We start from the raw sequence: 51,993 nt of genomic DNA, 5'->3' as shown, positions 1-51,993 counted from the left end.
TCCCAGTGCACCAGCCTCGAGCACTTGTCTCATGCATCCAACCTGGGCTGGTGATCTGTTTCACCCTTGATAATATACATGTTTTGATGCTGTTCTCTCGAAATATCCCACCCTCGCCTTCTCCCACAGAGTTCAAAAGTCTGTTCTGTACATCTGTGTCTCTTTTTCTGTTTTGCATATAGGGTTATCGTTACCATCTTTCTAAATTCCATATATATGCGTTAGTATGCTGTATTGGTCTTTATCTTTCTGGCTTACTTCACTCTGTATAATGGGCTCCAGTTTCATCCATCTCATTAGAACTGATTCAAATGAATTCTTTTTAATGGCTGAGTAATATTCCATGGTGTATATGTACCACAACTTCCTTATCCATTCGTCTGCTGATGGGCATCTAGGTTGCTTCCATGTTCTGACAATTATAAACAGTGCTGTGATGAACATTGGGGTGCACGTGTCTCTTTCAGATCTGGTTTCCTCAGTGTGTATGCCCAGAAGTGGGATTGCTGGGTCATATGGCAGTTCTATTTCCAGTTTGACAGAAATATAGATCAATGGAACAGAATAGAAAGCCCATAGATAAATCCACGAACCTATGGACACCTTATCTTTGACAAAGGAGGCAAGGATATACAATGGAAAAAAGACAACCTCTTTAACAAGTGGTGCTGGGAAAACTGGTCAACCACTTTCAAAAGAATGAAACTAGAACACCTTCTAACACCATACACAAAAATAAACTCAAATGGATTAAAGATCTAAATGTAAGACCAGAAACTATAAAACTCCTAGAGGAGAACATAGGCAAAACACTCTCCGACATAAATCACAGCAGGATCCTCTATGACCCACCTCCCAGAATATTGGAAATAAAAACAAAAATAAACAAATGGGACCTAATGAAACTTAAAAGCTTTTGCACAACAAAGGAAACTATAAGCAAGGTGAAAAGACAGCCTTCAGAATGGGAGGGAATAATAGCAAACGAAGCAAGAGACAAAGGATTAATCTCAAAAATATACAAGCAATTCCTGTAGCTCAATTCCAGAAAAATAAATGACCCAATCAAAAAATGGGCCAAAGACCTAACAGACATTTCTCCAAAGAAGACATACAGATGGCTAACAAACACATGAAAAGATGCTCAACATCACTCATTATCAGAGAAATGCAAATCAAAACCACAATGAAGTACCATTACACGCCAGTCAGGATGACTGCTATCCAAAAGGCTACAAGCAATAAATTGCTGGAGAGGGTGTGGAGAAAAGGGAACCCTCTTACACTGTTGGTGGGAATGCAAACTAGTACAGCCACTATGGAGAACAGTGTGGAGATTTCTTAAAAAACTGTTACCTGAGTTTCTTAAAGTTCCTCAGGAGAAGGCAGTCTGGTTACCAGACAGGACCTAAACATTCCTCAGTCTCCTGGTTGAATACCAGAATAATACAATCTCGACCACTAATGAATTCCAGCCAACGGTAAAGCATCTGCCTACAATGCAGGAGACCCAGGTTCAATCCCTGGGTTGGGAAGATCCCCTGGAGAAAGAAATGGCAACCCACTCCAGTACTCTTGCCTAGAAAATTCCATGGACTGAGGAGCCTGGTAGGCTACAGTCCATGGGGTCGCAAAGAGTTGGACACGACTGAGCAACTTCACTTTCTTACGAAGTACTATGAGAGGGAAGAATTCAATTAAAACTATGTTTATCAAACTGAAAATTATGTATTTACACTAGCAGGCTGTCAAATCAGCTCTGTTCAATCTAATCAGAAATGTTTAATGAAATAAAATAGAAATCATCAGAATCCATTGCAGATGGGTGGGGTAAGCATAGCCCAGTAAAACTTTTGTCTCATTATGTGTGTGCACACGTTCTGTGTCTCAATATGAAATGTATTTCTTTTACTGAATCTTACTCAAAACATTTTGAAAACTACTGGAGTATGTGTTTTCTAACAGTCATTCCAATTTCATCGCACTGTTTTTACATAGGGTTAAAGAGGAAGGCAAAAATGGGCATAGTTCCCTAGAACTGACATGGCATTTTCAAAAGCAAAGTCCTTCACTTTGCTCACTTTTGATAGTTTGAGCTTGTAATAACATTGAAGGAAAGCTGTTTAGAGTAAGAGTTCTTAACCTGTGGTCCAGGTGTTCTAGGATACCCCTAATCACATGCAACATGTTGCATATGAAAATGTGCATATTTTTAGGAAAGAGTCCATATTTTCCATCAGACTCTCAAAAGATTCCCCATTGTCCAAAACATTAAAAACCACTGAAATTGGAACTCCTTTGATACATTAAGCTGGTCTGGCGGTACCATAGTTCTAGAAATGACAGAACTTGAAGCTATTAATTCAAATTGATATAGAAAAGACATTCTGTTTGAGTCTGGCCTAACAGCAGGATTGAACTAAAACAGTATTAGCAGTTAAGATCAATGAACAAGGGACCAAATTAGGAAAACTTGCTCCCCCCCCAAAAAAAAGACTGCATTCTTTTGTTATATGAAATCAGCTGTTTAATTCAGGAGTATAATAAAATTTGATTCTTAGAGACACAGATACAGAGAATGGACTTGTGGACACAGTAAGGGAAGGAGAGGGAAGGAAGAATCGAGAGAGTAACATTGAAATATATACACTACCTTGTGTAAAACAGCTTGTGGGAAGCTGCTGTATAACATTAGGGAGCCCAGCCTAATGCTCTGTGATGACCTAGAGGGTGACATGGAGGAGGGAGGCCCGAGAGGGGGCGGATATGGTATACCTATGGCTGTATACTATGTATATATGTATAATATACTTATGGCTGATTCATGTTGTTGTGTGGCAGAAACCAATACAACCTTGTAAAGCAATTATCCTCCAAATAAAAATTTTTTAAAGTTCATGAACATCAAAAAAATTTGATTCTTAAAATGACTGAGTGATTTTTAAAAATTAGCTTTTATAACCTAGCTCACATAACCACTTCTCCATCTTGGTCTCAACAGACAGGAGCACAGGGCCTTGACATCTGTTGCCATGACTCCTTGTCAATCTTTACCTACCTATTTCCTATTTCTCCTTAAAAACTCAGCTCAGGCCTCATCTCTCTCAAAAGCTTTCCCTGTCAAGCTAACCTGACTCAAGGGCTCTACCTTGATTTTCCAAAACAAGCAATGCACAGCACTATTAGGTATCTGGCTTTGTTACAGGGAGATTTTCCAAGTCACATCTCTGCACTACACCGTGAGTGCTCGCAAGGCAGGCAAGGACTGAAGAGGTCTTAATCTCCAGATCACTAGCTTGGTACTTGACACAGACTGAGAATCAGTACTGCTACCCAGGGTAACACATTATAAGTTCAGGGATTTCCCTGGTGGTCCAGTGGCTAAGACACACATTCCCAATGCAGGGAGTCCAGGTTCAGTCCCTGGCCAGGGAACTAGATCCCAGGGTTCACAACTAGAAGATCCTGTATACTGTAACTAAGACCCGATTCAGTCAAAATAAATAAATACTTAAAAAAAATAAATTATAAGTTCAGTTCCTACAGTAAAAATATCTATGAATTTAAATCTTTTCACCTAAACATATCAAAATTGCCTAAAGTCTTTTTGTCTTTAACAAGGATATATATATATATTCATACAACACTATTATAGGAATTTATTATTTATTAGAGAAGTACTCCAAGGGTGTGGCAGGGATGGGTTTTTCAAGCAAGTCAAGCAGTCCTGGGGACAGGCTATTGTTTCAAATATTGGGAATAATGGAACCCCCATGGAGGGGTCTTCTGGGGAAATGGAATAAGAGGTTAATACAGGATGTGGGAGGAGAGAGCTTCAGACAGTTCCAATCACCAGAGAGCATACTTGTTTCGATAGAAAAAGATAACATCAGCAACAAAATTTGCCCAATATCAATTTAATTACATAAATACTTTCCCCTTAATTATTCAAGGCTCAAAACGTTCCTATTTTGTATTTGGAGTAGGGCAAACAATGTTCTAGATTGTTGTTGTTTAGTCACTCAGTTATGTCTGATTCTTTGTGACCCCATGGACTGTATCCCACCAGGCTCTTCTGTCTATGGGATTTCTCAGGCAATAACACTGGAGTGGGTTGCCACTTCCTCCTCCAGAGGATCTTCCTGACCCAGGAATCAAACCCATGTCTCCTGCGTTGGCAGGCGGATTCTTTACCACTGAGCCACCAGGGAAGCACAATGTTCTTAGTGTCTCCCCACATTTCTTTCTAAGAAAAACATTGCAGACAGAAAGCAGAGTGTCTAAGGGACTTTCAGCCTAGCTTTAACATATCAGAAATCCAGACATTGCTCTGCTTTGTTAATTGTTTCACCTGAAGTGGTAGGACAGGGCAGGGAGAGGAAAGCCAAAGGGTAAAGATAAGTGAAAAAAGTTTTGGTTAAGAACACATAAACCATAGGAGGTGAAAGGGAGGTTCAAGAAGGAGGGGACATATGTATACCTATGGCTGATTCTTATTGATATTTGGCAGAAACCAACACAATATTGTAAAGCAATTACCCTCCAATTAAAAGCAAGTAAATTTTAATTTTTTTAAAAAGAAAATATTTTTTAAAAAGAGCACATATACCTTAACTGAAAATCAGTCCCTCAGCATGAAGCTCTTCCTCACCCATAGCACGTACAGCTTAAGAATGGATGCCAGGTATACACGGAATCTAGAAGAATGGTACTGATGAACCTATTTGCAGGGCAGGAATAGAGATGCAGATATAGAGAACAGATTCATGAATACAGGGAGGGTAAGAGAGAGTGGGATGAACTGAGAGAGTAGCATTGACAAATATATACTACTATGTGTAAAATAGACAGCTAGCAGGAAGCTACTCTATAGCACAGGGAGCTCAGCTCAGGGCTCTGTGATGACCTAGAAGGGTGGGATGGGGGTGTGGGAGGGAGGGAGGCTCAAGAGAGAAGGGGACATATACATACATATATGTGTGTCTGATAACACTTTGTGTTAGTAGAAACTAACACAACACTGTTGCAATTATACTCCAATAAAAAAAAGTTAAAAAAAAAAAAAAAAGACTGGATGCAATGAGAGAAGAAAGTGGACCCTGGCAAGCCAGCCAGGCTCCCCTCACAGTATTCACTTATCCAAACAATAAACCTACAGTCAGTAGTGGAGCAGAAATGGGCAGAATGGTGGAATGGTTGTCCAGAAGCTCACCAAGGGAAAAATATCCCTGAGATCCCAGCAAGTCCCAGGTGTGTCCTCAACTAGAAAACTCCAGAAGCATTGCTATGACCACCTGAGGCAAACAGCCTGGCCTACGTTTGGGAGGTTCACACATTTCCAGCCTTGGGAAAATCTAGGGCTGGGGGAGGCGGGCTATGATTCACCATCACGAATTGTTCTGCAGAGTCAAGACTCATAGAAAGTATTTATTATGACACTCTTCGTTATAGGTGAAGAAAAATAAAGGTTCCTAGACAAAGTCACAGAGAGGGGGGTGGGTTGGGTCAGCACCCCCTCTCAACCACAGTGAAGCGGGGTTCCATTTCCCAGTCCAGGCTCTTTGTTGGCCTGGGGCGGGTTGGGAGGGAGACAGGCAGGGAGAAGCCGTCTATAGAAATCTGATCTATTCCGAAAAGCACCAGAATGGCACAGTAATTCTTTTTTTTCCCTCTAAAGTAAAAATATGAAGTTTCACCATCACCCTTAAAAAAAAAAAAAAAGGACTTTCCCCAGCAGGCCCAGACCCTGGGTTTTATACAAACAGCCGGGAGCCGTGCATGTACTTGTTCAGGGACCACAGGTTGCTCTCGCCCCTGTTGGAGGTACGCCTCTGGCACTGCTTGCAGCGCCGGTACTTCTCACATTGGTCCAGCAGGAAGAGCTTGTCGGAGGCCCTGCAGAGACGGAGGAAGAGCGGTCGTCAGCCAGCGCCCCGTGAGTCCTTGCTGCGTGCCTCGCCTGGAAGCTGGACGCAGGACTGCGTGCAAGACCAGCGCCGGGTCCCTGCCCTCCAGGAACTTCCGGTCCATCCGTGGTCCCCCGCGCTGCCACCTGCTGGTCACCCCAGGAAGGGCATCTCCCGCGTCTCCTTCCGGGTCAGTAACAGGCTTTGAGCGGTACCTTCCTGTCTGACCCCAAGTCCTCACCCCTCACCCAATCTAAACCCTCAGAGGACACAAGACCCGCCCAGAGTCACACAGTCAGCGCCAATGGGAAAACTCCAGAGCTTTGGTGTTTGCTGCTTGGCTCTGTGTGGGGCCTTAACCAGTCGAGCTTCCCAGGAGACAGCTTTTGAGAGAAGATCAAGTCATTGAGTTGCAGGTTATCAGCAAACAGTGAAGACAGGGAAGACTAGATTTCAGTGAAAAGACCCAGAGGGCCAGGAGCCTCTGGAGAGTGGAGGGCAGGAGAGGACGTGGAGACAAAGAGGACAAAAGCAGTTGGAAGCAGAGATGAAGGGATAGCAGTGGCTGCTTTTCCACTTAAGCCATTTTCCTCCATGATGTAGGACAGTCCCCATGGTGTTCCCCCCCTACCCTATCAAAATTCCTGTACAGGTGGGATGCTGTAAAAAAAAAAAAATCAATGATAATCCTCAAAGGAGAAAAAAGACGGCCTTGTCAATGAGCAGGGGAAACCTACCTGGCTTCCTTTGGGGATAGGAAGGAATATCACAAGCTAACTGCATACAAAGTGAAAGTTAAAGTCTCTCAGTAGTGTCCAACTCTTTTCGACCCCATGGATCATACAGTTCATGGCATTCTTCAGGCCATAATACTGCAGTGGTTCCCTTCTCCAGGGGATCTTCCCGATCCAGGAATCGAACCGGAGTCTTTTGCATTGCAGGTAGTACCAACTGAGCTATCAGGGAAGCCAACTGCGTACACGTGAACCTTAATTTTGCTTTTACTTTGTTTTCTTTTTAACAACAACCAATTCCTCCTCCCTGTCTGCCATCCACTTGAGTCCCTGCCCACAGTTTGGCTTGTGTCTTCAGGTGAAAGTTTCATTTTGCTGTGTCCGTGAAGAAGTCAGGCCATCCTGACTCAAGTATATGTTATGTCGCTATCCTTTATCGCAACATTAGCCAAGCCTTCTCCCAAAATCAAACTAAAATCTCCCTGACACTAATCTCATTGCCTTTTACCTGCTTTTTCACAACATTAAGAAAATGGTTTAAAATATCCAGCTTCCCTTTCTCTCCCTCTTCTCTAGGCCAAACAACTCCACTTCTTTGAAATCTGTTTTCCACATCATTCCTCATACTTTCATTGTCACAAAATATGGGTTCTGCCCATTAGAAAGACAGGTGAGGAATGCCTTAAAATCTGAAAGGAAAAGGTTAGTTACAGATCAAGATCCACTGTAACAATTTTTTATGATAAAACTTTGTTGATAATTAGCAATTGAATGTTACTTCAGTATTTTCAGGTTTTTGTAATGTTTGATTGTATAGACTTTGTTTCTTCAAGTTTTTAACATTCTATGAAATCGTACCTTACATGTGTAAAGCATTTTCATTTTTTAAAGTATAATGATTTTCAATCTCTTTATTTGATCCCCCAAATTCCTGTATTAGCCAAGCCAGGCAAATGTTTAATTTCCCCACCTTAGAAATAAGAAAAAATAAGGCAAAAAGTATTAGCTGCCTCTCCAAAGTTAGTGTTAATTGTTAAAAACATCTAGATTCCCTGACTCTAGATTGTAGATAGATAGCAGGGGAGAGTGAGCAGGAATATAATACATTTCAGGAAGGTGTTCTTGGCTGGGCATCTCACTTTTCCGATTGCCAGTGTACCACAACTCCTTGACTCTGTTCTTATGAAACCATTCCATAAGCCTAACATATGTTGAGGCAGAAACACTCTGTTCTTATTTCCAGCTAAATATTTCCAAAGAGAATTTCCACCCTCCTCCCCTCTCCCCAGGCCTCCCTAGCCTCCACAAAAAGAAAACAAACCTGTTACACAGAGGCAAAGATCAGGACAGAGATGGCAAACATATAGCATACAACATAGCAGTCTCCATCCCAGGCCACAGCAATATTTCCCACTGAACCCAGAATTCTTTCCTCCTCACTAAGCTCTCTAGGCAGTCAACGCTAGTAAACTGAAGTTGACACTTAAAACCTATCTGTCATCCCAGGATTAGCAGGAACTAAACAAGATGCAGAGGGGATTGGCTTTGCAAATAAAACTTCAGGTGCAATCAGGTATTACCTCTCAAAAGCCTTCTCCTCCAAGTCTCGCTGCTTCTTCATGACAGCACTCCTTTCCCAATGGTCCTGTAAGCTTTGGTTGATTCTGTTCGCTCGCTCAAGCTCAGCATTTCTGTCTGCCAAGTGCCTAGAGAGAACAGAACAGTCTGATTCCATTCGTAATACTGGGAAAGGCACCAGCCTTAGGATCCCCTTTCCTTTTATTCTAAGTTAAACAGAAAACGTCCTGGTTTTGTTCCCCACCCTTTGAAACAGACTAATAAGAGACATGAACACTGTAAAAACATGGTGAGACTCCTGCAAATAATTTATGGATCTAAGGCCTTTCATCATCAATCTGGGTTTAAATTAGTAGTATTAAAACCTCTTTCCAATTAAATTCAGCTTTTAAAGCCATCTACTTCCTTTGAGGCTGATTTTGCTGATCTGAAGATTCATCTCACATGGTTTCCCATACTTTGTTTCCTTTCAGTCTAGACTCTCAGCTGTCAGTAGCCGGCCCACCAGTTCTTCCAGAACTTTTACAAGACAATGTAGACAGGCATACAAATGAATGGTTAGAAAGGGAGGGAAACAAATGACTAGGCAAGAGAAAGTGAATGGAGAACATATCCAACATTGTGAAGAAGGTTTTAAAAAAAAACTGTTTGATGAGGGTCACGTCATCAAAGAAATGACTGTAGTATATCTCCCTTCAAGTAGAGTGTTTCAGCATTCCCAATGTTGTTTCTACCACTGATCTCCAAACACATACTCACGGCTGTTGTGAGTAGCCCTAAACTGGCCTCTATATAAATGTGTCTCTTTCTTGCCAAGCTAAAACTCTTACAGTCAGCACTCATTAAATTCTGGAAGGGACTTCTCTGAATGTGACCATCGATTTAGCCTGCTGCTCTGAAGACTCTTGTGTTACAGGTACCAACCACCACTAGGTGTCAGGACCCACTGATAAAAACCTGTCACATGCTTTGTGCTGGTTCACTTATTCTAAAATAGCACGGCCACATTATCCTCTAACAAGCATTGATTCAATAGCTATTGTGTGGTCATTATGGAGATTAAGTAGGATAATGTACAGAAAGTGCCAATTCCTATCACACAATGGGAGTTCAATGACTGAATGGTACCTATTATATACATTTTTTCATAACTTTTTTTTATCTTTTCAGTTTTTTAAATTGCAGTAAAAAAATAAACCACAAAAAAAAAAAAACCACATAAAATTGACTTTCTTAACCATTTCTAAACATACAGATATATGGTGTTAAGTGTATTCCCACTGTTCTGCAATCAGTGGGAATATATCTAACATATATAAAATACCTTTTTTCACCTTGCAAAATTGAAATTCTAAACCCATTAAACAACTCCCTATTTTTCCCTCCCCCAACCCCTGTCAACTATCTTTCTACTTTGTTTCCATGAATTAGACTACTCTAATTACTACTCTAATTACCTTATGTAAATGGAGTCATACAGTGTCCTTTTTTTGTGTGTGTGTGTGGCTGGTTTATTTCACTTAACATAATGTCCTCAAGGTTCATCCACATTGTTGCATGTGTCAGAACTTTCTTTTTAAGTTTGCATAATATTCCATGTATGTGTATGCCACACCTTATTTATCCATTCATCTGTGATTGGATATTTGGGTTGCTATTTCTTGGCTGTCATAAGTAATGCTGCTATGAACATAAGTGTGCAAATATCTCTGAAAGTGTGTGCTTTCAAATCTTTTGGTTATATACACAGAAGTAGGATTATGGAATCATACAGTTCCAGAAAAACATCTATTTCTGCTTTAGTGACTGTGCCAACAAAAGCCTTTGACTGTGTGGATCACAATAAACTGTGGAAAATTCTGAAAGAGATGGGAATACCAGACCACTTGACCTGCCTCTTGAGAGATCTGTATGCAGGTCAGGAAGCAACAGTTAGAACTGGACATGGAACAACAGACTGGTTCCAAGTAGGAAAAGGAGTAGGTCAAGGCTGTATATTGTCACCCTACTTATTTAACTTATATGCAGAGTACATCATGAGAAACACTAGGCTGGATGAAGCACAAGCTGGAATCAAGATTGCTGGGAGAAATATCAATAACCTCAGATATGCAGATGACACCACCCTTATGGAAGAAAGGGAAGAAGAACTAAAGAGCCTCTTGATAAAAGTGAAAGAGGAGAGTGAAAAAGTTCATTTAAAGCTAAATATTCAGAAAACAAAGATCATAGCATCTGGTCCCATCACTTCATGGCAAATAGATGGAGAAACAGTGGAAAGAGTGGCAGACTTTATTTTTTGGGGCTCCAAAATCACTGCAGATGGTGACTGCAGCCATGAAATTAAAAGACGCTTACTCCTTGGAACACAAGTTATGACCAACCTAGACAGCATGTTAAAAAGCAGAGACATTACTTTGCCAACAAAGGTCCGTCTAGTCAAGGCTATGGTTTTTCCAGTAGTCATGTATGGATCTGAGAGCTGGACTATAAAGAAAGCTGAGCACCGAAGAACTGATGCTTTTGAACTGTGGTGTTGGAGAAGACTCTTGAGAGTCCCTTGGACTGCAAGGAGATCCAGCCAGTCCATCCTACAGGAAATCAGTCCTGAATATTCATTGGAAGGACTGATGCTAAAGCTGAAACTCCAATACTTTGACCACCTGATACAAAGAGATGACTCATTTGAAAAGACCCTGATGCTGGTAAAGGTTGAGGGCAGGAGGAGAAGGGGACGACAGAGGATGAGATGGCTGGATGGCATCACCGACTCAATGGACATGAGTTTGAATAAACTCCGGGAGTTGGTGATGGACAGGGAGGCCTGGCATGCTTCAGTCCATGGGGTGGCAAAGAGTCGGACACAACTGAGCCACTAAACTGAACTGAACTGAACAATGATTCTAATTGTTTTTGAGAAACCACCACTGTTTGCCATAGTGGTTGTACCAATTTATATTCCCCCTAACAGCAACACCACTTTTAGGAATTTATCCAATAGAAACAAAACAACCAGTATAAAGATATATAAGAAAAGTGTTTAATGCGGAATTGGTGTAATAGCAAAATACCTGGAAATAAAGTGAATGTTCCTCAATGGTGCAAAAGTTAAACTATATAAGGCATATTATATATTATAGATAGTATGCTGTTATTAAAGTAAAATGAATTTTATATATATGTACTGACCTAAATACAAATTAATGGCACATTATTAGGTTAAAGAAAGGTTGGGTTGTAGAGTAATATATAAGATTTCACACACCTCATTTTCATTTGCAAAATGGAAGGACAAATATATATGTGTACATTTTTAATATGTTTGTAAAAGAAATAGGAAAAAGTGTAGAAGGCTAATCTTAACACAGACTACTTGGTAGGAGAGATTATTAACCTTTTAAAAAAATCTCTGCACTCATTGATAATTTTAGTGAGCATAAATTGTTATATTTTTAAAAACAAAAACAGGAAAGTTTAAATTAAAAAATGTAAAGCAAGTAAAATTACATCAGCAGACATCTGTGGATCACACGGACTAAATCATTTCTCTCTGAAAGAAAGTGGCCTTCTATTTGCCACAGGAAGACCTAAATTCACATCTTGAGATGGACTGAAGGTGGGCCAGTTGGAAAAGAAAAGAGAAGTAAGAGAGACTGGAATAATCAGTAAAAGATACAGAAACAGAAGACAAGGACCTGGCCCATACAGAAAAGGAAGTTTATGATCAGAGCTCTAACAAAAGAGATGACCAAGTAAAGACCACAGTTCATGTTTGCTCAGAGCTCTGATTGCCAGAATGTTCTCACCTTCAGCACCCTGCACCAGCAAACATCAGCACAGCTTACTATAAGCACAGTTCTCTGCAGAAGGGGTTTAGTGGAGGTTGAGAAAGGATCTGAGTTTCATATCTTTGTGTCCTCTTGAGCAGGACAGCACATTTTTTACTCACATACGGACATTGCTGGGGTGGACAACTCTTTTTCAGACATTGTCCTGTACCGGGAAAGAAAACTATGGAAAGTTAACTTGAGGGAGAAGTAGGATCAAGAAAGTTTGTTTGTGACTTTGTTGCTATTGTTTAATCTCTAAGTTGTGCCTGATTCTTTGTGACTCCCTGGGACTGTAGCCCACCAAGCTCCTCTGTCCATGGGATTTCCCAGGCCAAAATACTGGAGTGGGTAGCCCATTGCCTTCTCCAGGGGATCTTTCTGACCCAGGGATCGAACCTGTGTCTCCTGCATTGGCTGGTGGATTCTGCACCACTGAGCCTCCTGGGAAACCTCAACCAAGTAATACATAGTTCTAAATGGACATCCTTCTTAACCAAACCTGCTGGATGTCACCTGTGAACTTAGCTGCCCAATGGAATCACCAGAAAGCTTTTAAAACTATGGAATGCTAAGTACTTCAATTAAAAAAAAAATTTTGGAGATTGAAGAATGTTTTTAAAACTCTACAGTAAGGAAGCAAACAACACAAAATAGTAAATATAGCAAATAAATAATGTGATAAGAACGGGTATGAGATTCGAACAGATACTTCTCCAAACTTCCGGTTACCAAAAGGGAAATGAGTAGGAGACGGATAAATTAGGAGTTTGGGATTAACAGGTACAAACTACTACAAATAAAATAGAAAAGCAGGAAGAGAACTATAGTCAGCATCTGACAATAAGCCATAATGGAGAAGAGTATGAAAAAGATAATGCATTTGGAATTCATTATTGGTTATCTTACATCATTTTATATATATGTATATACGCTTATAGAAACATGTATACATAATATTCCTTTTAAATGGGTCTGTTATTAATTTAAAAGCTTCTGTCCATAGGTTGAATTGTAGGGACGAAAGAAGACAAAGCATATAGTAAGCGTAGAACAGTATTTTGCGCATGGTAACTCTTCAGTGTGTTCAGTGTCATGATGGCTTCTCTGGGGGGCAGGAGAGGAGGAGGAGGAGGAAAGGGCCGGGGGTCTCACTCTGTGTGTGTCCTCTGAAGCATTAGCAAATCCCGCTTTTGGTCCACCAGCTGATGCAGGATGGCCCTCCTCTTGTGGTTAGCAGCGGCCTCCATCTGATGCTTCATGTAATTCTGGTCTCTCTTTCGCTTTTCCACCATCATCTCACTCTCATTCTTACCAAAGATGGGCTTAGAAGAGTCTGGCTCAAACACGGGCAGCTGAGGGCATCTATTCTTTATCTGAGGCAGGGACACACAGAATGCAGATTATAGTTAAACCAGCGACTAGACGTCAGGCACAAGGCCTTGGCATAGCAAAAACCAGCACCTGGGCGGGAGGAACAAGGGCCTCAAAAAACACCAAATGGATAACACAGAAGGGCATTCATAACATTACAGGATTCACACGTATTTTTAGAATGCTATTGAAACACTGCACGCCTTTTTAGGGGAGGGTGGGGATTCCAGCTTTTCTATTTTTTCCCTATTACACAAAACAAAGTAGGAAGGATAATAAAGGAATAAAACTGCAAAAGTAGTTAATTGGTAGAACACACACACACACACACATCTGGATAGGAGGAGAAGCTTATTTACAACAAGGAAACACATGTAAATTACAGTAGTTTGCAGTGTATATGGGAAACAGTAAAAAAGTTAAACGTGCTACATGGACATCACTTTTTTTACAGCAATATTAAAGGGGAGAGAACACTTATTTGGAGACAGATATACCCACAAGGTCCAGGTTTTATAGCATCAGTACAATAAATGCACAAAACTGCATTACAGCTAGTTAATCAGTTTAAGAATTGTTCCCCAAATATGTCACGTTTCCAGCCTGGAGGTTCATTCCTACAGATTTCAACTACTCCATCTGTGGGGACCAAAAGCAGCCAGAAACACCACACAACTTTAAAGTAATAATTGTCCCCTTACCTGGGCATCCAGAGCTCTCTTGTAACACTGTGTTTCTTCCATCTTATCTTTTATATATTTGGCTCTTTGCGCAGCAAGTCTGGCAGTTACAAATAAGGGAAGATGAGGGCACAGTTTGTTACAGAGTCTTTTGTAACACAGATTAACATCAGCAACACGTATTTAATAAATATTAATAGGAATAAGAACCTGGTAAACAAAAAGTGATATATTTTTCCTTCCAGGAACTTTAGGAAAGAAAAGAGTAATCCAAATCCACAGGCTAGTAGACTAGGACAGCTGCTGCTGTTGCTAAGTCACTTCAGTTGTGTCCGACTCTTTGCGACCCCATGGACTGTAGCCCACAAGGTTCCTCTGACCATGGGATTCTCCAGGCAAGAACACTGGAGGGAGTTGCCATTTCCTCCTCCAGGGGATCTTTCCGACCCAGGGATCAAACCCAGGTCTCCTGCATCGCAGGCGGATTCCTCATCACGGAGCCACTGGGAAAGCCCGCAGACAAGGACAGACAGGTAGGGAACAAGCAGCTGACCAACCATATTTTCCAAATGCACTGCCAGCAAGTCAAGCACCCCTTCTCCCCCCATGCTTAAAAAAATCTAGATAGGAAAGCAGAAAATGTCTGTAACACAATAAAATCACAGGATTCCTTTTTCAGAGTGATCTTCCTATTGTAACACGCATCTGTTTTATGCCCCCTCCACAGGATCTGTAAAGTGAATATAACAAAACATATGCATTTTATAGAAAACAGCTTTTTGGCCACAGAATCTAGCTGCTTATTTGTTTTGGAGGTCTCTTTCTGACCCCAGCAGCCTCCTTAATTTCTCTCCAGTAGCAGAAGTGTATCCCCTCTAGCATGTTTGAACTCTGTGGCCCTGGCCCTAACCTAGGTCTCTGATAGCCCATGCAGGACCAATCAGATTCTTTCCTAAAAATTTGGAGTTGAGATTGAAATTCATCCAAGTGTCAGCTGGAATACAGACACTGTCAACTAAGGAGCTGTGGATGTTAGCAGATGGAAGCATTTTTTACAAGGATTTTAGACCCTGATTTCAGCCCTCCTGGGTGTCCCATACATTTCCGCCATTGGGTTCCACAGGACCCCCCTTCTTAGTTATGATAAAATTCAGCTTTGCCTTGAGGTCATCTGGGAATAACGGAAAAAAGCCTGCTCAAGACAAGTCCTTTCCGCCATCTACAAGGATTAGTAACCACAAAACAGTTCAAAATGGGGACTTCCCTGGTGGTCTAGTGGTTAAGAACCTGCCTTCCAATGCAGGGGATGCAGGTTGGATCCCTGGTCAGGGAAGTAAGATTCTCAAATGCCATGGGGCAGCTAAGCCTGCAGCTACTGAGTCTACAGGCCCTAGAGCCTGCATGCCACAGCTAGAGAGAAGCCCACAAACCACAACAAAGACCTGATGCAGCCAAATTAATAAAATTTAAAAATAATATCTCGCTTAAAATACAAAATGAAAAAAAAAAAAAACAAAATGATACTCTGTGATCAAAATGATTATAAGCAGTCATCATTACTATAATGATAGTTATCATAATGCTGGCTTTTTCACATTTCTAGTGAAGGGTTACGCCATGGTCCCAGCTGCTGGCTGGGTTAACGTGCACAGCTGTACTAACGGGACCACCAGCAATGATTCGGTCCTACAGGGGAAGAAGTGTCCATGAACGTTCCAAACCCGTCTTTTCAGAGACTCACTCCTCTGTGAGCTGCACTTGTTCCAGGCGGTCCATCAGCTCTCTGTTTTGCCTTTGCTTTATGTCCTTTTCCCGTCTGTGATCCATTTGTCTCAGGAGACTTTGGGAATACTCCTCTTGCTTAAAAGCATTAATCTCCGGACTGAGTGGCCGTTTATCAAACAGGAAGGATTTCTAGAATGAAAGAGAAGCAACTCATTTGTTCTAGAATCATAAAAAGCATCAAAGAAAGTGAAAGTGAAGTCGCATGGACTGTAGCCTACCAGGCTCCTCCGTCCATGGGAATTTCCAGGCAAGAGTACTGGAGTGGGCTGCCATTTCCTTCTCCAAAAAGCATCAAAGAACAAAGGTAATCATTCGGAAGACTAAAGTCAACCAGAAAACATTAAGTTATCATATTTGCCCAGTCTTCAACATGGCAAATAGCTAGTGATCCACAAATACGAGCGCACTTAAGGATGAATCTAAATAGTACTGACCACAGCCCCATAACTGAGAGGGAGATGAAAAAGGACTTCAAGGAGTAGGTCCTCCACTAGTACTTACACATTCGTACTGAAAGAAGGAGGAATTCTGAGTGAGTGCAGAAGCATCAGAAGGAATGCAAGGGGGTGGAAGAAGAAGAATATAGCACCTACTTGGGCCTGGCTGCTCTCAACACTGGGAACCCAGCTGTGGCCAAGAACAGAGACCAACAGACAGTCTCACTCTCACTGATCCCACATGCTGGTGCAGGAGACAGCCAGTCAACAAGCAACAACGCACAGATAATTTAAGATATTAATGTGTGCTATGAGGGCTTCCTCGTGGCTCAATGGGAAAGAATCCACCTGCCAATGTGTAAGACACGGGTTCCATCCCTGGGTCAGGAAGATTCTCCTGGAGAAGGAAATGGCATTCCACTCCAGTCTTCTTGCCTGGGGAATCCCATGGATGGAGGAGCCTGGTGGGTTTACAGTCCTTGGGGCTGTGAAATAGTTGGACATGACTTAGTGACTGAACAGCAACAAGGTGCTATGAGGTCTTCTTTATCATAGCAAGTAACTGGATGGGAACAGGGTTAACGTTATTAGGGAAGGCTTTTATTAAGGTGGGACTGGGTCACCTCCACTGCAAACATCAGGGACCCATACAGAAGGAACAGAAAGTGCAAAGACAGTAGATGAAAACAAGCAGAAAGAAGATCTATGTGGCTGAGGCATAGTGAGCAGGGGGAGAACATGGCAGCTGGGCTCAAAGAGAGAGGTGGGCCAAACCAGGGGGATGTGAGAGGTCAAGGTCAGGTGTTTAGACTTACTTTAATTCAGTGGAAGGCCATTAGAGGATCTATTTGGAGAATGATCTGTTCTGGTGACTAGTTTTAAAAGATCACTTTGGCTTCTATGTGGAGACTAGATTGTAGGAAGGCAGGCAGCGAGCCTAACTAGGAAAGCATCACAAAAGTTGGGCCTTCTAGAAATGTGGCTTGGGCTAGGGTCGGGTACCGTTGAAGGTGAAGAGATGCTGTATACATTTTAGAGGTGAAGGCAAGTGGGCTTGAAGATGGCTGGATGAGGGGCAATGGAGGAGAAGGGATCTGGGATCACTTTAGGTAAGGGTTTGTGCAACTGTCTGGCTGGTGATGCCACTTGCTAAAGTGGGAAGCCTGGGAGAAGAACAGGTTGAGAAGGGGAGTCGAAACTTCTGTTTTGATCTTTTTCACTTTAAGTATCTACAGTTATAACAAAGAGGAGATTCAAATTGGGCAGTGATAAACATATAATCTGAACCTTAAATCTACCTAAGAGGAGAGAGAGATCGGGCCTACAGCTCAAAAGCTTGATGCTCTCTCTTCCTCACTCTCTGCTGCTCCTGACCAGAAGGTTTTGCCTCCATTCACTCCTTGACCTAACTCCTGTATGCCAGGAAGTCTTCCCAGATCTCTGGTCTGGGTTAAGTGACTCCCCTCTCTGCCCTGTTCAAAGATTTATCATAGCATTTAGTTTATCATACTCTTGTCTCTTTAAATGTTTCCCCCATTATCCTGAAACGTCTTTAGAGAGGGACTTTGTCTTATTCTTCATCTTTGTATTCTTAACTAGTACAGTGGCCAGCACAAAATAATTCAATGAAACATTTGATGTTAAATAAAATCTATTTTATTAGGTGTACATCCAGAATGTCACATTACCTAGATAGTGAGGTAAAAAGAAGCAAGAACAAGCAGAAATAAAGGTAGGTACATCATGATTGAAAAAAATTAATGGCAAGGCAGGTGGCTCACCTCCATCTGAAGCTGGACTTCTCAAACTTATTGTTTAGTCTTTCAGCCATGTCCAACTCTTTTGCGAACCCATGGACTGTAGCCCACCAGGCTCCTCTGTCCATAGAATTCTCCAGGCAAGAATACTGGAGTGGGTTGCCATGCCCTCCTCCAGGGGATCTTCCAAACCCACAGGTTGAACCTGTGTCTCTTACATTGGGCAGGCAGACTCTTTACCACTGAGCCACCTGCAAAGCCCCTCTCAAACTTAAGGAAGCTACAAATCACCTAAATATCTTATTGAAATGTAGATTCTCATTCTGTGAGGTGTGAGGTGGCACCCTAGATTCTGTATTTCCAGCAGGCTCCCAGGAGTTATTTGTCCTCTATTTAGATCATCTGATCCTGGGGCAGGAATTTAATACACTGTCTCCTAACCCCACCTCTCCCAGGTCCCAGCTGAGAACTACCATCCTTGACAAGCACCATAGTGACCAACAACAGGAGCTGTATTGTGAACGTGAACGTGTGGAGACAGACTCTGGACCACTCCTTCCTTAGAAGGACACTTCGACCTCGCTCAGCCTTACCACCTTTTAAAAATGGCACAACATGCAATGTGAGTAGACCCAAATGCTCCCAACTAGGGCAGGTGTCGACAACAGAAGCTTTGAAAAGATTCTTACATAAAATTCAGGTTTCTCATTCTTGTGGATTCTTATAGCTTCAGCAACTCCAAGATTATAGGCGGCATTCTTTTGATTCTGTTCTCTACTAGCCAGACTTCTCATCTTTGAAAAAGAAAATTCATTACATGTTGAAATAGAGTCTTTAAAAATTTAATTCTACTACATTAAAATAACCCAACTAAGGTAGAAACCTGCCTTTGGGAGGTAATGGTACTTTCTGATGTGTTTACAATTTTTTTTTTTAAGTGGGCTTTTGTTTCCCATTCTTGGACTCGAGGCACCACTTCTACAGGGCTCGTAAGGAGGAAGGACGATTTCAGGAATGGTTCCCTATGATGGCACAAGAAGGCAGCAGGGCCAGTTATTGAAAAGTTAAGAAATCAGGATAGAGCACAGGTGACGGTGCCATTCCGTCTTAACTCAAGATAGGCCATGAATCTGAAGGGAAAAGACTTGCCTGGGGTTATATTTTATGATAAATCAAAAATAAAGCCATATACATCCAGGAATTCCACCTTTAAAACTCAGTCCTTAGGGGGAGGGAAAAATTCAGTAGCAGGTGCAAACACCAACTACATGGATATTCATCCCCGGGTTGTTTACTATTAGTGAAAACTCGGACATAACCTAAGTTCGAATTCAGCAGTAGGTAAATGATTAAATACACTACCGTCAAGCTACACATTGGAGCTTTTTAAATGGCGTTTGATAATCATGTTCCCCTGCCCCATGTTAAACACTCCTTAACCGAGGTGCAGAAGTACCTGCTCTTTGAAGATAGTCTCTTGGTCTTTCAACACTAGATACTCCTGGATGAGTCGCTCATCTTCCATCTCTCTCCTCCTCCTCTCCTCGGTATAGTACAGTGGGAAATTTCGCTGTGCTCGTTGCAAGCATATATAACACATTTCCTATAACATCGAGTTTTAGGGCAAATTGATTTTTACCTTTTACTTATTTTGCTTTGCATTTCCTTCCCAAGCTCTCCAAAGGCTAAGGGTGTCAAGAAGTAGACTTCATAAAAGGATGTATTCATGATATTATCCAAATGGGATTTTTCAGAGAGGGCCCTGCAAATATTCCAGAGGATTTATTCAACTCTCACTTGAACAGATGTGTTTAAAGCAACTGAAAATTAGAGATTTCCCAGACCTATTTCTGTTAACTAGTAGATTTTGACTAGTAGATAGGTTTATCACAGTCCCATTATAGGTCCTGTGTACTTGAGCCATACCCATGTATTAAAGAAAGAGCAATTCCTCGAATTCTCTTTGAGAAGCAGAAGTCAGAAGGAGATTCTGTCTGGGCTCTGTTTCTTTGAAGACACTGTACCTGTCCTGCCCTATGATGGTCCTTGCAAGAAGTGCCTGGAGAAATTTTAGGCTTCATTTCATGATCATTTTTCAGTCCACCTGGAGACAATACACTATAAAAACAATGCAACATTAATTAACATTAATATAGCCTGACATCAATTATAATCAATGATGAATGATAATTTTAGAAACAACTATAAATATAAGAGGGCTTCTGAGGTGGCACTAGTGGTAAAGAACTCGCCTACCAATACAGGGGACATAAGAGATGCAGCTTCAATCCCTGGGATGGGAAGATCCCCTGGAGTAGGCATGGCAACCCATTCCAGTGACCTTGCCTGGAGAATCCCATGGACAGAGGAGTCTGGTGGTCTACAGTCCCTAGGGTTGCAAAGAGTCAGACGTGACTGAAGTGACTAAGCATGCATGCACACATAAATATAAGAAAATAAAAAATATCTCAGCAGTTTTCTTTAGAGTATCTACATGTATAGAGACTAAAAACCTAACCTTTACATCAGATAAATTCGGGTTCAAAACTCAGCTTTCTTTATTAGAAGTTGACTGGCATTAGACAAACTGGATAATTGTACAAAGTCTCAGTTACCAATTCAGTGAAATTGGGATAAAACTTACTCATTCTTCAAAAATTTACTGACTGTTTACTAGGTGTACTGCTCTCAGCATGGGAGAGGCAATGGAGAACAAAATACACACACAAAAAAAGCTCTGTCCTCATGGAATTAACATGCTGATGGGAGTAGACAGTCAATAAACAAGATGAATGAATTATATAGTCTGTTTGATGGTGATAAATACCATGCAATGCTGGAGGAATGGAGTCATGAATACAATGGCCAGGGAAGTTCTCACCAGAAAGGTGACATTTGAGCAACTTGAAGGCAGTAAAAGAATAATAATAATCAGATATCTGATGGAAAAGAATCTAGTTGAGCAAATGAGTGCTAAGGACTTGAAGTGGGAGCATGTCTGTGTTCAGTGTGGCTGAAGGAAGTAAGAGAGAGAGATCAGAGATCAGGCAAGACATTGAAGGCCATGGTAATGACTTTAGCTTTCACCCTGGGTGAGAACGGGAGCCATTGAAGAATGAAGAGGGAGCCACTGAGAATGCAGCCATTGAATGGGAGCCATATCCAGTATTAGCAAAGCTACAGAGAACACAGCAGTTCTTCTTATTTGTTACTAGGAAGATAATTTTTGGTATCATCTACCTGAGGGTAACTGGTGCATAGTGCATGCATGCTAAGTCACTTCAGCTGTGTCCGACTCTTTGCGGCCCCATGAACTATACTCCACCAGGCTCCTCTGTCCATGGGATTCTCCAGGCAAGAATATTGGAGCAGGTTGCCATGGGCTCCTCCAGAGGATCTTCCCGACCCAGGGATCCAACGCACATCTCTTACGTCTCCTGCTTTGGCTGGTGGGTCCTTTAAAACTAGCACCACTCTGGAAGCCCTGAAGATGATTGGTAATGCATATCAAAAACATGAAAAATGGACTCATCACTTATCTCTGAAATTTCACTTTAAAGCTTCTTTCCTATAGGATATGCAGGTGTATGCAAAGAATTATGTGATTATATTTGTTTCAACATTTATAAAAAACTAAAAATCATCTACGTATATAGGAGATTTGTTAAACGAAAGGTTTAATAAATGAGATGAGCAATCATTTGTTCATGTTTTAGAAAATTTATAGCCATAGGGAAATTTTCACCACTTAAATTGTTAAGTATAGCAAAGGTTCATATGATATAATGTCAGTTTTCTTTAAAATGTATGTACATGTTTCAAGTATAAATACATGTCCATGTTATAATATATATGCATTGAAATGAAGGATATACACCCATAACATTACAGAAAACTTCTTCTGTTTGGTGGGGTTATGGGTGATTGTTTTTGTCTCTCTTGCTTTTCTCATTTCTTCCAAAATTTCTTTGACAAATGCATATTACTTTATTAATCAGCACAGAAAACAAAAACAAACAAGAAAAAAAACATTGGTTGTTTGGTCAACTTCTATAGGAAAACTTTACTAGGAATCACTAATAATTAGTAATCAGAATCCCAAAGGAAATCAACCCTGAATATTCACTGGAAGGACTGATGCTGAAGCTGAAGCTCCAAGCTCAGTTTGGCCATCTGATGCGAAGAATTGACTCATTAGAAAAGAGCCTGATGCTGGGAAAAATTGAAGGTAGGAGGAGAAGGGAACGACAAAGGATGAGATGGTTGGATGGCATCACTGACTCAATGGACATGAGTTTGAGCAAGCTCTGGGTGAAGGACAGGGAAGCCTGGTGTGCTGCAGCCCATGGGGTCACAAAGAGTCGCACAAACTTAGTGACTGAACAACAACAAAGCCAAGTTTGGCAAAAATGCTTTCCAATTTGATCTAAACATGAACCTGTGTCATATTATAATATCCACACACAGAAAACAAGAGAGGTTTTCCCAAATTCATGAGGGAAGTTAGATGTTTTCTCCTCTGTGCTGTTTTGTTTCCACCTCCATGGTAGCATTTATCCTACTGAATCATAATTTATTATTCTGGTTTTCCCACAGGTTGTGAGTGCTGGTCATCGTTACCACCTTCATCACTTGATCACCTTCATACACCTGGCATGCAGGTGTATGCTAGATGCTAGAATGTAGCATCAGGAATAGTGGATGAAGGAATGAATGAAAAAGTGAATGCTTATTTAAAATTCCCTACATCAAGATAGGGTGTGAAAATATATTTAGTAAAATGCAACAGAAAAAAATACCCAGTGCATTACCTTTCAAGGTTCATATTCTTCCCACCACTCCCATTCTGCTCCAGTTTATTTGGCATACTGACATTTGTCCCTTTGGCAGGAGAGACAGCTGGTCTATCTTGAGCTGTCTTGGGTGATAAAACCTCTGTAGAATGAATGAAAGTGAGTTTCCTTTCAACTCTAAATCAGTGGTTTGTACGTAACACAGATTTTAAAAACTCATCATTTTACTTGGGAAATTTTTCACACAAAATACACTTTCTCATTTTAAATGATTGTCCCTTGCCCTAGTGTGGTTAAAATATCTATTTTGCTGTATACTTATTGCATGTAAAGGCTCTGGTTGGGCACTTTAAAAAATACAAGAGGCAAGCCTCTGCCCTTGAAGATCTTTCAATAAATATCATTGGAGAGGAAAAATAAGATACTAACAGAAAACACGAGAGCTCACATTTGGGGGGGTCTTTCCACCTGCCAAAAATACGAAGTGTTTTACACACATTATATATAAGTAGCAACTCAGGACAAGGATGCAGAATATCTGAATCTCGGATAAATGGTGCCATCTTTAACAGTCTGACAGAGGAGATGAAGGGAGCCAGCTCAGAACCCACTGATGAGAGAAGTTTCCATGGAGGAAGGGAGATGTGAAAGGGCTACTAAGAGAAATAGAGACACGGACATAGAGAACAAACATCCAGACACCACGGGGGAAAGGGTGAGGGGTGGAAGGCGCCGGAAGACTGCGGCTGACATACCCCAATACTACTACACCATGATACTATACTATGTACTACATACTACTGATGCTATGTATAAAATAGATCCCGAATGAGGACAGACTGAATAGAACTGGGAACTCTACGTAATGCAATCACCGCAGAGACCTGAAGGGAAAGAAGTCCAAGCAAGAGGGGACATATGCACAGATACAGCGAAGGCACTGTGCTCTTGGGCAGAAACTAACACCACACTGTAAGGGAACTGCACTCCAGTGAGAACTAATTCAAAAAGAAAAAGAAAAAAGGCTGATAAGAGGAGAGTAGGATTGGGATAGACTGTAAGAAAAGGAAGGGAATTCCAGGCAGAAGAGTGAACAAAAGCTGGAAGTCAAGGAAGAGCAGGACATGTTAGGAGAATATGAACAGACAATTTAACTCTAGAAAGAGTCCATAGGAAACTGACAGGTGAAGCTAAAGAGTGAAAGCGTGTATCAGGCTAAAAGCTGATGCGTAATCCTGTAGGCCGCATGTCACAAAACCAACATTCACAAGCCAACATTTACCCATTGATAAATGTTCTGTTTGGCCTAGTTAGTATTTTTTTTTTTTAATGTCAATTAGTAGTGAACACTGGACTAAGTGGGAGAAGGCGAGGGTGGGATGATTTGAGAGAATAGCATTGAGACAAATACATTACCACATGTGAAAGAGATGACCAGTGCAAGTTCGATGCATGAAGCAGGGTACTCAAAGCCGGTGTTCTGTGACAACCCAGAGGGGTGGGGTGGGGAGGGAGGTGGGAGGTGGGTTCAGGATGGGAGGACACATGTATACCTGCGGCCTGTTCATATTGATGTATAGCTGTTCATATGATGTATTTTACAATATTGTAAAATAATTATCCTCCAATAAAATTGATTAAATAAAAACAATTAATAGATTTCACAAGACAGGATCTCTGCTTCTCTTGAAAAATTAGGCAATTTGCTACCACTTGGCTTAAATTTCCACAAATCAATAATCTGCTAGAGGAATAAGTCTCCAAGTATATAGTCTGGCAAACCCTGGGAATCCCTAGGAGTCTTTCAAAAAGTCTTTGAAGTCCTAGGATTTTCCTCACATGCCTCAACCAAAACAATATATTACAACAGATTATATGATGAGACAGATATGAGAATCTGCTCTCTTCTATAAATCCAGGTGTCAAAGATGTAAAACTACCACTCTTCATTTTTCATAAAAAATATTGATGCTAACATGTCTCCCTACCATGTGACATCCAGCCCAGTTCATGAATTTATGTTACCTGCCTGGATCTTGCAGGCAGCTGAGTTTTGAGTAGTGGGGAGTCAGCAAAGAGATCACAGTCTTTAAGTCTGAGTGTCATAAAGTGGTTAGGGTGAGATACAGGATTCCGGGACTAGGAGATGTTTATTAGAGAGAAGAATACAGTGATTATTCACAAAATGAACTTTATTTTGGCCATCAGAGTTGCTAAGCAACATGGCTTGGCTCACAAGTAGTAAAGAGTCACAGATTATACCCAGAAATCAATGACCTACCTGGGACACCTTCTTCTTTGTCTGACTGGTCTTTTAATTTGTCCTTCCTCTGTCCATTCTGTCCATTTTCTTCTGCAATGGTCTCCATAGGTGGTTTGTTCTCCACCTCCTTGATCTCAATCCTGGGAATGAGCCAAGATGTGTCCATAGGCAAATGTGTAAATCTCTTAATTCTGAGAAGCAGCCAAGTGAGCTGATGGATTCTGAATGAAATAAGCTTACGTGTCTCAAGAGCGGGGAAGTGCTTTTATTCTCTGAGTATGAATCACGGACTCATTCTTTTTGGGGTTAAGCCTGGGAGCCAACCAAGACTCTCCCCCACTATACTAAGGACCCCAAAGAAGCTCTTATTTAAACTGCTCTGAAGGCCTGGATTAAAGTTTCTGGGTTTTATTTCAGCTTGAATTTGTCTTTTCCAGCTCTGTAAGCAGATGTCACGGTCCTGAAATAGTGGATGGGGGCCACCAGATAACTTGGAGGCATGGATTCAGGGCCTGGTAGGCAGGGTACGCCCAGAAGTGAGCACGCCTCTCCTCCCTCTTTCTCCTCCTCACTGCTCCATCCTCTCCCCAGGCAAAAGTGGGGGGCTTACAAAGGCGAGGGGGAAGGGTTTGTTCAGTTGATGTGAGTAAGCGCAGCTTTTCTCCTGTCCCAGGAATGGGGTGCTGGGTTAGCGGTGGGAAGGAAAGGTGAGGCGGGCATGGTGCTTGCAGTGAATTCAGAGGCCAAGCTTCACATAAAGGAAACGCCTACAGTTGCATTGACGATTCAAGTCTTCCGGTCCATTGCCAGGCTCTCCAATGGACAGAACCATCCATCTGTCCCTCAACCAACTGCAATTATTTCCCTCCTGGAGTGCTTAAGCCAAACTATGTCCAAGCGGACAGCCAAATTTGCCTCCCAAAATACAATCAAAATAAAATTATTTTGAATCCATGGATTTATTTTTAATGGGTAAGGCAACATGCTGCAGTGGAAACAGTACTGAGATAGTCTGGGGCCATGGTTTTATTTCTGACTTGGCCCCCCTGCTGTGTAATCATTTCATCTGGAAGATGAAGAGGCTGGACTAATTAGTCTTTAAGGCTTATTCTCTCACTCACGCTGATTATGCTGAGGTCTGTATCATATAGCTTTTCCAGGAAGGACTGGTTCCAAACCAACAAATGGAAGAAGATGTCACAGACATCCCCCCCGAAAAATGAGAAAATACTCTGAGACACTGGTTACTATTTCCCAAACCTCCTTTACCCAAAATGCATAATAGTTAGTGGCACAGCAATTAAGATTAAAAATATGATTAAGAGCTCATAATGGAAATAAAACCAAACTGGAAATAAAACCCAAGTCTCCTGACTCCTATTGCAGTGCTTTTAATACTGCATCCTGAAACTGCAGATGTGACTGCAGCCATGAAATTAAAAGACGCTTGCTCCTTGGAAGAAAAGTTATGACCAACCTAGAGAGCATATTAAAAAGCAGAGACATTACTTTGCCAACAAATGTCCACCTAGTCAAAGCTATGGTTTTTCCAGTAGTCATGTATTGGTGTGAGAGTCGGACTATAAAGAAAGCTGAGAGATGAAGAATTGATGCTTTTGAACTGTGGTGTTGGAGAAGACTGTTGAGAGTCCCTTGGACTGCAAGGAGATCCAACCAGTCCATCCTAAAGGAAATCAGTCCTGAATATTGATTGGAAGGACTGATGCTAAAGCTGAAACTCCAATACTTTGGCCATCTGATGCAAAGAAATGACTCATTTGAAAAAACCCTGATGCTGGGAAAGATTGAAGGCAGGAGGAGAAGGGGATGACAGAAGATGAGATGGTTGGATGGCATCACTGGCTCAATAGACATGAGTTTGAGTGAACTCTGAGAGTTGGTGATGGACAGGGAGGCCTGGCGTGCTACAGTCCATGGGGTCGCAAAGAGTTGGACATGACTGAGCAACTGAACTAACTGAAGTGATACTTGTTAAAAAAAAAAAAAGAATTAAAACTACATGCTGAACACCTAAAACTAACATAACATTGCAAATGAACTATACTTCAATAAAATTTTTAATTAAAAGTAGAATTAAAATTACAATTAATTTTGCTCCTTTATAAAATTATAATACATATCTCAAATGGTTGTAGTAAAGATTAAATGCAAGACTATTAAGAAAGTGCTTAACAATATCTGGCAACTAGTAAGTGCTCCATCAGTTCAGTTCAGTCGCTCAGTCGTGTCCGACTCTTTGCAACCCCATGAATCGCAGCACACCAGGCCTCCCTGTCCATCACCAACTCCCGGAGTTTACTCAAACTCATGTCCATCGAGTCAGTGATGCCATCCAGCCATCTCATTCTCTGTCGTCCCCTTCTCCTCCTGCCCCCAATCCCTCCCAGCATCAGGGTCTTTTCCAATGAGTCAACTCTTCGCGTGAGGTGGCCAAAGTACTGGACTTTCAGCTTCAGCATCAGTCCTTCCAATGAACACCCAGGACAGATCTCCTTTAGGATGGACTGGTTGGATCTCCTAAGTGCTCCATGCTGCTGCTGCTGCTGCTAAGTCACTTCAATTGTGTCTGACTCTGTGCGACCCCATAAACGGCAGCCCACCAGGCTCCTCCATCCATGGGGTTTCCCAGGCAAGAGTACTGGAGTGGGGTGCCATTGCCTTCTCCTAAGTGCTCCATAGATGATTGCTATTATTATTGTATTATTATCATTGTTATCATTATCATTATCATAATCAGCAGCATTTGCAGCCATTGGAGATGCTCACTATGCTGTTGGGGTGAAGCTGTACCTTGTCTTTCTAGCCCCTTCCGTGGTAAAAATCAAATCTTAGGCAGCTGTTAGTCTAGAGTGCCTGATGAGGAAGGGACTAGGTCAGAGGAAGGGTTGAAAGTAGAAGAAAGCCTAGTGGATGAGAAAAATTTTACTGATACATGCAAGGACTAAGGTTGGTGGGAGACAGTAAGAGAATTCCCAGGTAACCAAGAGTAGTTTTTTTTTTTTAAAAGAGTATTCTAAGTGTCTGCTGTTTTTTAACTTAACTGCAGAAAGTGCACACAATAAACTCATTTGCTGGAGCACTGAGAGAGAGACAGCGCAAGAGAGAGCTGCACTAGATGGAGCATGAGCTAGAAAACTCAGGTGCGAAACACTGTCCAGTTCCATCAACAGGTCGGCAAGGATGGCCATGCCCGGAGGAACCCATGGAGGAAAGCACTGACCTTGGAAATGCAAGCACGCTGTTGGGTCGCTTCCCCACGTTCTCTCTGCTGGACAACACCGAATCCACCGTGTCAGGCCTCTGGGGACAGAGAGAAAGACAGATGATACTGGGCTGTGGTCCAGGACACAGGCAATCAGAGCCACAGGCCGCTCGAAGGCCTCAGGTGACCATGATACTTTCCACTGTTATTTCTGCTTAGGGCTTAAAGTCTAGAGCTTAACATCCAATGAGGAATGACCTCATTTATCAGAGAAGTCACCTTGCTTGGTCCCATTCCAATTTCACTGATGCTGCCTTTTTTCTCAAACCATTTCCTCCTTGGAAACTGCCCTCAGGGTTGACGGTATCCTCATCTTTAAGAGGACAGCCAACTTCTTGAAACTCTCAGGAATACGAGCAAGCTGGCTAGTTCCACTCTTGACCCAAATAACTCTAAAACTGGGTAGTTGAGAGAAGGACTTTGGAGTCAGCCATCCTCATGTTTAAATCCCCACACTGCTAACAGCAAGAAGATCAAACCAGTCAATACTAAAGGAAACCAACCCTGAATATTCTTTGGAAGGACTGATGCTGAACCTCCAATACTTTAGCCAGCTGATGCAAAGAGCTGACTCACTGGAAAAGCTCTGATGCTGGGAAAGACTGAGGGTAAAAGGAGAAAGGAGTGACAGAGGATGAGACGGTTGGATGGCATCACCAACTCAAGGGACATGAGTTTGAGCAAGCTCCGGAAGATAGTGAAGGACAGGGAAGCCTGGCGTGCTGCAGTCCGTGGGGTCGCAAAGAGTCAGACATGATTGAGGGAATGAACAACAACAGCTGTAAAGCTTTAGACCCTAGATATGTGGGATCAAATTCACAGGACTTTTAGGAGGTACTATATATAAGTGGCGAGCACATAAAAGCACTCCACAAATAGTGACCATTACAATTATTATATATAATATATATTTATTATAACCTATAAATTGTATTTGTAATATAATTTATAAAATATTTAATAATTGTATATTGTGTATAATAATCACATTATTAAATTATACTAGTATAGAATAACACGTAAAATTAGTCTTTTTGGATTAATGATCTGGTTGACAAAAGGCTTTGAAGGAGATTCTAAAGATCGAAGTTTTAAAAATATTTTGAGCTAAAGCAGCATCACTGAAACTATCACACAACCTCCTAAGAGAACTCTTCTACAAGACAGCACTCAGGTTTACATTACGGAACATTTAGGGGAAAATCAGTCACTCTCACAACTTTACAGCAGTTTCCCGAAATGTGTTTTACAGGCGTTAATGAATAATGACTCGACCTAAAGTTCCATGATTAAATACTTTCAGGCAGTTAAAGCCACTTCTTTCCAGCCAGACTTCTCAGGTCCTTTAACATACCTATGTGCTTTGGCCTACAGAGCTTTTTTTATAGGATATCCATCAAGAGCAGTTCTTATGGAAAACTCTCCTTAAAAGGTACATCTTAGAGTACAGCGGGCCAGTTAAAGCATTATTCTGTCTTTTAAACATGTGTCGAAGCTTGCAAAGTTCTGCAGAATCCCTGAGGGTGAGAGAGGGGACAGTGCTTTGGCCTTGTCTCTGATTTTGCAAATCCTGCCTGTGTTTTAATGAAAACGAGAGGGTGATACTCATGTGTGTGCATCTCCACTCTGCACACACAGGGTTGGCGTCCCTCTGAGCCATCCTGTATGAAGCCAGGATGTGGACAAAACACCACGGGCCTAAGTATGCACGACTCCATCTCCTAAACCCCCAACCCAGAGCACCACAAAAGGAGAAATTAGAAGGGAGAATTAAACCGTATTTACAACATTTCCTTTCATAGCTTTTTCATTTAAAAAAGAAAGTCAGGCTTTTGTTCTTATGGGTCACAAGATGATATCACATTCATGATAATCCAATTCATCCATACCAAGTTAGTACATTCAGATTCAGTTAGTTCTCATCAAGGACCTACTTGTATATATAGCACCTAGAACTCTGCTCAATGCTATGTGGCAGCCTGGATGGGAGGGGAGTTTGGAGGAGAATGGATACATGTGTATGTATGGCTGAGTCCCTTCGCTGTTCCCCTGAAACTATCACAACATTGTCAATCAGATATACCCCAATACAAAATAAAAGGTTTAAAAACAAGTTTCAGCTAGCCCTGCTGAATGACTGTTTCACTGCCTCCTGAAAGTCTGCAGTGTCCAACTGAGCACGAAGGTCACACCAGCTATAACAGTTAACGGTGAGGGGCCAACTATGAAACGTCTTCTAAATGATGCAAATTAAAAGCCAAGTATACACTTCTATGACTTGAATTAGATTTTTCTGTAGACTTTCATTAAAATAAAATAGTGTAATCAGCACAAAAAGAGTAATTAGGAAGTCTTGGCTTAAATTTCAGTTTCACTGCTGAACTCCCAGACTTCAGGTTCCCACACAACCTCTCTGAACCCCATTTTTCTCACTGGTAAAATCAGGATAATAATTCTGGTTTTATAATGTCTTGGGACTCAAGTGAAATAATATATGTAGAAAAAAACTTTTTAAACTATAAGGTACTATCTTATAAAAGGATCATAATTACGAGTTTCTACTACTGTTTATAATTTTTCAGCTGGCACTGACACAAAACTTAGCTCCTTAACCCTTCTAACATTTTTGTCAAAGATAAACATCCATAAACAAGCCCTTCTTTGACTTTGGGAACGGCCGTTTAAAATATGTCAACCTCGTTACTGTTGTTGCTTTAGTCGCTAAGTCCTGTCTGACTCTTTATGACCCCTGGACTGTAGCCCACCAGGTCCCTCTGTCCATGGGATTTTCCAGGTAAGAATACTGGAGTGGGTTGCCATCTCCACCTCCAGGGGATCTTCCCGACCCAGGGACTGAACCCGCCTCTCCTGCTTTGGCGGGCAGATTCTTTACCACTGAGCCACCAGGGAAGCCCTTGTCAGTCTTAAAGATCACACATTTACAGATTCAGAAAGGGGTTAGGAGAAGGAAAACATTAATTTACATTTGCTAGGGCTTTTGCCAAAGCCCCGCTTCCATCCATTGTACAAAGGAAGTCCTTATAGAATCTCATCTTGACTTTACTGTCTTTGATCACGAGGACCCCGATTCCTTTAAACGTAAATTCCACATTTTGTTTGATGGAAATGGATCGTGATAAAAAAAGCAGCGTCTCCTTCACACATCCTTCCACTATATCTCTGCTAAATGGACCCTCCAAGGATATCATGACAAAATTAAGTGGAACTATTGGGATATCACCTAGACGAGAAAAGACAGTTGGGGTGAGAGGAAAGAATTAGAGATTATAACAAAGACATATCATACACACTCACAAATAATCACTTGATTCTCACTTAATACTTAGAACTGTACCTGTGAACCCTTTAGTTGTACTCTATTCATAGATAATGCTCAATTAAATTTTCCCTAAAAGTAGAATATTTTTGCTCAGAATAAGAACAATTAGCTTTCTAAACAGTGCTCCAGACAAGCTTTTCATTTTCTTTTGTTGAAAGAGAAAGCCCACACAAAGCAATGAAGACCCAGTGCAGTCAAAAATAAATAAATAAATTTTTCAATGGTTGAAAAAGTCATCAAATTTACCATATAGAATACAGGCATAAAATTCTAAGTATAGCTTGTTGGTATTTGTTTTTCCGATATATCATTTTTCAGTAGAAATTTACTCTGCAAATTAACTTTCAGAGATGTTAACATAAAGGCAAGTTCCAGCCTTTTCACCTTGTCAGTATTGGGGGTAGACAAACTCTCTTAACCCAGATATAAGCCTGATGCAGGAGGGCATGATAAGAAAGGTCAAAAGGAACACAACCAAAAATTAGGAGGGAACCCTGCCCCACCCCAAGTAACCAGAGCAGGTATCACACAAAGCCACACTCTGAAACTGGAATCCAAGTATCCTGGGGAAGGTGTCATATCTCCCCTCATGTCTCTAGCACCTGGGACAAGGCCTGCCATGTCCTTGGCCCTCAGTTAATATTCATGGAAGGGAAGAAGGAAGGAGGGGAAAGAAGGAGGGAGGGAAGGAATAAGGAAGCGAAGGAAAGAAGGAAGATTTTAGGATGTGAGAGGTGTATAAGGTATTAAGTCTTTACAGAATTATTAACCTTCTATCAACTTTTAAATTTCAATGATTTAGATGATATGCAATAGAAACACCGTTGATCTTTTCCCAGTTGATATTAACTGTGATTCTTCCAACCAGTGACCCTAATTAACTTTCTCTTCTTTACAACCAATTTTAATTTCTTAGATCTGAAATATGAATAAAAATCTGTATGACTCAGTGCTGTAGCTTTTATATAAATTTGCCTTGATGTCACATCCAGCCTTGAGCTACTGAGGTTGAAAATGACCTGCAAGAAGATTGTATATTATTCCCTACTTCAGACCCTCCCTCTGACAAAGGTAACACATGAAGAGAGAGCTTCTCAAAGCAGAAACCAGTAAAGCAACAATGGCCAAGCATTGCCCTTTCATTTTCATCCCCAGGCTAGTCACATTCTGGGAGAGTCTTTAAAATAAAATCTGTTTACCAGGAGTATATATTCTGTTTTGTTTGAGTCCATGGATCTGTACTAACTTCTCTGCCATGACAAACACGGGCCTCTGAATTAGGAAAATCTTCTTGTTTCCCACCTCAAGCTTTTGTCTCATGAAAGTGAAAGTTCCAAGTCCCGGAATCTGAACTCCCTGAAAAGACAAAGGGGAAAAAAAGAAAGCAACAAAGAGAATTCACTGAAATGTAAAGAAAAATAATCCTTAGCACTGTTATCCCAAAGCACATGAAGAAATTTAAGCGTGTGCCTTAAAATTCAATGCTCTTTGTGACCCATTACAGCTTTAGTATTTCATGACTCTAAGTTTTCAAAGACGTATAAAATGTAATATCTCAATCCACAGTGCTTTTCTGACCCATCATCTCCATATCATTCAGAGGCTGTGAGGACTAAGGAGACATGTATGGGGACTTCCCTGGTGGTCCAGCGGCTGAGACCCTGTGGTCCCAGTGCAGGGGCCCTGGGTCTGATCCCTGGTGGAGGAGCTGTATCCCACATGCCACTGCTAAGACCTGGTATAGTCAAATAAACAAATACATATATTTTTAAAATGTATGGATGCCATAGCTGCTTTTAATCTTTATCTAAGATTACTCTTGTCCTAAAAAGAGATGGAAATACCAGACTACCTTACCTGCCTCCTGAGAAATCTATATGCAGGTCAAGAAGCAATAGTTAGAACCAGACATGAAACATAGATTGGTTCCAAATTGGGAAAGGAGTACATCAAGGCTGTATACTGTCACCCTGTTTATTTAACGTATATGCAGAGTACATCATGCGAAATGCTGGGCTGGAAGAAGCACAAGCTGGAATCAAGATTACCGGGAGAAATATCAATAACCTCAGATACACAGATGATACCACCCTCATGGCAAAAAGTGAAGAAGAACTAAAGAGCCTCTTGATGAAAGTGAAAGAAGAGAGTGAAAAAGTTGGCTTAAAACTCAACATTCAGAAGACTTAAGATCATGGTATCTGGTCCCATCAGTTCATGGCAAATGGGGTTACAGTGACAGACTATTTTGGGGGCTTCAACATCACTGCAGATGGTAACTGCAGCCATGAAATTAAAAGACACTTGCTCCTTGGAAGAAAAGCTATGACCAACCTAGACAGCATATTAAAAAGCAGAGACATTACTTTGCCAACAAAGGTCCATCTAGTTAAAGCTATAGTTTTTCCAGTAGTCATGTATGGATATGAGAGTTGGAATATAAAAAAAGCTGAGTGCTGAAGAATTGATGCTTCTGAACTGTGATGTTGGAAAAGACCCTTGAGAGTCCCTCAGACTGCAAGGAGATCCAACCAGTCCATACTAAAGGAGATCAGTCCTGGGTGTTCATTGGAAGATACTTTGGCCACATCACCAACTCAATGGGCATGAGTTTGAGCAAGCTCTGGGAGGTGGTGATGGACAGGGAAGCCTGGCGTGCTGCAGTCCATGGTGTCTCAAAGAGTCAGACACGACTGAGCGACTGAACTGAACTGACTGAAATTGTGTGACATTTTAAATTTTAGTCCCTTGCCATCAGGGGGAGAGAATTTCTGCTTCCTCATTTTCTTTCTCTTTTTAAAAAAATGTTTATCTATTTATTTACTTGTCTGCACCAGATCTTTAGTTATGGCACACAGGGTCTTGATCTTCGCTGCGGCATATGGGATCTTTTAGTTATGGCATGTGGGATCTAGAACCCTAAACAGGGATCGAACCCAAGCCCCTGGCATTGGGAGCATGGAGGATTAACCACTGGACCACCAGGGAAGTCCCTCTCATTCTTTATGGTAGGTTTAATGTCCCTCACTTAAAATCAGACAACCAAAAACATCCAAGATACTCGCTGCAGTGTGGTGATCTTGGTTGATGCGCAGAAGCAAAAGATTTTGGCTCTCACTCTAGATCTCTGTCTTCCTGGAAACATCATACATCAAAGGTTACAAAGTCAAATGCTACAGAAGCCAAGAAAGGATGCAAGGGAGTGAAGGTACTGAGCCAAAGAATGTGATGGCTAAGGAGTGCATGCCCCATCTAAAGGGGAGAGACCCTTGTCAGCTTCAGCCAAGTGTCACATGTACTGCACAAAAACTGATTTTGTTAATCGGCTGATTTTTCAAGAAAAAAAAATTTAAAATTTGTACAAGCTCTCCCAATTTTAAGTTCTGATGACTAATTCAAATTATCAGATCAAACAAAATAGATTTCAAGGATGAATTCAGATCAAAGGCTGTCATATCGGGATCTCTGAGTAGGATATAAACGTTTCACAATATCCCAGCACCCTCCAAACTCCCAACATCTCTGTTTAGCTCTATGGCATCCAAACTCAAGACTTGATGGGAAGAAATAGCCTATCCCTGGACAAAGGTTCTCATTTTTGGCAAGTAGAGTTCAGTCCCTGACTGCCTTCTTACATTTCAATTAAAATCCCTGCAAGGAGGCAAGACAAGAAGCATCATATCCTTCTATAGCCACACCAGAACCACCAGGTCACAGATGAACAGAACTCATCTGCTTCCTCTATACACACCTGGACTGATCAGCAATACAATTCCTATCACTGGAACAGCAGAACTTTCACATGTGTTAGCTAAGGGTGAAATCCATGTCTGTTAAATCTACCAACCACAAGTTCCAAGTGTGAGCATCATAAAATCACAAGAATCGGGTTACACTGGATGGCTCTAAAATCTGCTATCATGCTCCCAGCAAAACTATTGGAGACTAAAGAGGAAACATTCTTTAATGTCCTAGATTAAAATTAAAGTATAAATCTTACCTTGTGTAAGGATAGCTGCCGTTCCACAAATTCTGACACATTTCCCCAAATAGTAGAAACTTCTGAAATCCAAGGTGAATAAAATATAACATATGAATAATTTATGAAAGCACACCTGTGATAGTATCTTTGTGTTGGTAAACAAAAATGTGAATACAAAATACAGAATAAATAATTTGTATTATTTAATTAATAAATAATAATTTCTAATTAATTAAAATTAACAGAAAATAAAGTCACTCCCCAAAGTTAATTTTCCTAATAAGCAAAGCTTACTCCCTTTAAATTTCAAAAATGTGAAAGAGGAGGCGAAAGAGAAAGAAAAGGAGGAGGGAAGGGGGAGAAAATCTTTCTAGAATAAAGGGAAATGTCACACCTTGCCCTTTATTCTATAAATATAGTTGTTAGTTGTGTGATCCCATGGACTGTAGCCTGCTAGGCCTCTCTGTCTCTGGAATTCTCCAGACAAGAATACTGGAGTGGGTAGCCATTCCCTTCTCCAGGGGATCTTCCTTACCCAGGGATCAAACCTGGGTCTCCTGCATTACAGACTCTTAACCATCTGAGTTAACCTAGTGTTATCTAGCCTTTTCTTTATATATATATATATATTGCCCTGAATCTCAGTTGCAGCACAAGGGATCTTGAATCTTCATCGAGGAGTGTGGAACCTTTAGCTGTGGCACGCAGGATCTTTTTTTAGTTGTGGCTTGTGAACTCTTAATTGCAGTATGTGGGATCTAGTTCCCGACCAGGGATCGAACCAGGGCCCCCTGCAGTGTGAACATGGAGTCTTAGCCACTGGACCACCAGGGAAGTCCCTAATCTAGGCTTTTCTTAATGACCCATTCAACGAGCTTCTAAAAGTCTACACCGTGCCGTTTGATTAACATGAACCTTCATCCTCACACCATTCCATAATACAGGAAGGAGGCCAGGGGCCACTAAGGCATGAAAGACCATTGTCTGTACATTACTGTCTCTGCACTTCTATTTTTGCTTCATTCGTGACTGCTTTTCACTCTCCGTAGTCACCACTGGACTCCGGCTGTCACTCCTCTCTGCTTCGAGTGCTCTGCAGGCTCCCCACCCAGTCTCAATTCACTGCTTCTGACCAGCTGTGCTCCTGATTTCAACAAATATACTAATAGCATGTCTAAAATAATAACTTTTAAAAACAGACTTTTGGGTAAGGGCCCAACAGGCTTTACTTTGAATTGGGAAATAGACTTCACACTCTCTACTTTGATCAGAGGGAGGCCTTCTATGCTTATTTTCTTATTCTGAGCTATGATTCAGAAAAGCCATGGTAGAAAAGTAAGTAGTTGTCAATTACTAAAGTGTTAATGTATGATATGAAGGAATACTCTGGATATAACTAATACTCATAAATATAGAAAACCATGTCTGTGTTGACATTTCCATTCCAAACTTAGTCATGAGTTTATTACAGATATTTTCCACTAGTGAACTCTCTCTGCAAATCAAAAGAGTGCTGTGTTTTAATTCTCAAAAGAAAGGATCAAGAACAGTGGCAAATACCAGCTTGCCACTTCATGGCATAGATGCAGTTGGGCACAAAAACCCATTCTTTCCCCATTTTAGAAACTGCTTGATTTACTCTTGTAATTGTTTTCCCTAATGGTTTAAACAACTACCTAAAGCGGAAAATTGCACTCATTTAATCCTGTATATCAGGGTTATAAATATTTTTATTAATATGCCAGAGAATGAACAGGATAGGCAATGAGAAGTAGCAGTGACTCTTAAGGGCTTCCCTGATGCTCAGCAGGTGAAGAATCCACCTGCAATGCAGGAGACACAGGAGACACCAGTTTGATCCTGAGAGGGTGACAGGCAGGAAGGCTGCAAGAGGAAACAGGCTGCAAGTGTCAGATGGTTTTTATCTCTCTCTTAAGCAGCAGGAGGAAACAAGTGTCAGAGTTTTTTCCCTCCCCTATACAAAAAGGAGGTTTCTCTTAAAATTCTGTGTTGCCCTGATGACACCTAGTTCCACCTGAACTTAACTTTTCTCAAACCTTGAGCTAACCAATGTGTTTTTCTTATGGAAATATTTTTCTTAAGCTGTGTTAATGAACTATGTACTTACTCTAGACTCTGTCTTAATCCAAGTCAGTTCTGCTTAAGACTCAGAATTGATAAGGGCTCAACAAACCAGTATGTTTTACTCATCCATTGTTCTCCTGATCTATGTTAATGAAACTGTACATTTACTTGGAAACCTGCCTTTCTTCAAAATTCATGTCAATCATTTTATTGACTGGGATGACTCACCTTGAGCCAATGTTATCTCAAAATGCATGTTGTGGGTGAGGGGCCTGGTGCCAGTTTTCAGACATTCCTTTCTCTAATTAGCAGCCTGCTGGTAGCTATATAACACCCAGCTAAAGACTAGCGGGGGGGCGGGGAGGGCACTCTTTCTGCCCCTTCTGATGTCTATGTCAGAAGCTTTCTCTATCTCTTGTATACCTTAATAAAACTTTATTACACGAAAGCTCTGAGCGGTCAAGCCTCATCACTGGCCCCAGATTGGACTCCTCTCCTCCAGAGGCCAAGAATCCCAGCGTCTTTCACGGCTCAGCAACAGCCTTTCAAACCCTGGGTGGGGAAGATCCCCTGGAGGAGGAAATGGTAACCCACTCCAGTATTCTTGCTGAAAAATCCTATAGACAGAGGAGCCCGGCGGACTACAGTCCCGAGTCGGACACGACAGAGCATGCATGCACGGATGGAAGTGACTCTCATAAGCCTCGAGGAACAAGTTGGGTGATGGAAACTCACTCACCAAGAAAACTAGGGCTGCATGCTACAGCGAGCTGAATGCCAATTCTGCCCTTCACTCTGAATCATGGATATACAATTAGTTAAATATACTCAAGTATTCCTTCTACCCTGTCCCATTCTACCATATTTCCCACTCCTCCTCACCCCTACAGACAAAAGAATTCTGTCTGCTGCTGGCTGCTAAGAATTAACAGTCTCAACTGTTTCCTGAATTCAAATTTTCATCATGACTAAAAATATTTAATTCACTAATGATACAGAATCTCAGTAACCAGACCTACATGAAGACTTTTCAAAGTCAAAACTGTTAAGCCTTTCCCCTAGACTCATGATATGCAGCTCACATTTCAGGAAAACAATCTATACCAAAGTGAAATGATTTAATTAGGGCCAGGAGAAATTGTATAGCTGGCAACCAGACCCTACTGAAAAGACCTGACTGAGCTTAATTAGAAATGTGAAGATCCTCTTTCCTCCTTTGAAAGATACATTTAAGTCCAACTGTGTCATTTTAACCTATAAAATCGAATGGGGTGGGGGTGGGGGCCTCCCTAGTGGCACAGAGGATAAGAATCTGTTTGCCAATGCAGAAGACCCGGTTTCGATCCCTGATCTGGGAAGATCCCACATGCCGTGGGACAGCTAAGCCCATGGACTACAACTACTGAGCCAATGCTCTAGAGCTAGGGAGCTGCAACTACTGAGCCCATATATTGCAACTACTGCAGTCTGTGGGCTTCGCTTGTGGCTCAGCTGGTAAAGAATCCGCCTGCAATGAGGGAGACCTGGGTTCAATCCCTGGGTTGGGAAGATCCCCTGGACAAGGGAAAGGCTATCTACTCCAGTATTCTGGCCTGGAGAATTCCATGGACTGTATAGTCCATGGGGTCGCAAAGAGTAGGACACGACTGAGCAACTTTCACTTCACTTCACTTTCCTTCACTGGCGTCTGCATACCCTAGAGTCTGTGCTCAGAAACAAGAGAAGCCACCACAGTGAGAAGCTCCCGTGCTGCCCGTAGGAAGCGGCCCCCGCTCGCTGCAACTAGAGAAGAGCCCACGAGCGATGCAGACCTGGCACAGTCAGAAATAAATAAATAAAACAATAATTTCTTAAAAATCTAATGGGCAAAGTCTTATAAATGCAGAGTTTATTATTCTAAGCTGAAATTTGATGTTTTTCACTGAAGGAAAAGGAAAACATGTACATCATTTCCTTCAGGAAGCTTTAAGCCCCTGTAATTCAAATGGAACAGACCTGGAAATCTTGCAGACTGTGATGTCTAACTTTGATTTTTTTTTCCATACTCCAAAGTGTCAGGAAAAGAATCTCTAAATCTCAAAAGAAAAATACTTCTAATCCAGTCTAAAAAGCAAATTAAAGAATATGCTACTTTTATATTTTTAGGAACGCTGAGGTTATTATTAATTCTGACCAAACACTGAAATACCAAGAACCACAAGAAATCATCCCTGGATGTACCTTCCATATTCAATTCAACCTTCATTTAACTTCAGATTCTAAACATCTTGTGCATTCAAAACCATATTTTTAAACACAATGCCAAATGTTATTCCAGGTAGGAACACTTTATCTTATATATAATCATTATTTTAAAAAATAGACCAAGTGCCCATTATGTATATTACAGAATAATATATACTTGAAATAGATACTAATATCGAAAGGAAAAGATAAGTCTCCTAAATTTATAAAACTAAAATACTGGTATACAAACAGAGCAAATTATTACAGAGTGATTTAGACAAGGAAACATACTCCCAGAGCACAGTGCAGGGGAAAGGCCACACCGTGCTGCGTGTCTGAAGACCTACAGCCTTCCCACCTCCACGGATTGCTCACTGGGTAGTCTTCAATAGTTTCAACCAATTCACATCTGTAAAATGATGATGGTTCCCTCTAAGTACTATTATTGTTGCTGAGTTGCTCAGTCGTGTCCAACTCTTTTGTGACCCCATGGACTGTACCCCACCAGGCTCCTCTGTCCTTGGGATTTCTCAGGCGAAATGCCTGGCATGGGTTATCACAACTACCGAGCCCTCGGGCTGCAACCACTGAAGTCGGTTCGCCTACAGCCTGTGCTCTGCAACGGGAGAAGAAGCAACAAAGAGTAACCCCTGCTCGCCACAGCTAGAGAAAGCCCGGGCAAAGCAATGAAGACCCAGTGCTGCCAAAAATAAAAAATTTAAATTAAAAAAAATCTCAGTGTCACTTTGGAGTTACTCTTCTAAGAAACTTTCTAACCAAGCCTGGCAACTTTTCTACAGAAGATGTCAAGTCTTCTTCCAAACACCTACTTCTTTTTTTAAATCTTTTTTTGTTTTTTTAACTTTCTTGGCTGCCACAGGCAGCAGGCGGTATCTCACTTCCCCAGCCAGGGATGGAATCCATTCACCCACTGCCCTCGCTGAAGAAGCCCAGAGTCTTAACCACTGGACCACCAGGGCAGTCCCTTGATCTCACTTTCTTAACACAACCCGGAGATACCATGGGCAGCAAAACTAGCCTTGCCTTTGCGGGCATTCTGAGAAGGAGCCATTTGCTATGGTTGTTTGTAGCCAGCATTTATTGAGACTTAATCCGCGCTAGTCCCTGCGTGTACATAATCTCATTTAATAAAAACGCCCTCAGCTGGCCCCTTTTGCTCATTAAAGAAGTCAATAAACAAAAGTGTCTTAAGACCCAGTGCTCCCAAGTGCAGGCGGTCTGGGTTCCATCCCTGGCCAAGGAAGTCCCTCCCACGCCGAGCAAGTGAGTTAGCAAGGGGCAGCTAAGACCCAGCGTAGCTAAAGAAATGGAAAGAGTCTTCGGACGTCCACGTGAGTCGGCTGTGATTACCAGTTGCTTGACAAGGCAGCACGGGCCCTTCAAGGCCCTCCCGAGACAGGGGATGGGGAGAAGCCCTTAGCTTTGCCCCAATCAGGTAAAGGTTCGTCCCCAGCCCCCGGCCCCTGTCGCTTACCCTCCTGGCTCAGCGAGGGCAGCGTGGGCAGCAGATGCCTGCCGACGTCCTGCAGCGAAGGGAGGATGGTGTCCAGCATCTCCGGTCCCCTGTCGGCTGGATGCTGCGTCTTTTCTTCTTTAGATGGAGTTTACACCAACGTGGTTGTCCCACTCTCCAGCCCCCCTAACCTGGGGAATTTGGATGTACCTTAAAAATTACCAAATCTTGATTTTTTCTTTCTTTCTTAAACGTTTTTTTTCTTGCCGTCCCCTACCCCCCACCCCCAACTCTGGCTCTCCCTGAAAGGTGCCCACCACAGGAACTCAGCTGTTCGGCACTTGAATTAAAAAGCTCAAATCCAAGCTCTGGGGACCTCTAGGAGGCCCACTGAGAGGGTCAGCCGGAGTGCGGAGCTGGGGTAAGGGGACCGCGGGAGGGCGGGCCCGCCTAGAGGAAGGGAGGAGCGTGTTGCTAGGACGCGACAAAGGCTCGCTCCGTTGCTAGGGAGTCAGAATAGGGCCGCGGCCCAGCCCCCTAGGTGTGTCTGGTCCCAGGTGGCCCGGTTGAATCAGAGCTCCAGGCAGAGAGAAACTGGGAATTAACAATGTTTTTTAACTTTGTTTTTTGTTTCTTGTTGTTTTTTTTCCTTTCCTTCTTACCCTGAGCAGCGAAGAGACATGTCGCTTTGGTAATCACCCTGGACAAATCTGGAAATAAGCGTTTGTCCCGAGTGATGGACTTTTTGAGTCTCTGGGTCTGTTTGAGGGTTTGAGTGCGAGCTGGAATTTGTTTGTCTCGTGTTTGGTTTTTCCTAGACTCCCCTCCTAGGAAATGGAGGGCAGGAGGACTGTGGAGGGAGTCGACTTTTTTTCATTACAGTCAACTTCTCCTCCTTCGTTCTACACTTAATGAATCTCCTCCTGCAGAACTGTTTCCATACTCTCTCCTCTGCTGACAATGAATTATCACAAAGCAAGCACACCCATGTAAACCCCATTCAGGTCAAGAAATGGAACTCCACTATTACCACAGAAATGCACCTCATTCCCCCTTCCGGCATTATTCCAACAAATACCATCAATTAGTTTTACCTGTATTAGAACTTTTAGAAGCATACAGCATGTATGCTTCGGTGTGTGGCTCTGTCACTACACATTGTGAGATTCCTCTGTGATTTCTGCAGTAGTGATTTGTTCCTTTTCCCTGTTGCATGTTATCCCTTTGTGTGACTATTGCACACTTCATTTATCCATTCCACTGTTGAGGGAGACACGAACTGTTTCCCTTTGGAGCTATTCGGAATAATGTTGCTGCGAACATTCTCGAACAAACTTTTTCTTTTCGGCTGTGCTGGGCCTCGGCTGCTAAGTGCTGCTTCCTCTAGCTGCTGAGATCGGGGGCTTCGCACTGGGTGACTTCCCCATGTTAACTCATATCTGAGATAGGAAGAGAATGTAATAGCAGGACAAGGAGTGGGAGGCTACTTCTGAGATGACTGGTCTGACTGCTTAGCACAGAGGTTTGGGATTTACTTGGAAGGTGTAGATGGCTCCTGAAGGCTTTGGGATAAGATGACATGATCACTCACATAGACTATTATATTCTTCAGTATTAAAATGGAGTAGGTATTTCATTATGTGGCATAAAGAATCTATATGTCAGATGGAAACTATTCAGTTGAGCCTCAAACAGCGCAAATCTGAACTGCCCGAGTCCTCTTGCGTGCAGATTTTTTTCACTAAATATATATGCTATAGTAACACAGATCCTGGAATAGCTGAATCCACAGATGTGGAACAGCAGATATCAGGGTGGGGGTAAAGGGGCATGAGGGTTACTTGACTGTAAAGTTGGAGGGGTTCCACTGTGGGGAGGGTTGGCACTCCAAACCTCACCCCCTCCCATTGTTCAAGAGTCAACTGCAATCAGAGAAATTTCTGAGAGATGAGGAAAAGCCACCCAATAACTAAAAGCATCAGAGCAAGTCTTGGGAAGATTGACCCCAGAATGATTTATATCATTGGGAGTGACAGCTGTCTATAAACGTTTGACAGGCAAAATGGCAAAGATGTAACACAACTGAAGAAAGATAAATTAGATAATATTACAAATGAGAATACTTTGAGACTAAGCTATGGAATGATCTCCCAAGGAAGAAATGTAGGAAAACTCAAGTCAGACGATTGAAAAAAAAGAACATGTCAAGTAATAGATAGCACACTATCACCATTCTACCTGATGCACCTGCAGGATAAAAGTCATACAATAGAACTTTCCCATGTTTAATAGATGTGACCTCAATGAATAATAAAAATGATAATGATACCTATGTACATAACATTATTTATTAATGGATGCAAGTTAATATTTATGCCGTACTCATCTGACCTGTCATTCTTATAAACATTTTGCATGTTTTTTTCCCCATTTCAAATAAGAAAAAATAAAAATTTTGGCAGTTGAAGACCTGAGTTCACACCTGATGTTAGCATAAATAATTTGTGTGACTGAGAAAATGTTACTACTTGAGAGCTTCAGTTTTTCATTCATAAGAGAGGAATAAAGATAATAGAGGGAATTCCAGTACGCTTAAGGAAACAGTAGGAGGGACTTCCCTGGTCATCCAGTGGTTAAGAATCCACCATCCAATGCAGGGGGCATAGGTTCCATCCTTGGTCAAGGAACTAAGATCCCACATGCTTCAGGGCTGTTAAGGCTGCATGTTGAAACTAGAGAGAAGACGGCACAATGCAATGAAGATCCAGCAGGAAGCCAACTAAGATCCAGTAGAGCCAAAAATTAAAAGAATAAATAAGAAACAATGGGAAAAGTTAAATGAGAAAAAAATTTTGGCTTCCAAACATACTAAACTTGGAGTTCGTACTGCAGGTTAGTCAGATATAGAAAGATAAGTATCATGTGATATCACTTATATGTGGAATCTTAAAAAAAAAAAAGAATGCAAATGAACTTATTTATAAAACAGGAGTCATGGATGTAGAAAATAAACTATGGTTACCAGGAGATAAGGGGATGGAGGGATAAACTGGGAGATTGGGACTGACATATACACACCATATGTAGAAGGGATAACTAACAAGAACCTGGTGGGTAGCACAGGGAACTCTATACTCTGTAGGCCTGCATGGAAAAGAATTTAAAAACAAAAGTAAGAGGGTGTGTATAACTGGTTCACTCTGCTGTATACCTGAGACCAACCCAACACTGTAAATCAACTCTACTCCAATAAAAAGGCTTTTAAAAAATGAGGGAGTGGAAATTCCCTTGTGGAGCTAGTGGTAAAGAACTCACCTGCCAATGAAAGAGACTTAAGAGATGCGGGTTCGATTCCTGAGTTAAGATCCCCTGGAGGAAGGCATGGCAACCCACTCCAGTATTCCTGCCTGGAGAATCCTATGGACAGAGGAGCCTTGTAGGCTACAGTCCATAGGGTCTCAAAGAGTCGGACAGGACTGAACAACTTAGCACACAGGCAGTCATGCATTACTATTGTAACAATGGTTTGTGATTTCAGTTTTTAGTTTTCTACATGATTTAAGAGACTCATACTTTTTTTAGAAAGGAAATTGACTGTCTACAGCAAAGATAATAATATATTTTAGGGTTTATAAAATATATGAAAGTAAAATGTATGTCAACAATAGCACAGAGGCAAGAAGAGAGAAAATGGAAGTATACACTTGTTGGGTTCTTATATGTAAAGTATTATCACTTGAAGATAGATTGGGACAGGTTAAACATGTATACTATAAATACAACAGAATTGTAATAAGTAAGCCCCCTCAACATGGAATTTAAAAATCAGTTAATCCAAAAGAAGGCAGAAAAAGAGAACAAAAGCGAGACAAGACAAATAGAAAACAAATAGCAAGATGGTAGCCTCAAATCCAGGGCTTCCCAGGTGGCACTAGCAGTAAAGAACCCACCTGCCAGTGCAGGAAGGTGCAAGAGACACAGGTTCAGTCCCTGGTCGGGAAGGTCCCCTGGAGGGGAGTATGGCAACCCACTCCAGCGGTCTTGCCTGGAGAATCCCATGGACAGAGGAGCTTGGGGGCTACAGACCACAGGGTCGCACAGTCAGACACGACTGAAGTGACTTAGCACGTATGCACACAGATTCAAATCCAACCATAGCAACAATCATATTAAACATAATCTGAGTGGTCCAAACACACTTAATTAAAAGGCAGATAACATTAGATTAGTTAAAAAGCAAGACCCCACTATAGGTTGCCTATCAGAAACACATTCAGGATATAAACAAATAGGCAAAAACTAAATGGGTGGCAAAAAGTATACCACACTAACACTAATAAGTAAAAACTAGAGTGGTTACATTATCATCAGACAAGTTAGATTTCAGAGCAAAGGATGTTACCAGAGATAGACTACCATTTCATAATGATAAAGGGGTCAATTTATGAACAAGACATAAAAATCCTAATTTTTACATCCTAATTATCTTATTATATTTATGGTCTTAATAACAGAGCTTCAAAATATATGAAGCAAAAACCAATAATTTGAAGGTTACTAGTTTTTTGCCAGGGGCTGGCACACGAGATCCCACCCATGACAAGGTCATGAGGGAGAAAACCTGACAAGCAAGGCGGATCAGGTTTTCAGGGATTCAGAAAAGCTGCCCCCGGCACTCATCTTAAAGATGATATCTGTCTTTCTGATGCTTGCTTTAATAGACTACTCCCTAATTTCTGTGACACAGGCAGAAGGCCTTCCCCAATCTCTTTCCAAATAAGAATTAACTTAGAACTTAATCATATGTCTCCCAGGTGGTGGTACCTTATGAGATTATCCAGGATGAAAGGAGTGTTTCAATTTAAACTCCTTTGCTGGCATTCTAGTTTGTTTAGCAAATGCATTTATGCCCTTGGTACTAATATGCATGACTGCTCATAATACCCTAATCATAAAATAGCATAAAGAACCTGATCATATAAAGGCCCTAATAGACATAGAGCCCTTTGAGGGATGAGGAAGCCCTATTAGAAAACCCAAGAAAAATTATTCTAAAAGTGGCTGTTGGGTTAACATTTGCTTGCTGTGGTTTTGCTCTTAATGTGCTAAGGTTGTGTTATGGAAACCATTGTTAATATAGTTAAAGATCTAGAAAAATAAGAGCTTAGCCCTAGTGTGGTAACAATGAGATGGTTGTTAATTGTCAGCCAGGAGTGCTAGGCAGAGGCTGCCTCACTGAAGCCACAGAGTCTGTGTGGGGTAAACCTCTTAGATAAATTCAACTGACAACTTCTGCAGAAGAACTAACTTTTGTGTTAACAAGGTTATACTTCTACTATGTTGTGACATGCTGTACTGTTGCCCTATGAGACTGTGACTTTTCTGTTAAGATCACCACAGAAACAGAAAATAGGTTTACATTCACCTGACTTGCATAAAATGTCAATAGGCCCCAAGGCCAGAAGATAATGTACAAGACCCTCATAAACAAAGAAGTATGCAGAAAACACCCTGGTTTCGTGAAGGACAAGCTGATGTAATGTTAAACTATCTTCCCCTCAGAAATGTACTAACTTAGGGTATAAAAGCTACAGTAAAAAATAAAGCATTGCCAGACCCTGCTGCACACCCCCAGTCTGGTCTCTCTCTTTCTTTCTCTCTCTCTCTCTCTCTCACTGACGCCGTTCATCCTGAGGGTACCCCTGGATCCTGCTGGGGCTGGACCCCGGCAGGTTTTTTTAATTTTCTTAGTACAAAGACATGATTTTTGTGTTTGTTAGTCTCTTTATGACCCCATGGACTGTAGCCTGCCAGGCTCCTCTATCCACGGAATTCTCCAGGCAAGAATACTATAATGAGTAGTGCTTTCTTTCTCCAGGGGATCTTCCTGATCCAGGGATCAAACTTGGGTCTCCTACATTGTAGGCAGATTCTTTACCATCTGAGCCACCAGGGAAGCCCAGTACAAAGACATTCCTATAATTTATTATTTTATATAAACTTTAAACTCATCTCAAGCTATAATAATATTTCTCTTGAACAAAGACATTACCTATAGAGAATGACTAAAATTTGATGTGCTGACACAAATTACTTCCAAATTTTCCCACAGAAAACAGCAGACCCATATGGCTTTAATGGTGAATTCTTCAAAATATTTAAGGAAAAAATAATACTGAATTTACAAATACTCAAAGAATAGAAAAAGAGAGAAGACTTCTGATCTCAGTTTTTTAAGATCAGTAAAACATTCATACCAAACCTAAAAAAGACATTACAAAAAAGAAAATTTACAGGTCAGTTTCTCTTTTGAATGTAGATGTAAAAATCCTGACAAAATATCAGTAAACAGGATTCCAGGGATATTAAAAAAAAAAAAAAATGTGACGCATCACAGCCAAGAGGGGTTTATTCCAGGAATAAAAGGACAGTTTAACATTTTAAAATTCCATCAGTGTAATTCACAACATTAACAGAATTTTTTAAAATAGGGAGAAAGTGTAGTCATGTCAGTAGATAGAGAAAGCACATTTGATAAAACTAAACATGCATTCACAATTTCAGAAGGAAGAATCCTCAACAAAGTAGAAATGGAAGGAAATAGGGTTTTTGAAAAATTATCTAGTAATAAAACCCTATAGGTAAGGACTTACCTGGTGGTCCAGTGGATAAGACTCTGTTCATAGTGCAGGGGGCCCAGGTTCAATCCCTGGTCAGAGAACTAGATGCCGCATGCACCAATGAAGATCATGTGTGCTGTGACTAAGACCCAGTGCAGCCAGATAAATTTAAAAGAAATTTATTTTTTTTAACATCATTTTCAGTGGTGCAACAGTCAAAGCTTTCTCCCCAACAAGATGAGCACCACAGCTTTTATCATCATTGTGCTGGAGGCCCTACATGGTGCTAAAAGACTAGAAATAAATAAAAAATACTCTATTGGCAAAAAAGTACAATGATTTTCGCTCACATTTTACATGACTGTAAAAAAAATCTGAAAACATATCAACTATTAAAATCAATAGTAAGTTTACCAACAGGCTTTTTAGATATAAGCTTAAGGAATAGAAGTGAAAGTGAAAGCCACTCAGTAGTGTCCAATTCTTTGCGACCCCATGGGCTGTACAGTCCATGGAATTCTCCAGGTCAGAATGTTGGAGTGGGTAGCTAGTCCGTTCTCCTGGGGATCTTCCCAACCCAGGGATTGAGTCCAGGTCTCCCGCATTGCAGGCAGGTTCTTTACCAGTTGAGCCATAAGTGAAGCCCAACGTATAAAAAACAACTGTATTTCTATGTACTACCAAGAAATGATCAGAAAATGAAATGTTTAAAAATACCACTTATATTAGAATGAAAAAATCAAACATCTAGGAACAAGTTTAAGAAAAGTTTCATAAAGCTAATGTTGAAAACTGCAAAATATTGCAAGTTTGTACTATAGGAAGAAATTTAAAATGACCTAAATAAGTGGAAAGCAAAATCATGTTTATGAATCAAAAGACTGAATATTGATGTCAGTTTTCCCCAACTTGATGTATAGATTTGACATAAATGCAGTCAAAAGCCCAGCATGAGTATTTGGTGGCTCCTGACAGGCTAAATCTTAAAGTTATCTGAAAATACAAAGAATCTAAAATAAAATACCAAGACTATCTTAAAGATAAATAAAATCACAGAATTTATGCTATCAGAGTTCAAGATTTATTATAAAGCTGCAGTAATTAAGACCCAGCAGGCTTCTTGGGGAGAGAAGTGGTAAAGAACCCAGCTGCCAAGGAGGAGATGTGAGTTCAATCTCTGGGCCAGTGAGATCCACTGGAGGAGGAAATGGCAACCCACTCCAGTATTCATGTCTGGAAAATTCCATGGACGGAGGAGCCTGGTGGGCTACAGTCCATGGGGTCACAAAGAGTCGGACATGACTTAGCAACTAAATAACAACAAAAACAATTAAGACAGTGGGGCATCAGTTCAAGGATAGACCAATATAACAAAGCAGAGATTAGAAATACCCTATATTTATAGTCACTTGGTTTACGACAAAAGTGTCATTGCAATTCAGCAGAGAACTGATAGTTTTCCTCATTAAAAGGCACTTTAACAACTTCATATTCATATGGGAAAAGCAATAAACCCTACCTCACATCAAGCTCCAAAATTAATTCAAGGTGGATCATAGATCTAAACATGAAAGCTAGAAAATAAAGCTCTAGAAGAAAACATAGGAGAGTAACTTCACAGGTTTCAAGTAGGCAAAGATTTCTTACACATAAGAGAAAAGGCACTGACTTTAAAAGACAAAATTCTTGAATGTGACTTCATTAAAACTGAGAACTTCTATCCTCAGAACACATTAGCAGGAAACTGGATAGGCAAATTACAAACTGGGAGAGTATATTTGTAATACATATATCTGACATATCTGATAAAAGATTATATCCATATTATATAAAGAACTTCATAGATCAATAAGAAAGCTTTTAAAATTGACAAAATACTAGAACATGGACTTCTTACAAAAAGAAGTGAAACAGACATACCTTATGATGCATCAATTTCACTCCTAAGTATATCTTCCCCTAAATAACATATCAAGTACATATGTCTATAAAAACTTGTATAAGAATATTTTCACCAGCTTTACTCCTAATAGCCAAACACTAGCAACAACCTAAACACCCTTTAATGGGTGAATAAATAAACAGTGGTGTGTTCATATAAAGGACTATGACAACCATAAAAATAAAAAACTACTGACATGCAGAACACAGGTAAATCTTCAAAATATTATGATGAGCAAAAAAAAGAAAAATTCAAGAGTACCAACTATAGATTACGTGTATCTGAACCCGAAAAATCAGCAAACTAGTTTATGTGATAGAATTCAGAAAACCTACTTCTGGGACTCGCTTGGTGGTCCAGTGGCTAAGACTCCATGCTTTCAACACAGGGCAACCAGGTTCTATCTCTGATCAGGAAGCTAGATCTCCCATGCCACAACAAAGATCAAAGACCCCATGTGCCACAGCAAAGACCCAGTGCAGCCAAATAAACAATAAATAATTTAAAAAGAAAAAAGAAAACCTACCTCTGAGAAATAGGGTATCAACCTGAAGGCAGCACAGAAAGTTTCCTCGGGGGCTGAAAATGTTCTGTATCTTGATCTGGGTGGTGATTACCCAGTATACAGACCTGTGAAAACACATACATGCTTAATATTTATTTTACTATATGTACATTAAACTCTATTGTAAAAAGAGTACGGACCAGCAAGGCACATATTATTTAGCACATGGCATGCACAACCTTTGCACAGCATATTCTTTGGTATCAGGTTTAAAAATTAAATCTTCTTAATTCTGCCTAGGAACACAATAAAAGTTAGGAGTTTGGGACCGCGAGTCAATCCTTAAACATAAAAAATTTGTTGAGCTTCTTATTATTTGCTACATTTAAACAGAGACCTGAAAGATGTAAATATCCCCAGCTATGAGAATATTTACTGGAACACTAAGCCTGGGCCTTTAATTTTCTGTTCTGGAAAACCTGGGCATGCTACTCAATTTCTATGAGTCTTAGCTTCATCGTCAGTAAAATGGGATCATAATCATTCTAAGCTGTATTAAGAATTTAATGAGATAACATAAAGAGTTATTATCATAAGCACACAATAAATTATAATTGCTTAAATCATGGAATGGCCTTCCTGGGTGGCACAGTGGTAAAGAATCTGCCTGCCAATGCAGGAGATGCAAGAGAGGCAGGTCTGATCCCTAGTCTGGAAGATCCCCTGGAGGAGGAAATGGCAACCCACTTAGGTATTCTTGTCTGGAGAATCCCATGCACAGAGGAGCTTGGGAGGCTGCAGTCCGGGGGTTTGCAAAGAGTCAGACAGGACTGAGTGACTGAGCATGATGTACAAAACAGTTAATAAGTTAGAAACAGAATGAATGCATCAGTAATATAGCAGGGGCTTTTTCTTAGTCTTCTATATATATAGTGTAGATGTTGCATAAACATTTGGGATCTGGCGTATTTTAATGTAACACCTGTTTTGCAACATGTCTGTTCCAACACAGCTCTAGCACAGAAAATGAGAGGATGAGAAAAGTTGGGAAGCTGAAGAACAATTATGGCTAAGGAAAGCAGGGGATAGAAGTAGAATAGTTATTTCAAACAGACAGCTCACTTTTCCAAGTTCAGATCACAAGATACAGAATTGAGATGAGTCAGACTCAGCTGGTAAAGAATTCGAATGCAATGAGGGAGACCTGGGTTTGATCCTGGAGAATGGAAAGACTACCCACTCCAGTATTCTGGCCTGGAGAATTCCATGGACTGTATAGTCCATGGGGTCTCTAAGAGTTGGACACGACTGAGTGACTTTCACTTTGAGCTTCCCTCGTAGCTTAGTCGGTAAAGAATCTGCCTGCAACTCAGGAGACCCATGTTTGATTCCTGGGTCAGTA

The 51,993-nt window shown here is 41.1% G+C and overlaps 1 protein-coding gene across 1 annotated transcript; it reads right to left on the bottom strand.

Moving 5' to 3' along the window:
* Window positions 1-5,147: 5,147 nt before the first annotated feature.
* Window positions 5,148-42,743, bottom strand: CCDC81 (coiled-coil domain containing 81). Its single transcript, XM_043921082.1, has 16 exons — window positions 42,619-42,743; window positions 41,546-41,715; window positions 35,758-35,819; window positions 32,957-33,113; window positions 31,402-31,658; window positions 28,376-28,455; window positions 25,153-25,274; window positions 22,890-23,013; window positions 20,103-20,196; window positions 19,535-19,681; window positions 18,768-18,872; window positions 15,841-16,013; window positions 14,121-14,199; window positions 13,201-13,421; window positions 8,221-8,346; window positions 5,148-5,895 (listed from the first exon to the last, which is right to left on the bottom strand). Exons 2-16 carry the CDS (start codon window positions 41,622-41,624, stop codon window positions 5,754-5,756), a joined length of 1,968 nt encoding a protein of 655 aa, XP_043777017.1. The 5' UTR covers window positions 41,625-41,715; window positions 42,619-42,743; the 3' UTR covers window positions 5,148-5,753.
* Between the last annotated feature and the right edge of the window lie 9,250 nt (window positions 42,744-51,993).

This window comes from Cervus elaphus, chromosome 2, assembly GCF_910594005.1.
Source record: "Cervus elaphus chromosome 2, mCerEla1.1, whole genome shotgun sequence".
NCBI lineage: Eukaryota > Metazoa > Chordata > Mammalia > Artiodactyla > Cervidae > Cervus > Cervus elaphus.
This window is presented reverse-complemented; position numbering and strand designations above follow the sequence as displayed.

Bases quoted from the DNA above. Each gene is read 5' to 3' on its own strand.
- CCDC81 (XM_043921082.1), bottom strand. From the start codon at position 41,624: ATGCTGGACACCATCCTCCCTTCGCTGCAGGACGTCGGCAGGCATCTG. The intron at 35,820-41,545 runs GTAAGCGACAGG...CTTGGATTTCAG, and splicing joins GCCCTCGCTGAGCCAGGAGG to AAGTTTCTACTATTTGGGGA. The intron at 31,659-32,956 runs GTAAACAGATTT...TTTCTCGTCTAG, and splicing joins AAACAGAATATATACTCCTG to GTGATATCCCAATAGTTCCA.